The 71263-nt window shown below is 45.4% G+C and overlaps 3 protein-coding genes across 3 annotated transcripts in view; all 3 read left to right on the top strand.

Moving 5' to 3' along the window:
• Positions 1-11715, top strand: part of LOC142924959 (dual specificity tyrosine-phosphorylation-regulated kinase 2-like) — a 13512-nt gene extending 1797 nt beyond the window's left edge. Inside the window, exons 3-13 of the mRNA XM_076067753.1 lie at positions 155-303; positions 1077-1213; positions 3008-3148; positions 5006-5141; positions 5572-5653; positions 6981-7147; positions 7719-7779; positions 7895-8012; positions 8294-8524; positions 9249-9478; positions 10495-11715. Coding sequence (XP_075923868.1) covers positions 155-303; positions 1077-1213; positions 3008-3148; positions 5006-5141; positions 5572-5653; positions 6981-7147; positions 7719-7779; positions 7895-8012; positions 8294-8524; positions 9249-9435 — 1409 coding nt within the window. The 3' untranslated portion in view covers positions 9436-9478; positions 10495-11715. The remainder of the gene's footprint in view (positions 1-154; positions 304-1076; positions 1214-3007; positions 3149-5005; positions 5142-5571; positions 5654-6980; positions 7148-7718; positions 7780-7894; positions 8013-8293; positions 8525-9248; positions 9479-10494) is intronic.
• A 13201-nt stretch (positions 11716-24916) lies between these two features.
• On the top strand, positions 24917-45192 carry LOC116943073 (kinesin-like protein KIF2A). The gene is made up of 13 exons (XM_076071731.1): positions 24917-25249; positions 25612-25666; positions 26655-26817; positions 27856-28010; positions 28866-28957; positions 30155-30297; positions 31499-31703; positions 33810-33920; positions 34965-35032; positions 38962-39130; positions 40296-40388; positions 41124-41259; positions 42650-45192. The coding sequence occupies exons 1-13, from the start codon at positions 25049-25051 to the stop codon at positions 42727-42729; spliced, it is 1671 nt and encodes a 556-aa protein (XP_075927846.1). The 5' UTR covers positions 24917-25048; the 3' UTR covers positions 42730-45192.
• Positions 45193-51416: 6224 nt separating this feature from the next.
• LOC142925528 (dual specificity tyrosine-phosphorylation-regulated kinase 2-like) lies at positions 51417-67174 on the top strand. Its single transcript, XM_076068396.1, has 12 exons — positions 51417-51878; positions 52150-52298; positions 53347-53483; positions 54601-54741; positions 56058-56193; positions 61264-61345; positions 62302-62468; positions 63055-63115; positions 63233-63350; positions 63632-63862; positions 64586-64815; positions 65835-67174. Exons 1-11 carry the CDS (start codon positions 51860-51862, stop codon positions 64770-64772), a joined length of 1428 nt encoding a protein of 475 aa, XP_075924511.1. The 5' UTR covers positions 51417-51859; the 3' UTR covers positions 64773-64815; positions 65835-67174.
• Positions 67175-71263: the final 4089 nt, after the last annotated feature.

The raw sequence follows: 71263 nt of genomic DNA, 5'->3' as shown, positions 1-71263 counted from the left end.
ACAGCCAACTAGTAAGGGTTGTCACGTAAACCAAACATGCCAAAAAAAGTCACTAGTACAGCACACCGTTGTGTTGTAATTGTGTTTGTTACACACGTGTATGTTCATCAATGACTATGTATGTGTCTGTCTTTGGGCATGTGTGCGCGTGTAGAAATCTTGGACAAATTCCAACACAGGATGACAGCACAGGAATGTCAAGAAATCATGAAATTCAATGAAGTTTTCTATTTCAAGATTCGATCGGAACATAATGGCACTCGCAATGATGGCTACGATGACGTGAACGACCACTACATTCCGGTAAGACCAGGGGCAGCCCGTCCATATAGGCGACTAGGCGGTCACCTCGGGTGCCAAGTTAAGTGGGGTGCCAGATTCGAGGAAAAAAAATACAATAAAAATATACAAATTAGATCACGAAGATGTCATTATTTCAATTCCCGTGCATGTAGAGGGACTATTAATTATAATTCCTTTCTCAACATTTATAATCGTTCCTCTGTTTAAAAAAACACGCTTAAAAACACATGAAGTGGGAAAATATGGGCAACATTTTTCCCCAGTTTACGTAAACCTCAGCCTACATCTGCCCTTGGGGGTCGGGGGTTGCCAATTGCATTGGTTCGCCTAGGGCACCAGATGCTGGCAGCTCATCCTTGGACCGTCCCTGGGTAAGACTTTTCAATTTGGGCAACGTTTATTCCAGCTAATCATGCATCCCACTACAGACCCCAAAATGAATTGTTAATCTAGATTATTTAAAAAGGGTATAGCTCCAGTGGCTTCCTAATATTGGAAGGAAGACCGTTACACACGGCCGCAGATGCGCATCTGAGGATACCATTTCACAAATACAGATGAAGGGCATTCTATAAGACATGCTTTGCATCGAATGATTTCGTGGTTTTTGGCAATGACAGAGAAAGCTTAGACATTTTCAGGAGTGCGGGAATGTCAAGAGCGGTGAGCAATAAATGAGCACTTGAATGAGCCGTGTGTTTCGACTGAGTAATGATTGAGCACTGAGAGAGGGCCCTGGTTGAGTGCTCAACACTTCTGTAATCTTGTTCCAGATAACGGATGAACACGTGGTGTACCGCTTCCAAGTACTGAATGTAGTTGGTACGGGGTCCTTTGGGCAGGTGCTCCGATGCCTGGACCACAAGACGAAAAGAGAGGTGGCCATCAAGGTGCTAGAGCTCACGTCTAGGTAAGTTTGAACAAAGACATGAACCACATCTTGAAATCTGGTTTTGTAACTTGTAATAAGTTGTGCTAATTTACATATTGCAGAGGAAGTCTAAATAGTGATACAATTTAAAGTTGATTTTCTTTAACCTCGTGAGAACTCAAGAGACCAGAACGAGTCTCATTTGTAAGAGTAACCTGGAGCATTCGTCTGCCAGTAGGGGACAATGATTGGTATGTTGCACAATACAAATTGAGGAATTTGTCGAGTAAGTTTCGATATTGGCAAAAATTGTACCCAGATGCAAGCACACAGTGGCATACTCTTGCAAATGACATCAGGTGATCTTTAGCATCCATCGAAGCAGACAGCATGCATTATTATGGTTATACACCCGCAGTATTAATCATTAATGTCATCAAACACCGTCAAAATAATGTTTTATTTTTGATCAAGTGGCAGTCTGTAATGTTTATGGTTCCTGCCATGTGAATGTCGAAATGACACCACTGCCCAACAACGGGGATGAGTGCTGCCCTTTTGCTCATTCTAATCTTGCATATGGTAACATGTTCAGGCGCTAAATACCAATGCCAAGGTCTGCTAGCCACGAGGGGGCTTCAGGAGAGATTTTAAATTTAGCAATTCCGCATTAAAGGAGCACGGACCATAGTGGTTTACAATATCGTCCACAGTTTGGGTTGGTGCAGTAGAACACTTTGTACCTTACTCGCCGAACATAGCTGAAAACCAAGGTGATTCCAATCCAGTGGTGAAAATGTTTTTCCTCACTGAGATGCGATGCAGCAACTTCTTCGAGTAACAACCATCGACAATATAATAAATGTTTTTACCCTTTCTGGCAATAAAACAGGCGTTAAGATGTTTGATTTAAAGCTTTCGTAACTGCAAGGATTCATATTCTTGGTTCTTTCATTAAAGTCACGTAGAAGGGAAACAATAAAATAATAAAAATATAAAACAATAAAATTCTCATGACGTTTCGACTGCAACACAAGCAATCATCATCCGGTGTGAAAACCACAGCAAGAACATTTGATGATTGCTTGTGTTGCAGTCGAAACGTCGTAAGAATTTTATTGTTTTTATTTTTTTTATTATTTATTGTTTTCCTTCTACGTGACTTTACCGAAAGAACCAAGAATATGTGTTAAGATGTTCAAACCTCAAACAGAATGCTTTTGCAAGGAATCAAGTCTGCATTAACCACACGTATTTGTGGTGAATATGCAAAAAACAAACATCCTCTGATAATATATGGCATTGTCTTTGAAACTGATTGAGCCACACCAGAGACAGCTTTTCTTTAGAGCCTAGTCTCAAACAGTGTTAGACCAGAGAATGCCACAAGGCGAACAGCACAAAGACAATGCCACTATCAGGGTATTTATAGCTCGGGGTGAGCAGCTACAATATGGGACCTTTATTGCCAGTATTAAAATAGAAGAATAGGTTTTACCCCTTGCAAAAGGATTCTGTTTGGTGTTTTAAGCCCTTAACACCTGTTTTTTTCTTTGCCAGAAAGGGTAAAAAAACCTATTCTTATCTTTTGATACTGGCAAGAAAGGTCCCATATTGTAACCAACGACAACTTCCAAACCAATTGGTCCAGCCTCCCCAGTTGGCCGCTGATCACGTCGACCGGGCAGGGACGATGTTGACGTTGACCGGGATTGAGCGCTCACAGCCATGATTCTGGAGCTCTGTTGACCGCGCCATTCCACGTGTGGCAATGCCTACAAATGTGCAAGACCTAAGAGTGGGGTGAGACTTATCGATGCATTCCTTCCACAGCGAGACCATTGAGGAATGTGAAATGGAGGTGCAGATCTTAAACGCCTTGCAGTCCGAAGATGAGGAAAATAACTACATCATTCGATTGTTCGAATTCCTTATGTTCAGAAACCATCCCGCAATCGTCATGGAGCTAGTCGCGTGAGTAAAAAAAAGAAAAATCACACCCTGTGCGCCACCATCGTGTTTATCCACGCAAGTTTTTTGTTTTGTTACACGCGGAGGTTTAACATTTGATGAATTTCAGATATTTTTTTTGTTTAACCGGGAGAGAACTCAAGTGACCAGGATGAGTCTCATTTGCAAAAGTGACCTGGGGCATTCGTCTGCCAGAAGGGGCGGGGGTGACTAATTCCTATGTTGTACAACGGCAATTAAGGACTTAATGGGTTGTCTAAATAGCTTAATGCCTGTTTCAATGCCAAAAGGGTGAAAGCTATTCTTATATTGGCAATTAAGTAATTTTGCAGGTATTTTTTTATTTAACATCTGCTGTGAGACAAACAGTGTGTGAGTGTTAGTACAGCTGCATTAATCGGGGCGGCTGCTAGATTCGAACCATGAACCTCGACGAAAGGTGGGGAATCATGCTGCCATTAGGCCATGTCACCACCCATCAGACTGTACCAGCCGTTTCCATTTCAAGGCTTTATTGGTACTTGGTAAAATATAAAAGGGACACGGGTGGCTCCTTAACGTGGCACGTGACGATGCTCTCCCACACCTTACTGAATACAACGAGCTGAGTGGCACCACCGTTTAACATCGTACAGCACATTAAAACATAGCGCTTGCAAAATTAATCACATAAACAGGAAACAATGGCTCTCGTTATCTGTAAACGACATTGCTAGATAACGCAATGTCCTGTCTCATCCATTATCTTCATAATGAAACCAGATGCAACAGCAAATTCTCATAACGAGCCCTATGAGCCAGGTAGGGTGGTGCCCGCCTGTAATCCAGCACTTTTGAGGCGAGGGTTTGGTGGGTCACACACATTTTGATAAACTTCCTACCGTGGACGTCGAGGTGCCCATACCCTGGCTTGTCAGGAGAGGGCATTCCAGCAGAAAATGTAGACTCTACCTGTTCCACCTGAACGGTGATCGAGTGTTGTCCCCTTGTGTGGGTTTTTGTCTGGGTGCTTTGGTTTGCTCCCACATGTAAACATGATTCTAGTGTGCTTCTACTAGTATTGTTACTCCTGCTATTATGGATTGACCTTCATGCAGCTAGCGAGGGATGCTAGGTTTAGTAATAATATGTTATGTATGTCGCTATTGTTAACTTTCAATCACATTTCTTACTATCACCGTTACATTGTTTTTATATCATTATTTTATTAATTTCTAGAAGGGTTTAGTTTAGCCCGATTTTTTTATATAGTATAGAGTTAGACTAAACATTTTAATCTAAATTGTATTATGATTGTTATTGTGATCAAACATCAAAATGGGATTCTTTTTTTTGTACGCAGCATAAACTAATGGTGCTTTTTCTCGAAGATTTCATTGTTTTTGTATGGGATGTTTAAATTTGCGTACAGTACAATTTTAAATGTATCTTGTTATTTTATTGTTTGTTGCGGTTGCCACCCGAATCAAGAGCCGAATGGCTTCACAGGGTTATTCCCAATAAAATGAAACTGAAACTCAATTCATTTTCCGTTAGTACCTTGACATAGAGAGAACCGCAGAACTTGGGGCTTTCTGTTGGCGTCTGCTCATCGCTTGGTTGACCACCTGCTTGTCTGTGGTTCATCGTTCCTCTGCATACTATAAGTTGATGTATTATTGTTATTATTATTACTTCTCGAAGACAATGAGCAGGTCATGTTTCATCTTCATTACCCTGGGAAAATGTATAATGTGTTTTTTACATGATGAAAAGCCTAATCTATTGTAAATCATGATTCCTCCAGTTCATGAAGCGACCCTAAGCATTGACCAAGATAGTCGAAGGTGGACTAACCATTGACGACATCTTGTCTTGCAGCATCGACCTCTTTGATCAATTCCATGCCAACTCCACGATCTTTGACCCGTCAACAATCAGGCTCTATACAAGATCCATGTTGAGGGCCCTTGCAAAACTTAAGAAGGAGGCCATCATTTATGGCGACCTGAAGATGGTAAGTAAATACAATAGCATACTGCTGTCATTCATGGATCTGTGTTGCCTTGAGGCAACTGTGGCAAAAAAAGTGAGACCTCTCTCGTAACTCAAAAAAATGAACACCAAACACCGAATGTTATTGTTTCCATAAATGTATAAAAAAGTAATCGACACTTGTTTCAATCCAGGACATTGTCTATTCTCTTCTTGCTCGAGAGTACACTCTGCAGTTTACTTGAAAAGATTCTCATTTACATTCGTCACAATGACAACAGCTACAGTTGGCCCAAAGTTAGACACATTTCTTACACGAGTAAAGGTGAGAACCACCTTTTTCACTGATATGTAAAATGCAGTCTTAACTGGATGTCTAAACGGGTAGGAGCTGCATGCCATGAACACTTTTGAACGTTAACCACTATTGCCCTTTGTTATTGTTTTCCTAGGAAAACATCATGGTCAAGGACCACGCAACCGGCAACATCAGGATCATTGATTTCGGCCTGAGCGTCATGATGACGAAGCCAAGTGAGTAGTTTTACTTGTGTTTTCGTGTGAGGGTGTGTGTGTCTGTGCGTCTTTGTGAATCTTTGTGAATATGCTGTGGTGTTAATGACGACACGAAGGCAGAGCGTTGTCGGGGCTGACGCCAAACGGTTCATTAAGGGCTTTCGCCTAGCTTTCGGTCAAGGGCAAACACAAGTCACTAGATAAGCTAAATCTCCCCAGGGGAAAAGGGTACTGGGAATCCCTACGCCTCCCAGGCTAACGGGCTCTTCCCACAGCACTGACCGACGGTTCATCCAACTCGGCCAGCCGGGTAAAGTAGCCCCCCCTAGCCTGGTGCTATTTCTCCCCTACCCTGGGTCCCAACTTCCCTACCGCTCACGATCCCGGCTCCCGGCGAAGACCCCGTCCACGTCACCGGTCTCCCCTCAAATACCCTGAGGGGACATGACATCGCTCCTCCCGAGGCGAGTGGGACATCCCGTCACCACTCTACTCCTCAACAAATATACGAGTGGGGAGCGCAAGTGCAGCGGTTAGCGCGGTGCGCTACGCACCCGGCCGCCCCGAGTTCGATGCCCGCTCATGGCCGATACAAGTGACGATTATCTGAACCGGTCCTGGGTCTCCCCTAGGTCGACTCAGCCCCAAATGAGCACCTAGTGCGGTGTGGTGTAAACATCACAAGGGAGATAAAAGCAGCCGGGTGTGGTGCTGGCCACCCACCCCCTCGTGCGCCACGTGCCGGCCTTCATAGGTGCTCGCTAACAGCACTTGCTCCAACAGTCTGTTAGGGCTATACGGGGGATCTTTGTCTTATATGTGTGTTAGCACAGCAGGGGGCATAGTTGGTGCATCTGCCACTCATTTCGGTCCCGTGACCTGTCGGTGAACCTTCGACACTTCACGTGGCCTCAAAGTGCACATGGCCTGGCACAGGCGCCGTGGTGACGTCACCGCCACTTAGTGGCCAACGGCGACTGTTATTCTAATGTGTGTGCGTGTGGCAACGTGGCATGGTGAGCAGTACTGCAGTGCACTGCAATCTCAGTGACTCAGTTTAATCCTCCGCCACAGAGGCCTTAATAGGTCATGTAAGCCTTAATAGGTGCTTGCAAACAACTTTTACCCAAAATTCAAACCATCTCTTGGAGTGCCACTCACGCTTTTCCAGTTTTGAGCCAATTGTAGAAAGATGCACATTCAATTGCTGTATAAAATGACAACGTTTAACATCCTACAACTTGTTTTTTTTTAATCCGTGTGCACTAAAAAAAAAATATCTAAGAAAATAACGAGCATGGCCTTCTCGCTCAATCAGTGCTATTCCTCTGTGTGTGGTGTGCAGTTTTCGGATATTTCGGAACGTTGGAGTACATGGCTCCAGAGATATTGCTGGGCCTCCAACTCACCTGCGCAGTGGACATGTGGTCCCTGGGCTGCGTAATTGCTGAGCTAGCTTCAGGGCAGTCACTCTTCATGGCCACAGGACGTCAGATTGCCCAAATGATCACGGTACCTGAAATATGCCAAAATATAATCTCGTTATTTATGAATTTGAAGCCTATGGCTTAGTTTTAGCTGAGCCGGCTCACAATGCTAACGCCGAGTGATGGTCCATTAGTCGCTAACAACCATATAGGAGACTGCCGTGGATTGCAATCTGTGGAGCAATTATACTTTTGGCCTCATTCCATGGGAACAAATGTTGCTCTGCTGCCAGTATGTACATAGAGAATAGACATATCTTTAATGTGACCAGACACTAGTTGGACACGTATGATGTGATTTGGCCTTGTTGATAATCATCACTCAGAGCGACAGACTATTACCCTTTCCATTCTTTCGGTTAATTGTTCATCGCGAAGGTTCCTGAAGTCACTTTAAAGGGCAATATTTGTTAATTAAGTACCCAATAAAAAATGTAATCTATTTGGCAGTGGTGTAAAAGCATGTGCAGTCCTTGTGAATAAACGTTTCCGTTTTAGTGACATTTACATTTGAGGAAGTCTACTGTATGTATGTTTACAATACACACAGTCCAATGACCTAACCCATGTATATTAATTTCACTTGACCTGTGCAGATTCTTGGTCTCCCACCAAGGTCCATGATTGATGCTGCGACCGACATAGACATTTACACCGGTGAGTGGAGGGGAGGTTGCTACTTCTGTTGTCACAATTATCCAGGCAAGCATTGCCGTAATGTACTTTGTTCGTAATCCTCGGAAACCCGTTTCACTCATTTTCTCTCCAACAGACACGACAGGGTGCCACAGGGTGAACGGCAGGAAAGTCGTTCCAAGCACCACCTCTCTTAAGGAAAAGCTTCGGACTACGAACAGAGAGTTAATCGATTTTGTTCAAGGATGCCTTGAGTAAGATATACCTGTACTGTTTACATATGATCTTAATTCATCATTATTTTCGTGTTCACCATCAGCACTCTCGTAGAAAGAGTGCACACTACTAGGAGTGGTGTTTTACTGACAGGGAGTGGCTTTCTGTCATAACAGGGCAATATTTCATGCCTTGTGCCTTCTTGTATTCGTTTGCATAATGAAGGTAAATAATTGCATGTGCCACACCTCCACCCCATTATTAGAAGAAATTTAGACAGTAAATGAACCCTGACGATTCACCGTTCATATCTTGGCAGGTGGGATCCCGCTCGCCGGCTCACGCCTGAGGAAGCTTTGAACCACAGGTGGCTTCAGGACGACACCAAGGACGAAAGCCATGCTAGTCACAATGAACCGGATGCTGTGGACGCATCAATTAAAATGGACGAGATCGTGGAGGTGGATCGTGTGAGCCAATGCGAGCAGAGATGGACGAATGATTCTGGGTCAGGTCTCGAGGAAGATTTTGTGTCAGCCAAGAGCCAATCGTGAGTCTCCACGTGCACGTTGCATCTTGAAGAATATTTGTGTTGGTTAGGTTCTTATGAAGTGACTTTGATGTTTCTCCCTGCTAAATACTTTCTCTCTGCATGCAGCTCTCTTTGAGACGTTGCTCTTTCTCCTCTGCAGTCTGGAACTGTCCTTCCCCAGCCATCTTCATTGTCGACTTCATGCTCTTGTTCAACTCTAGGCTCCAGATATTCCTCTTCTCCTCTGCCTATAACTCTAGAAAAGAATCAGAATATTTATTTATACTGGAGGAATTTGATGAGCTATGAAGCTCTTTTTCACGGATGTCCAGTTTGATGTCCAGCAGTACTGGACATCATTCTAACATTGGTTTTCATTTATAGATTGGCCCCTGCCATGGGAATGTGGAATTCCCACCACTCTGCTTGCTCGTTTGAGTGTTAAAATGCTTTGGCTTTTCTTATCTTCAGAAGGGTTTGGAGTAGTGATAGGTGTAGGGGCAGTGATCTACTTGACATCTGTAAAAAAAAGAGCTTTGTAGGTCATAATATTCCTACAGTCTAAATAAATATTCTGATTATGAACATATTCTGATAGGGGTAGACCTGGTTGTGGCTGGGGGGCAGGGCCAGGGAGTAGCAGTAGGATAGATAATGGAATTGTATTGCAGTAGGAAAGTTTCAGCACAAATAAAGAAAGGCAGACAGAGGCATAACAGTGGCCCATGCAACTCTCTTTCAGCTCGAACGCCAGTTTCTACACTGCCCTGGAATACCAACGCAGCCATCAAGCGACCAGTGAAGCTGTCGCCAACACCGGAGCGAAGGCATCGAGGGGGCCTGGGCGGAGATTTGCCCGTGTGCGGCAGCGACTCTGGACATTTCTTAGATTTGTCCGGAAGCATTGCTGCTGCAATGCGGAAGAATAAAGGCCCCATCGTTGGCGCACCCCACCACTCCAGTACAGTGGAGGTAAGGGTTTGGTGGGTCGCTCCCTTTCTGTGGGCACCCGTATCCTGGCTTGCCAGGAGAAGGCAGCACAACAAAAATGTGGACTCCACCTGTTCCGTCTGGATGGGATTGAGTGGTTGTCGCCTCGCATGCGTGGGGTTTTTTTTCCGGATCCACAGTTTCCTCCGACATTTAAAGCCACTCATTATTTGGCCGATAACACCTTGACGTATAGAGGACCTCAGAGCTTGGACAATTGTGGTTCTGTGGTTTCTCGCGTTGTGAGAGTGAGCGAGCACTGTGCACGTTAAAAGGTAAAAAAGTATTATATATCAGCTTTCACGACCAATCTTAGATTCATTATTCGTTACTTTGGGTCAGATCGTCGAGGTATCTGACAATTTTCAGCTTTTCCCTCTACTGACAGCCAATCAAACGATGTTGTCACGTGGGCAAAAATTCCAATTTATTTGGATTTCAGGAAACCGGAATGTTGAAAAGCAAGCATTAAATAATGTTATGTAAGAGATTACATTCAAAAATAAGTGTTAACAATAACTCAGCTCTTATTTTGAGATCTTTAACAGAAGCTCAGCTCTCGCGTAATGCATGCAAATCTTTCAGCTAAAGTACAATCAACAAGATAAATGTTCAATTTCAGAAAAGACCAAAGATCTGTATTGGAAAAGAAAAGGATTATTTTGTCTAAGAGTTCTGTTTGGGTGTAAGCTATTTATTTCATAATAATCAGAATCCTTCATTAACATAGCTTAAAAATACATGATCATCCCGAGGAAATGTATGTGAACATTACGTCACCGCAAAATATCTTTCCCACCAATTTTACATGGAGAAGATAAATCCAAATTTGTATTGCACTGCATCCAGCTGGCTGCTTCTCTCGTTGGTGTTCCACTCCCTTGTCACACGATGTCATGCAGCATCTTGAGACACGACTGGAGACCTGCTGCTGTGTGTCTTGAGTGCTCTGTCCCTTGATGACCCCAATGCTTCCCCTGGGTTTGTGCCCGGAACAGGTGACGTCACCGGGGGATGTCGACACCTGGAATGGAAGAGGCAGAGACCCCAGACCCCAAGACATCCTGCAACCCCCCACCACCCCACCTGCACACACCTCACACACACACCCCACACACCCACACACACCCCATCCACAACACACACCTCACACAGACATACCCCACACACACACACCCCACACACACAACCCACCCACCCACACACCCCATCCACCCACCACCCACTCACAACACACACCACACACACACACACACACCGCACCCACCCACACACACCCCATCCATCCACCCACCACCCACAACACACACCACACACACCTCACACAGACATACCCCACACACACACACACACACACCCCACCCACCGCCCACCCACAACACACACCACACACACACCTCACACAGACATACCCCACCCACCCACACACACCCCATTCACCCACACACACACCACCCACACACACCACCCACCTACACACATCACGCATCCACCAGCCATGCACACGCCACCCACCCAGACACACGCCACCCGCCCACACAAACCACCCCATCTACACACCACCCACCCACCCACCACCCACCCACAACACACACCACACACACACCTCACACATACACCCCACGAATACACACACCCCACCCACACACCACCCACCTACACACATCATGCACCCCACCACCCATGGACACGCCACCTACCCAGACACACGCCACTCACCCAGACACACGCCACCCACCCACACAAACCACACCATCCACACACCACCCACCCACTACCCACCCACAACACACACCACACACACATACACCCCACGCATAAACACCCCCAACGCATGCACACACCCCATCCACACAACGCACCCACCCACCACCCACCCACAACACACACCACACACACCTCACACACATACACACACCCAACGCATGAACACACCCCACCCACACACCACCCACCTACACACATCACGCACCCACCACCTATGCACACACACACCACCCAACCATCACCCACCAATAACACACCACACACACAAACACCCCCCCCCCCTCCTTTCTCTTGACTCACTGTTAATGAAATAGCTAAGGATGTTTTTAACTCGTATATAATAATAACTGTAAATATATATTAGTTTAGTTTTACCGTGTATTGAATTTAGAGGAAGGCCGTCTCACCGTGAAAGTATTAATGCAGAAGATTTAAATGTGCAATACGTTTTACTTTCATGCAAGTTTGTTTTTAACTCGTATATAATAATAACTGTAAATATATATTAGTTTAGTTTAATCGTGTATTGAATTTAGAGGAAGGCCGTCTCACCGTGAAAGTATTAACGCAGAAGATTTAAATGTGCAATACGTTTTACTTTCATGCAAGTTTGTTTTTAACTCGTATATAATAATAACTGTAAATATATATTAGTTTAGTTTAATCGTGTATTGAATTTAGAGGAAGGCCGTCTCACCGTGAAAGTATTAATGCAGACGATTTAAATGTGCAATACGTTTTACTTTCATGCAAGTTTGTTTTTAACTCGTATATATTAATAACTGTAAATATATATTAGTTTAGTTTAATCGTGTATTGAATTTAGAGGAAGGCCGTCTCACCGTGAAAGTATTAATGCAGAAGATTTAAATGTGCAATACGTTTTACTTTCATGCAAGTTTGTTTTTTAACTCGTATATAATAATAACTGTAAATATATATTAGTTTAGTTTAATCGTGTATTGAATTTAGAGGAAGGCCGTCTCACCGTGAAAGTATTAATGCAGACGATTTAAATGTGCAATACGTTTTACTTTCATGCAAGTTTGCAAACAAGCCTCGTGTTCAGTATTTTGTAAATACAAATTTTTCATTTGTAGCAATGTTTCTTGGCATTTATGGTTTTGTTGGAACGTTTATTAATATTGTTTTACTTGCTTGCACGACACACACATACATCGCGCGCATACACACGCTATTCACACACCGTGCACACCCCACGCACACACACAAACCATGCTTGCACCCCACGCACACATGCACCCCACACATATACACACACCACACACACCCCCCACACACACCACGCACACACACACCCCATGCCTACACCACACACACCCCACGCACACATACACCCCACACATACACACACCATGCTCACACACCATGCTCACACCCCACACACACACCCCATGCACAAACTACACACACACCCCACGCACACATACACCCCACACACACTCCACACACACACCATGCACACACCACACACACACACCACGCACACATATACCCCACACACACACCATATGCACACACCACACATACAGCCCACACATACACACACCATGCACACACACCATGCATTCACCCCATGCACGCACCCCGACTAGCGCTTAGGTCAACTAGAACACACAAAACGAACCTCTCCACCTGGGTTTTCATCCCGGCAAACCGAGCGAGTGACCTGGCCATGGGTTTCCCATGTGAGAGAGAATTGGCAAAGTTCGGTGTGAGATGTTGACTCCCGGACCCTGTGGTAAAACATGGGTGAGTTTGACGCAAGACCACCTCCGGGAGAATCCGCGTAGAATATGATGGTGCACCCAGATACACGAGCACTCAAGGGGGGTAAGTTGGAAAGGGCAGGGAGTGTTGGAATGCAATAATACTGTTTTCCTGAGACAGATAGTGCGAGTGGAAGAATGGCGAGTGTGGCCTGGGTGCATCATCAACACATCGTGCATCTAAAATTATCCCCGATTATGACAATAAAAACAGCTGTAAGTATACAGTGAGGGAAACAAGTATTTGATCCCCTGCTGATTTTGTACATTTGCCCACTAACGAAGAAATGATCAGTCTATAATTTTAATGGTAGGTTTGTTTAAACAGTGAGAGACTGAAAAAAATCCAGAAAAACGCATGTCAAAAATGTTATAAATTGATTTTCATTTTAATGAGGGAAATAATTATTTGACTCGGCTGCAAAACATGACTTAGTACTTGGTGGCAAAACCCTTGTTGGCAATCACAGAGATCAGACGTTTCTTGTAGTTGGCCACCAGGTTTGCACACATCTCAGGAGGGCTTTTGTCCCACTCCTCTTTGCAGGTCTTCTCCAAATCATTAAGGTTTCGAGGCTGGCGTTTGGCAACTCGAACCTTCAGCTCCCTCCACAGATTTTCTATGGGAATAAGGTCTGGGGACTGGCTAGGCCACTCCACGACCTTAATGTGCTTCTTCTTGAGCCACTCCTTTGTTGCCTTGGCCGTGTGTTTTGGGTCACTGTCATGCTGGAATAGCCATCCACGACCCATTTTCAATGCCCTGGCTGAGGGAAGGAGGTTCTCACCCAAGAGTTGATGGTACATGGCCCCGTCCATCGTCCCTTTGATGCGATGAAGTTGTCCTGTCCCCTTAGCAGAAAAACATCCCCAAAGCATGTTTCCACCTCCATGTTTGACGGTGGGGATGGTGTTCTTGGGGTCATAGGCAGCATTCCTCCTCCTCCAAACACGGCGAGTTGAGTTGATGCCAAAGAGCTCCATTTTGGTCTCATCTGACCACAACACTTTCACCCAGGTCTCCTCCAAATCATTCAGATGTTCATTGGCAAACTTCAGACGGGCATGTATATGTGGTTTCTTGAGCAGGGGGACCTTGCAGGCGCTGCAGGATTTCAGTCCTTCACGGCGTAGTGTGTTACCAATTGTTTTATTGGTGACTATGGTCCCAGCTGCCTTGAGATCATTGACAAGATCCTCCCGTGTAGTTCTGGGCTGATTCCTCACCGTTCTCATGATCATTGCAACTCCACGAGGTAAGACCTTGCATGGAGCCCCAGGCCGTGGAAGATTGACAGTTCTTTTGTGTTTCTTCCATTTGCGAATAAACGCACCAACTGTTACCTTATTCTCACGACGTTTCGACCATAACACAAACGGTCGTCATCAGGTGTGTCGGTTTGCATACATTTATTGATTTGTAAAGGTTTATTTATTTATAAAAACCGTCAGCGCCACGTGCAGCGATTTGGTAGTTTATTTAGAAGGACGAGTCCATCTATGTTCTGAAAAGAGGAGGGGGAAGACGAAAAATTAAAGTATGCTGTCTGAAAGCCACTGTAAGCGCGAACAATCAATTAAGACCTGAATGGTTTATCAAATCTTTCCAATGATTGCTAAGCCAGAATCCATCTTCTCGGTTGAAATTGTCTCTGTGTTTGTATATGTGGATAGCCTCATGAACGAATCTCTCATGGTAGCCAGATGGCTTACAAAGAACCTTTGTCCGGGAAAAGTCAATGTCATGTGAGCCTACTGAATTATAACAATGATCTGCCACGGCCGAGGTGTTGGTCCTACCGTGTTTAAGGTCTGCTTTGTGTTCACGAATGCGGTCCGAGACATGGCGTTTGGTTTCTCCAATGTAACTACTACCACAGAGGCAACTTAGTTTGTAGACACCAGGGTACTGTGTGTCCGGAATCACATCTTTTACAGACGGAACCAGATAACGGATTTTATGTAATGTGTTGAAACGGACCTGGATCTTGTGTTTATTCAAGATTTTGGAGATCTTTTTTTGTGATCCCCGCAATGTAGGGTAAAGTGATGGTTTTGAAAGGCTCCTCAAGAGGGTCCTTCTTCATGGTTTGAGTGATAGCTTTGCGGATTGTATAGTCAGAGTAACCATTAGCCTTAAGAGCTTGGTGTACGTGCTTGAGTTCACTGCCTATGTGTTCCAGGTCGGATATGCATTGGGCTCTATGATGCAGAGTCTTGATGAGATAATTCTTCTGTGATGGATGGTGGTGGGAATCCGGTTTCAGATAAGCATCCGTATGGGTAGCTTTTCTGTAGACAGAGTGGCTCATTGAACCATCAGGTCTCTTTTTAATTATAACATCCAAAAAAGGTAGCTTGCCATCTTTTTCGACTTCCATGGTAAATCTGATCGCTGGGTGTATGGAATTGATGTGGTCGAAGAATTGGTCTAGAGCAGGCCGGCCATGTGGCCAGATGACAAAAGTGTCATCCACGTACCTCTTCCATAAGGTTGGGCGCAGAGTGGCAGTCTGGATGGCGTCAGTCTCAAATTTCTCCATGAAAATGTTAGCTATAACCGGAGATAGGGGGGAGCCCATTGGGGTGCCCTCAGTTTGTTTGTAGAAAGTTCTATTCCAAGTGAAGTATGTATTGGTTAAACAGTGTCTCACCAGGGTGGGTACCTCAGTGTTTAGTCCTTGATGAACCAAGTCTTCAATGATTGCGATGGTGTCAGGTACAGGAACCTTGGTGAATAAGGAAACTACATCAAAACTGACAAGCAGGTCGTCTGGGGACAGGGAAATACCCTTGATTGTCGATACCAGGTGAGTAGAATTTTGTTTTATATATATTTTATTATTTTATTGTTTCCCTTCAACGTGACTTTACCGAAAGAGCTAAGAATATGAATTACTGCAGTCACGAAAGCTTTAAATAAAAATTAGTTGTTACCTTCTCACCAAGCTGCTTGGCAATGGTCTTGTAGCCCATTCCAGCCGTGTATAGGTCTACAATCTTATCCCTGACATCCTTGGAGAGCTCTTTGGTCTTGGCCATGGTGGAGAGTTTGGAATTTGATTGATTGCTTCTGTGGACAGGTGTCTTTTATACAGGTAACAAGCTGAGATTAGGAGCACTCCTTTTAAGAGAAATCTTTCTGATTGAGAGGCGGTCAAATTCTTATTTCCCTCATTAAAATGCAAATCAAATAATAACATTTTTGACATGCGTTTTTCTGGATTTTTTTTGTTATTCTGTCTCTCACTGTTCAAATAAACCTACCATTAAAATTATTGACTGATCATTTCTTTGTCAGTGGGCAAACGTACAAAATCAGTAGGGGATCAAATACTTTTTTCCCTCACTGTATCAAAGTGTGGCATTGGCATTGTGTGCATGTTGAGTAGCGTGGAGAGGGTAGGCTCGAGAATAAGCGCGGCAGGCAGAGGCCATGCGCAAGATTAATTTCCCTGGCATTCAAGTGTCCAGCACGGCCAGTGGGAAAAACTCTTCAACCTCGCTCCCGCTGATCCCCATCACGGATCGCGTGGCAAACAGAGGTAGAGGGGAGTCGGGGAGCACGTGTATGTGGCCTTACAGCAAGTCGTGTGGTGGACCGTAACGGGTGGAGGCCGTTCTCCAATTCGCCTTTAACGCAGCGAATACGTTCATCATCTGCACATGCTCAGAGTTCATCACTCCATCTTCTCGGCGGACAATATCTCAGCCGCATTCCATTCAGTAGATAAAACTCATTTGTGCTCCTTAAAGTGATTAGCCAGATTTTAATTATCTGATGGACACTTACAAGTATCCGTCCTGAAATAGTTGTCATATCAGCACCTGTCAAATCAGCAGCACACTCTGAACGTGACCTTCTCTGGCAACACTGTGAAACAACAACCCCACTCCAACCTACCTCGGTGTGAAACTGGTAGCTGCCAAGACCAAAACAAGGGTCAACCTGGTCCGCAAACTGGCTAGCACAAGCTGGGGAGCATCAGCACCCAGTGCTATGGACAGCAATGATGGCACTTGCGTACTTTGTAGCCGAGTACCGTGAACCAGTATGGACCAGAAGTAGTTGTTGGATACATGAGCCTTGTCCAAAATTTCTATTAACAATAATATCTGCCGATATATTTATTTTTAATAATAAAGAAAAAATAATGAATAAAAACACACAAACCCAAAAACACGCAATCACAGATGGAAATCGTAAAAATGCCATAAATGTATAGAATAAGAAACCCCAAGAGAGGGCAGAGAGGTTATCTGCGAAATCTCCAGACTGCCACGGAAGGACGGTGAAAAAGGGGTATCTGTTTTCTCTCACTCAAGGGTTGGAGAGAGAGAGACCCCGGCCGTCTTTGTCTCTCCCCGCAGCACGGGAAAATAATTTAGGAGCCATCTGGATTCGCTGGGTGAAGGGATACCTTGTGAGGAGGGTCCGGTGATCGATGTATAACGCAGGATGGCTTGTTGACGGACACACACGGACACAACAACAACCGCCATTCGCCACTAAGTGGCGGTGACGTCACCACGACGCTTGTGCCAGGCTATGTGCACCCTGAGGCCACGTGAAGTGTCGAACGCCCGCTGGCAGGAGGTCACGGGGCAGACCCAGGTGCCACGGGTCGACTGACTGAGATGACTGGCTGATGCACCACCACACGGACACACACACACACGAACACACACACGAACGCACACACACACAAGCCACGCCCCCCCTCCACTGCGAAGAGCCGAGGTTCTTTTTGAATATAACGGCCCACCATCATCTCGACAAACCAGTCCAGCCCGTTCCAGTTAAGTTCGACACACCGAGTTCAACAGCCGGGAGCGGCAGAAGAGATGGCGAGAGCGAGAGGCTGGCTCTGAAGGGCCCCTCGATCAACCGAGCATGGCGAGACTCACAGAATTAGCGAGGTGCCACCGAGTGTGAGTTCAGAGCTGAGGGACGAAGTATCGCTCAAAACGTATTCCTACATCAAGTGCCAGCCATCCAGCAGCGGAAAAAGCTTGGCCAGCCGCCAACAAACAAAGAGTCAACGAGTCAGCGCCGCCAAGCAAGAGCGTGCAGCAGTCATCCAGCAGTGAAGAAGCCGGCTGTCAGCGAATCAGCGCTGAGAGCGCTCGGGGCGTCTCAACAGAGAGAGAGCGTGCGACTTGGCTCATCCAGCAGCGGAAAGAGCCTGAGCAGCCGTCCGCGAGCAAGAGTGTGTCAGCGCCAGCGAGCGCCCCGTGGGTTCGACCCACACTCGCACCCACCAGCTGAGCGCGATCGCGCATCTTCAAGGAGAGGGAGCTGCCCGCAGCAGTGACAGAAGCCACGGCCGCTGCGGGCCAGCGCTGAGAGCGTTCGAGCAGCACCAGGACGAACGCAGCGTGCCGGCGATGCTTCGCACCCCGAGCGAGAATTCAACTCAGCCATCGGTCGTGTGCCCCTCCCCCACCTTCACAAACCCGCTTTCGCTGACGTCGCCCGATCACACGAGAATGTACCAAAGAGACAATCCACCTCAGCCGTAGCACATCAAGACTAATGATAAAGTACATTGAAATATCAAATGATAATGAAGAGCATGGCTAACCCATTGAATTACGTGGATACGGTCACTTAGAAGTATTTCAGTCGGTCGTCTTTAATTGCATCATCTTGTTATGGATCTAGGAATGAACGCCGTACTGTGTGCAAATTTCAGTATAATCATTCATAATAGAGAGTTAAGGTTTTGCTTAGATTAGCATTTGCATATTTTTATTATTACGTCTCTCTCTCTCAACAACCGAGGTCGCGTTACGCGGTGATCAACCATATGGCCGAGGCCAAAGTGAAACAACGCAATCGTGATGGTTACCGTGTTAATGCTGTGTTGAAATTCCGAGATTGAGAGTTCTCATATTATCCAAAAATTAAAGTTTAGCTAGAAAGTAAAATTGATTAAAGCAGAAGGGTTGTGTGTGATTCTTTCCGTGATTCTGCATAACTGAATTCTGCGATTGAGATCTGAACCTGGTGACCTAAGCACACTAATACATTCAGTACATGTTAAAGTGAGACTAATCGTACTATACAGATCGATAATACGAAGTTAAACAACGAAGCCGAGTTGACTCTGGTATGATCACGGCACCTGCATAACTCCAGGCAGACTGATTTTAACTCAGTGTTGTCATAGCTCATAGCACTTACTCATGTGGTACCACATTGGATAACGATGAACGCAAATTACATATGCATGAATCTGTCTTCAAAGCCAAACCCAGCATGCTTTAGTAATGACCGAGATAACAGACCGCTTACCTGACACAAGTGTACGGTCTGACAATCAGCACGTAAGCCAATGCCTCCCATTGGTGCAGAGGCCTCCACTGTGATTGGTCGGGAGGCAAGATTGAAAGGTTTTGGAGGAACTATTTGAAAGGTAAAAAGGCGGGAAAAGCAAGGGGTGGACTGGAGGACAGTGGAAAACCGTTGGTGGGGTCAGGATTGGCCGAAGGGAGTGGGGGCGAAAGAAGCTTTCAGAGAGGGGGCTTGGGAGGTATAAAAGAAGACAAGCACAGGGATTGGGGAGATTCGAGAGATGAAGATCAAGGGTCAAGAACCAGTCCTGGGCATCGTTAGTGCCGTGTCTGAATAAAGGCTTTTAAAAGTCACGTGTCGGCGTCACAACACATTTAAATTTCATCACAATTTTTGCACATGGCCTTGGTGATGAATGCTAGTGATGCAGAGGATGATTTAGATGCTGCGTTTGACATTTTCCGAGTTGATAAAAAAAGTATTAAAAAATTTAACTTTTTCACCAACAGTGAATTCAGCATGAACTACATTGGCCTTTAAAAGTCAAACACATTTATGCACGAACTTAAACAGCATTTGACAGCGCCAGTCGAACACATCTGAGCTGCACCAGCGCACGGCCCTCGGTATGTGTGTGTGTGTGTGGATCCCACTGGATATTTGCAGAGCTGAGCCAAAAGCAACTCTGGCCTCACAAGACAACTGAATATGTCTTGGGGCCAAGCAGGTCCATGAGTGGGGTAAAAAAAAATTAAACCGGTGCCTACTGAGCCACGGACAGACTTATTTGGCACGGCTCAGTTGTATGGTGTAAAAGGGGTATAAGAAAGTTGCAAGTTTAATTATTGGTTGGAGATCAACCTGGCCCACCATTATCCCTCGGTGATAAATCGATCGAGTACCACCTTGTGGGTCAACGAGCTCCATGGAAAGAAAGCCCCCCCCCGCCTCCCCCATCATAGAGATTTGGAATTTCCACCAATTAGTGCTACCTCATATTTGTCTGAGAAGGGAGACAATATGGGCTTTGTTGACTATGCCAGTGCAAGTTTCCATGCGCTCATATGAGGCTCCGAAAACCTCGGTGAGGCGGTGTAAGTGTGACTCGGGCACGTGTTGCCACTGGCGATGGATGGCTGTTGAGTCACAAAAGCCATCAATCTTGAGGCTATATCCGCGAGTAATAAGAACAAATAGTAATTTACAATCCTTTATCCATCCACTGCTGGATGGAAGGCCTCCCAAGCGCGCTGACTGTGGGGGATCGCTTGACCATCTTTCACCAGGCTAGTCAGTGCCGGGCTGAAGTGGTTGGAACCCAGGATCGGCACAAATACAAATTTGCAAGCGATATTAGCTGTGGCCAGAAAATAGAAACTCAGGTTTTGCCAGGTTCTCAGCACAGTTTCACTATCCACGGTGCTCTCGCTACACCAGGATGGTTTGTACTAGATGAGAATTCCACAAGCATTGACAACACATTTGTACAGCCACCCTTGCTTCAGCTGCTGCCTCCGATGCGGACAATTTCGTAGCAGTGTGTCTGCTACTAACAATTCGGCTTCCCATTTATCTGTGCATTTACCTTAAACCTCGACTTCGCTACATAACCTTACTCAAAACTCTTTATCTGGTTATTTAAACCCAGTACCAAGAACTGTGCCAAAAACTTTGAACCTTAAACACGCACCCATATCCTCTGAAACAAGTTACCTGATTAGCTCACCTTAATAAGCATGGTTTTGAAATCTGCTATTTGTCTTGTGGCATTGTCTCGAATCTTACGAGTTGCATTTTTATCTGGTCTCATAACATGACTGCTGCTTGTGATGATCTTTCTGACTATAACCAGAAGAAAAGAGCATATTGAAATAGCACACATCTTTCACAAGTGAGACTTGGGAGACACCAAGTTTCCAAAGTCTCACTCACTCACTCACATGCTATAAGGACTGCCCGCAAAAAAATACATCATAGAATGACTTCTGACAACTGTTTCAGCGACTGTATTTTATCCATATACTAGGCGGTGCACTTTCCCATTCGTCCCGATAAAGATAAATGTTCAGCCAAATACAGGTAGTCCTCTACTTACGATGGAGATGCGTTACGACGACCCCAACGTAAGTAAAAAAATATCGTAAGCCGAAGATGGCCTAGCCTACCCAGGAGTCTTAAAGAATGGTGATAATTTAGCAAAACAGAGCAATTTACAGTACCGTACTGTATCAACTATATACTGTATGTCTTTATTAATTACAATACTGTGTTTCACAGCAAAATGTAAAGTAAAAAAACAAGGTACAGTACACGCGCTAACACCGAGACAACTCCGTCGACCAGAGTGTTGAGAGTTGAGGCATCACCACACAAGGCGGGAGATGCGAACATCCCGGCAGCGTCCCAACGCACAGTATCGTACCTCGTATGCTGCTGCGTTTGCCTGCCGCGCGAAATTTAAAATATTTTACAATTTTGTCGTATCGCTATCGCCATCGTAAACATCGAAATATCGTAAGTCGGACCATCGTAACTCGGGGACTTATCTGTAAAGTGAAAGCCAACTTCAACGTGGTGGGGTTTTGTGCAGTCATTTGTGACCAGGCCAAGACCGTCGTCAAGTCACTCCACTTGAGAACAGAAACTGAAAGCTGGATTTGAACCGAGGTTTTCAGCGGCGCCAGAGAAGTGCTCTGGCCCCTGATCCACTCCGGCCACATTTTCTTTCGCACTCCCTCGTTTTTAACAGTGGCCGCACACGTCGCAGCAGAAGGGCTTCTCGCCCGAGTGCATCTGCAGGTGGCGCCGCAGGCCAAACGCCTGCGCGAACGCCTGACCGCACACCTTGCAGCGGTGCGGGTTGTCGGCGGAGGCTGCATTCGCCAGCGAGCACTTGCGCTCGTACGACTCGGCATCTCCACCGGAGGGCTTCTGCCCCGTCGCTTTGCCGAGACCCTCCTGCCGATGGTTTGCCTGCGCGGGAATGAGCGTCGCCCCCTCGGCGGCTGGGCTGCAGCCTTCACGAGGGCGGTGGCGGCGATTTCTTCTTCTGCTTCGGTCATTTCGCCTTTCTCCGACTCTGACGAAGCGTACTGGCCAGCGCCTACCTCGTACGCATTGGGCAGCGAGGTCACGCCTTCAATGATGATATCTGGATGGCTCTCCGGCAGACGTTTACCTGCAGCAGAAGATGCGCCAGTCGCATTGCTCTCACGCGTTTAAACTGAATAAAGTAGAAATTAAAGTTAGTGTCGACCGGGCAAATTACTCGGTTGAAAGACACGTAACGTGGCCGGGCGATAGGGTATCCATGCAAAGCGTTAAAACGGCATATTACAGAAATGGTGTTCGCGTTCGTCACAATGGTATTTTTAAAAATCTCACGGAACTAGAAATTATTCAAATTTGAGCGAAGAACCAAATTTGACGACGGGTTTTTTTGCATGCATTCATTTGGTGCCACCAGCATTTGTTTTAAACATCCACCGTTTCGACTCACACTTACCAAAGCGTTTCTTGGTAGTGTACTCCACGGAGCCTTGCTCCGTCAATTGAGGAACCAGTATGGAATTCGAGAAATAAGCGTCGTCATCTGGAAGTGGGGGAAAACAAGCGGCCAAGTGTTCAAAACGAAACTGCTGTCAGGCAAAGTTACTGCTGCACCTGCCACTTTTGCGCGAGTGACCCTGTGAACGGTAGTGCGGTGGTTCTTGCACTGCGGCATACTGAACCCGCGACATGACTTGGATTCCCGGTCACGGCAACCATCAGCGGCAAGTGATATCTAAATGGTTCCTTTACCAACCGACGGTGACCAAGCACGGGTGTGCGTGCGGTGGTAGGGCTGCATTACAATCACATTAACGCAACAAAATATTATTTTCCGCAATATAACACTACGAATAAACGGGATATTTTAAACAACACATAAGCAGTTTAACACGTGGGCTTTCGCGACCAATGTTATCCATAACGGAAGTTTTTGGGTTAGATCGTGTAAATATAAATGTGTCGTTAAAGCTCTCTACCACCAGACACAGCTAATTAGTAAGGTTTGTTCCGTAAACAAAACCTGCCAATTCGTTACTAGTTCAGCACACCGGTGCGTTGAAGGGTAAAACCCACAACGTTTACAATTCGAGTACAGTTTTGTTTGTGACAAACATTATTAATTGGCCGTGTGGTGGTGGGTTTAACGACGCATTTTGATTTACACGATGTAGCTCAAAATAACCTCTATTATGGATAGCATATAAACAGTAACATCAAGTAACAGTAAAAGAGTTTACATAGCTTGCAATTAATGTGGTGATATTGTATACACAATGGTGTTCAAGCCGTACCTTCATAGGACTCAATTTTAACATGATCCGCTGCTACGTTGCCATAGGAGTCATCCATGACTGGAGTGGACCGCTCGTCTGGCTTATCTGCACATATGTAAAGCCAGTGCATCAACACGCATTTAAGCCACTGACAACATACAAGCCATCAATACAGAGGATGTACCGGGTCATCGAATTTTGAGGCCCTCCACTAATTTCTAATGAACAGGTGAATCCTCGAGAGAACGGAGAGATTCACTTGCAGGGAGTGTGGACCCCGAGTCATCAAAATTACAAAAGCGAATAACAAATAATCACGTGCAACTACGAAGTGAAGAGAAATCAGAGGAAACAAGCAATAGCGTGGTTAATTCTAGATTTGAAGTTTTCGTGACTGCACGGATCCATATTCTTTGGTTCTTTCGGTAAACTCACGTAGGTAAAAACTTAATAAAATTACCTACGTGACTTTACCGACAGAACCAAAGAGCAAGCAATAGCGTCGCAGATGGAATAAGAAAAAGAACGCACGGACATGAATCAATATTAAACTCGATTAAATTCCTTTAACAAAGGTTAGCTTCTGACAAATGACATTTAAAACCGTTCACAGCAAAGTGTAATGATGTAAACATTGACATGGAATTAGGGTAATTATTTCACTCGAATGTAAACTGACGTCATATGCAACTGCAAGCGAAGATATTGTACAGAATCGGCCGTTCTGCATCAAATTGTAAAATAGATGGAAGAGTGACCAAATACATTATTAAAGGGCTGTACATGTACATTGTAATGTTGTACACAGGTCGATCACTGTATTGATACACCTGTGATGTTTCAATAACAAGTCTTCTCGAAAGGGTGATTGAATATTGCGAAACCGATGGCTTGCATACATGACAAAGGAGAATGTCAAAGGGATTTATAAAGTGCATTGAGTGTGGCGAGAGCCACAAAAAAGCTTTGAAATAAAACGTTCTTTTCACCGTCATTTCTCCGTATTATTTTAGTGGGGTGCACATATGAACCTCATGGTGGGTACCCCGGGGTCCCGAATAAACGGAAGTGAAAATCGCAATGAACTAATTTACTTTTGGCGACTCCGTCCCACCGCGCACATAAAACGCCGCGACCCACCTGGCACGGATCGTTCTGTTGCCGTGTCGTCCAAGCGCAGCGAGGACGAATGCGCAGAAGGAACAAAACTTTGAAACTTTGATAAGGGCATCGTGCAGAGCTCATCGAGAGGAATAGATTGCCGAATCGGTCGCCTTCAGACATTAAATGACGTCGCAATGCAGTTCATGCGAGAGCCGGGGGCTTATGGGACCCCGGGGTCCTGCCATCAGGTTCATATGTCAATGGATCAATGGAGGTTGTGGAACGAACACTAATAATAGCCACTTGCAAACCTGTGCCACGTGCTCATGTTGCATGTGCATGTGATGTCCTGCATGTGCCGTGTTCATTTAAAACACAGACAGCTAATGGTCCTCACTGGGTGTTCCTGAAGATGATCCAGGAATACCGTGCCAACCTCGACTACCGTCCGCTCTCCATCTTTGACCAGGTTCTTGAAGGCCCCCCCTCCCCATGCCTTGTTAACTATCTCGCCTAGTATGCAGGAGGTCGGTGGGTTCAGTCCCAACCCCTGGTGCCTGTATATTTGGCGTTTCCATGTTCTCTCCGTGGTCACACGAAATTTTTTTTCCCGGGTGCTCCGGTTTTTCTCTCCATTTCTAAACGTGCGTTTAGAGTATTATTTTGGCTGCTACACATTTCCACGTGATAAGCCGCTTCGTTCAGCTATCACTTGTGGCCAAGTCGCTTCTGGAAAGAGCTACATAGCTCAGTGGGCCTTACCTGGTACGATACAAGTTCCGTTCTTTCAGTACTCTGACTTTATACCGTGCGAACCTTGGCTCTATTCAGGTGGAGGAGCGAAAGATCTGCGTCTGCGTCAGAAAGCGCCCACTCAACAAAAAAGGTACTCGTGGGTGGGAGGTGGGGCGTGAGTGGGAGGGGGGGTGTGAGGGTGGGAGGGGGGGAGGCTACGTAGTCAGTTTTGCAGTGTAACGGGAATTAAATTTTGATTTAAAGCTTTCGTGACTGCAAGGATTCATCTTCTTTGGTTCTTTCGGTAAAGTCACGTAGAATGAGAATAAAATAATAAATTGATAAAATAAAATAACACAATAACATTCTCAATGTATTATTTTATTCTCATTCTACGTGACTTTACCGAAAGAACCAAAGAAGATAACGGGGATTACACAAGTAGTTCAGCGATTGGTCCTGTAGACAAACCTCAGCTGTCTGCACTCACGACTGATGATGCCCGTGTGTTATCGCAGGAATAATTGTATGCATGTTGAACTTCTTTTGCACCATTAGTAGCCAATCGTGCCATCAGAGGTGTGGGGAAAGGACAACGATTTAAACAAAGCAGTGCTAAAGAAACGAGTTTGCAATCTAGTTGAATGTTTATTGTGTAGCATTTCAAGACTCATTTGCAGTCACATACCGAACAATACGTAGTACCCACCCCCCCGCTACTCCCCCCCACGCTACCCCCCCACCCCCGCTAAGACCGCATGCAAGAGCTGTTGACAAATATTTCTATAATCGGTTTTACGATGATGATGGCTGAAATTTAATGCCTAGGCATTTTGCGACCAATATTATGGTTCATAATTTTGTATCGGTCCGGTCATCTTAAGTACATGTGTGTCGTACACCCTCCACCACCCAACACACCCAATTTATAAAAGTTGTAACGTGAGCAAACGTGTGCCAGTCTCTTACTGCTTCAGTATATCCGGTGTGCTGTCGAGCAATTCACAACAATCTTAACGGTTCGTTAAATTCTGTGAATTGCTTACGACACCCATTTTTACCTGCGCGATGTGACCCGAAAATTAATTGCGAAATCGGACGACGATCCCGTTGGTGGTGTCTGCGCACGCGTGACCCAGAGCTGGCGCAGAAGGAGATTGATGTGGTGACGGTGCCCAGCCGCGATGTGCTCATGGTCCACGAGCCCAAACACAAGGTTGACCTCACCAAGTACCTGGAGAACCAGACGTTCCGCTTCGACTACGCCTTCGACGAGTCGACCTCCAACGAAATCGTCTACAAGTGAGACGGCGCGGCTGGGTCGCTGCCACCGCCGCTGCCCACCCACTGCCACTCCCCCCCCCATACCCACCACCCCATTGAGCCATTGCCACGCATGAACACTCTTCCTTCAATCAGCAGTGCATTATACAGCGCCTAGGTCAGGGGTCGGCAACCAAAGTAACAAGAGGAGCCGTTTTTGTCAAATTCGGTAGAGAAAAAAAAATGTCAAGGGCCGCAATGCGCGTGAATAGGAGACTGCGGTCCCCAAGAAATAACGTCACGAAGCAGTCCTTAAAGAGCCGCATACGACTCCGGAGCCGCGGGTTGCCGACCCCATGGCCTTGGTCCTTGCTGTGACGTTGAACTTCTTTCGCGTCGTACGTAGCCAACCTTGCTAATCAGAGACATCGAACCCCACCCACCACCCCCCCCCCACCGGGCTTAAACCCTGGAGCTCAGGGCTACCAGCTTTACTTCTATAATAGGGGCCGTGTGCCCTTTAAAACACTTTAGATAAATAGGGTTGTTAAAACAGCTGGTCTGATTTGACACTGTAAATGGCTGTTGAAATTAGATGTGGCAAGTGCACTGCATCAAGTGAGGGTGGGTGATGAATCTTTGTGTCCTTGCAATTGCTCACGTGCATGTGTCACGTGTGTCTGTGTGCCTGTGCGTGTGGTTACTTGCTGCCACCATGCCCCACCCGGGTGTGTGTGTGTGTGTTAGGTGCTCGCTAACCACTTGCCGCAACAAGTCGTTTGTGTTTGGGGAACAGTAGTGTTACAAACCCGGCGACCCGAGTTTGATTCCTACTCGTGGCCAACACCAGTGACATATCTGAATCCGTCCTGGGCCTCCCCTATGTTGACTTGGCCTCAAATGAGTACCTGGTGCGATGTGTATGCAGTACCACTGGGGAGTCGAAGGCGGCCGAGCGTGGTGCTGGCTACCTTACACCCCTTTGCATGTGCCGGGTCAGCTTTTATAGGCGCTCGCGAACAGCACTTGCCCCAACAGTCTGTTCAGGCTACACGGGGGATCTGTTTCTTTGTTTAGATTCACCGCCTACCCATTGGTGCAGTCAATCTTCAACAAGGGCATGGCCACGTGCTTCGCTTATGGACAGACGGGAAGCGGCAAAACCCACGTGAGTTCTAGGCCACCGCGCGGTCGCCCTTCGTCATTGGCGGTGGAGCAGTTTTTGCGACGGGGTCGCGGCCCGTTAACCTCTGGGGAACGGGAGTGCGCACTATTAAAACCGAAGATTCTCAACTCCACGAGAGGCTATCGTTTCGCGGTCTGCGTCTTAACAACCTCCTAAGGCCCCCCGCATGTGATTGTTATTTAATTATATTATTTGTAGCCCCCTCACCCCCCACGCTGTCCGCGTGCCCATCATTGGGGGGTGGGGCGGGGGGGGTGTTGGGGGGTGCGCAATTGTCTTTATCATTTTGAAGCTCTCTTCTGGCATAGTCAACATTAGTACTGGAGGAGGTGGCCGAGTGGTTTGATGGCAATGTCCACTTCATATCACCGAGCCAGCACCCCTGGGATCTTGAGCTGGTGTTGGGTGTCTCATGGAACTTATGCTCTAGTTAGAAAGCTGAGCAAGCGACTCTGAAATCTTCAAATAAAATGCTGGCGATAGTGACAATTATCAAAAGAGGCTGACGAGGGCCTCCTCGCGAGATGCCAGCCGCGAGCATTATCCTTCTTCCCCGCTGATAAGTGCGTGTTGTTGAAAGTGGGTTGCATAGACGTTAGAGCATAGAAATACAGTACAACACTTGGTTTGCTTGACTGCCGTCTGCTGCACAGCATTTAGCCCCCATAGCCGTATAATAACCCATGTGTGCATGGTGGTCACCCAAGTAAAGTAAGAGCGCTTGGGCAGGACGATGTACGTCTAGGAGGGATGATTACCGATGGTCAAGAATAGTTAAAACTTTAAATTAAATCATTCAATATTTTGATACTGGCATAATGGTCCCATAGAAATAATGATGATAGGTGGAATTTATAATTTTTCTTTGACTTTCCCACCCTCCCTCCCCCATCCTGCCTAGCACGGGATGTGTTTGACCTGCAGGGAGACAAGCACTACAGACATCTGAATCTGCACGTGTACGCCACCTTCTTTGAGATCTACAGCGGGAAGGTGAGGACGTGCGCATGTAATGAGTGTGAGCGTGTGAATGAATGGAATGCCCGTGGGAATGCAGCATGTGTGCAGATGTGCGTGTGAATGGAATGCGATGTAATTTTTATAGTCTTTTCTCAACCTCTGAATGAAGGGCCCCTCCCCATGTCACGTCCGTCATGGGTAACTTCAGCATGCTGGTCAGTGCGGGTTGTTGGTGAATGGGCTTCCCAGGACCGGTTCGGACATCAACTCGCCACTGATGTCAGCCATGGCTGGGAATGGGAATTCAGGTCGCCAGGTTCAAAGCGCGGTGCGCAAACTGCCGGTTGTATGAAATAAATGTGAACCAGGTACAGCCCATGGGCCCCCTGGGTTCCTTACCCGAATGCTATTTGGGGTGTGTGGGGAGCAGTGGTGTCGCGGTTAGCGTGCCGCGCTACGAACCCGGCAACTCGAGTTCGATCCCCGTCCACGGCCATCGCCAGTGACGATTATCCGAACCCGTCCTGGGTCCTCCCATAGGTCGACAGCCTCAAAGTGGAATACCTGGTGTGGCGTGTAAAATTTGCCGCCGAGGAGACACAGATGGTTGAGCATGATTGAGCATGTTAAACTTTTATGAGACCTCCTTTGCCAGTAACAAGATATAGTAATAGGTTTTACCCTTTTAAAGGTGTCAGTTTTTGTGCCAGTTAAAAGGGTAAAACCTATTGCTGTATGTTAAACTTCTTTCGCACCATATGTGGCCAACCGTGCTAATCGGCGGTGCGGGGGAAGGACGACAAATTAAACGCAAAAAGCAGTTCCAAAGAAATTCGTTTTCAATCCAGGTTTAAAAATGTCTTCATAATACCCAAAGGAAGAGCACTGAAGATGGCCGCAGGAGCGCTTCTGAAAGCGCACGATGTGGTGACCACCTTTGTTCGGTGGCCAAGCCAAAAGCCGCTGCTGTGAGGATGACCGGTGTTCGCGCGATGATAGTTTATGTTTCTTGACGAGAATCGGCAAGGTATTGTGGTTCATTGGTGGCAGGCACTTTGTGTGTACTGAGTGCGACCTTATTATAATGCATTATAATGTCATAACCAACCACCACCTCGTGTACCGTGCCGGCAAAGGTAGGGTGCTCGCTTATAACAGCACTTGCCCCAAAAGTCTGTTAAGGCCATGAGGTGGGTGGGGGTTTTTGTCTCCGTGTGACTGGAATTGCAGGTGTTCGATTTGCTGAATAAGCGGGCGCCCCTGCGAATACTGGAAGATAGCAAGCAGCAGGTGCAGGTGTTGGGGCTCATCGAGTGCCCCGTCTCCTCCAGCGAAGAGGTGCTCGCCCTCATTGAGACTGGGAGCAAGTGCAGGTCAGCATGCACGCACATGTATAAAACAAATAATTCGGTGATAATAATACTTTCATTTAATTAATTAGTATCCAATTATGAGACCTCCTTTGCCAGTAACAAGATATAGGAATAGGTTTTTACCCTTCTAGCTGGCACGAAAACTGACACCTTAATACAAGGGATCATGTTTGCAATAACCACACCACAAGCAGTCAAAAATGCAAACAAAAAGAAACAACTCTGATGATATGCACTGTCCTTGAATTTGATTGGTCCACACCCAAGACGGCTTTTCTTAGAGCCTAGTCCCTTGTATAAAGGTGTCAGTTTTTGTGCCAGCTAAAAGGGTAAAACCTATTACTATATCTTGTTACTGGCAAAGGAGGTCTCATAATGTAAAGGCTTACCCCGAGCTCTCAATACTCTGATAGTGCGCTGTTTTTGAGTTGCACGCCTTATGGTGTCATCTGGTCCAACACCAGTGGAGACTAGGTTCTAAGAAAATCCGTCTCGGGTGTGGACCAATCAAATTCAAGGACAGTGCCAATATCATTATCAGAGTTGTTTCTTTTTGTTTGCATTTTTGACTGCTTGTGTTGTGGTTATTGCAAACATGATCCCCTTGTATAAAGGTGTCAGTTTTTGTGCCAGCTAGAAGGGTAAACACCTATTACTGGTATCCAATTGTTTTAATATTTGTTTTGTATTGTGAAAAGTGATATAGGTATGCATTTTTAGGTTCGGAGTAGAGTTGGAATGACTCCGAAAGAAAAACATTCTGATTTACAACGTTTTGTTTTACGCCGTGTTTTTTGGATGGAACACATCGCTTTCGTGAATCGAGGAATGCCTGCACGTCCGTATATATATACGCGTGTACACAACTTAAGCCTATCCCGTTCCGCACGCGTACATCATCAGTTTTTCTTCTGATTGAGTTCTGGTGACGTACGTGTACATGATGAAAACTAAAATAAAATAACTTGATCGTTACCGAGGCTGCCACAAGGCCCATGCGGGAGGGCGTGTGGCACAGTTTGGCACCAGAATATCGTAGAGTGCGGCGATCGTGTCGCTACGTTTCTCTCCGGCGAGTACGAGCCGCTTGTGCGTTTCGAGGTTCGGCACTTGCAGGCGTTTTGGAACGGGAAAGGCTTTCCTTGGCGCACAGACCTCTAGGTTTGCTAACGCGGGCGGAACCCGTGTGACGCGCGCACAGGACGTCGGGCCAGACATCGGCGAATGCGACGTCGTCGCGCTCGCACGCCATCTTCCAGCTGATACTGAGGCGCGGCGAGCTCCTGCACGGCAAGTTCTCGCTCGTGGATCTCGCCGGCAGCGAGCGCGGCGCCGACACGGGCAATTCCGACCTGCAAATGTGCCGCGAGGGCGCCGAGATCAACAAGAGCCTGCTGGCGCTGAAGGTTTGTTATTGGATTGTTTTTTTGCCCAGCAAACCCTCGCCGAGTCTCGTGACTTGCTTTCAGGACGGTACTGCCAAGTCTTTTTTTGCAGTCCCCCCCCCCCCATACTGATGATTGTTATTACCTGCGGCTCTGGAGTGGCATGCGGTTCTTTAAGGACTGCTTCGTGATATTGTTTATTCAGCAGTGTCTTGTATTCACATGCAATACAAGCTCTTGAAATATTTAGTTTTTTTTTGTTGTACGAATTCGAAAAACAATGGCGCGTGTTATTTTAGTTGCCGGTCCCCGGTATAATCCCAGTTGAGTTATTTGAGGGTACGTTTGCAAATTTGGCAAACGTGGACCGTGACGCCGGCACACAATGGGCCTGCTCGTGCACACGACGTCGCCGGATCTTTAACGTCCGCTGCGAAGCCGACCGTGTATTTTTAGGGTTGATACACCTGCGGTATGCAGCAAGGGCGGCCGCTAGATTCGAACTGTCAACAGCTGCAGCAAACGCCATACCGCTTGGCCATCTCTCCACCAGGGCGGTGCAGAGACCTGGGGACCAAATGCAGAGCCATCCCTTAGGGATACGGCTAATCGGGACGACCGTCCCGTGCCCAGCGTTTTGGGGGTGGGGGGCCACGCACTTCGACATCACGGTGTCAGATGTAATAATTTAGTTTGAAGGCCTCGGGCGGCCCCACGCGGTGTGATATTTACCCTGGGGCCCCGCACCCCACTATGGACGGGCCCTCCCCAAACGTAACTACAACTGCAGCAGCGCCGTTGGCTCCAGTTCAATTTTCGCTCTAATATCACACTCTGTCTAAGGCTTAATCACCCAGAATGCACTTGATATCAGATGTTGGACGCCAATCGGGTTTGAGCCTGGACAATGCTGGGAGGGGTGACCAAAATGTATAAAATATGTGTCCTTGGGCTTTTGAGAGACCACGCCATGGGTATCGGGGGGACATAGCAGCAAAGTCCATTGTTGCGCTGTACCTCCGAGGCTCTCGCATCTATGCTCCGCACATTCACCTACCTTAATTCGCCAGCGTGGTGCAGTATGGTCAAATTGTGGTATTGTCGTAAGGAAGCCCTACATTGTGCAGGGCTGCTAACTGCATCTAAAAATCTCCATGGAAATAAATGGGGATCCTGTAAATGATTTCTAGGCTATCCGACCGGTTGATTGACAGGTACATTATTACCTCTTTATTGCTTTAAATCCATGTTTCATTTCAACGTAAGTTATCTCCTATCGTATAAACGGGACACTACCCTGCACAGATTGTCAAGGGGGTCCTTGCCCATGGCTGTTAACCCTGTTACTGCATGACTTTGTTTAAAGGGGGAGTGGAGGGGCGGGAATACACAATGTAAGAGGGGTGCGACACGGATAATGTTAAACATACTTTTTGACAAACAGTAAACGCTAAACAGAATGAGTAATTATACGATCTGCTCAAGCTCCTCAAACTTGCTATGCATGTGAACAAAGACTGTAATGCCCATTGCTTTATTGTACCAAAATATTGAGAATTGTGGGGGGCTCAGAATGCCCCCCTGTCTGACACTACGGGTTTGTTGGCTGTGCCTCGTTTCCATGAGGACGCGCACGTGTCTGCGTGGGGGTGCTAAACGGGTATGGCACGGGCTCGACAAGAGATGGAATGATGTGGAATGAGAGTGTGGAGCTGAGTGGACTTGCCAATGATTGGTAGCAGCGGTGTCAAGATTGGCTTCTGTGGAAGAGGCTCGTGAAGGACACTACTGGGCAGTTGGGGGCAGACGCGCTCCAGCAACAACGGAAGGCAGAGGAGCGACGCTCACAACAATGAGCATGGCGCCGGACGGGTAAAATGCAGCAAGTTGGCACAGTCGGAGGCACAGGTGGTGCATCGGCCATCTCAGTTGGTCAAACCATGGCACCTTGGTTTGTCCCGTGACCTCCTGCCAGCAGGCGTTCGACACTCCACGTGACCCTAAAAGTGCGCACAGCCTGGCACAAGTGCCGTGGTGACGTCGCTGCCACCTGGTGGCGTATGGCGGCGGCGGTTGTTGTACATGCGTGTTCTGCGTGCGTTCACGTGTCGACGTGCGCTTGTGTAGGAGTGCATCCGAGCGCTGGGCCAGAACAAGGCATACACGCCATTCCGCGGCAGCAAACTCACCCAGGTGCTGAGGGACTCGTTCATCGGGGAGAACTCCCGCACCTGCATGGTACGTGTGTGTGCGCGTGCATGTGCATTAGCGTTTGTGGGGAGCGGTAGTGCAATAGTTGGCGCGCTACGTAACTAACCCAGCGACCCGAGTACGATTCCTGCTCACGGCCAACACCATCGTTGACGATTATCTAAACTGGTCCTGGGCCTCTGCCCTAGGTTGACTCGGGGCCCCGCGGTGGCGAGATGTTATCTCTCTCGCCTGGTATGCAGGAGGTCGTGAGTTTGATCCCGACCCTGACGCCTGTGTATTTAGAGTTTGCACGTCTCTCCCTGTGGTTGCGTGGAATTTTCTTTGGGTTGTCAAGTTTTTCCGTCCACGTTTAGAAATGCGTGTTTAGAGTATTTGGCTGCTATAAGGTTCCACATGATGAGCCATTTCGTTGAGTTTGTGGGCAGGTTGCTTCTGTAAAACAGCTACAATAAAACCTTGGATTGCGAGCATAATTCGTTCCGGAAACGCGTTTGTAATCCAAAGCACTCGTATATCAGTTGTGATCACGTGACGCTCGGCAGTACAAAGCGTATACGTGCTACTCGTATTGCAAGACCTTCGCTCGTTTATCAAATTAATATTTATTTAAAAAATTTGCTCGTCTTGCAAAACACTCGCAGACAAAGTTACTCGCAATCCAAGGTTTTACTGTATATAGCTCAGACGGGCTTACCTGGTAAATAAATAATAAAGCATTAGTAAATGAGTACCTGCTGTAGGGGCAAGTGCTGTTAGCGAGCACCTATGAAGGCCGGCACGGCACACGAGGGAAAGGGGTTGCCAGCACCGCTCCTGGCTGCCTTTGTCTCCCTAGTGGCAATGTTTCCGCACTGCTCCAGGTACGAATTTGAGGCTGAGTCGACCTAGGGAGGCCCAGAACCAGTTTAGATTATTGTCACTGGTGTTGGCCGTGAGCGAGAATGGAACTCGAGTGGCTGGGTTCACAGCGCAGCGTAGCGCTAACCGGGACACCACTACCGCTTTGTGCACATAGAATACACACTCGCTGCCCGCTTCTCTCGCTGTGCTCGCGTGTGGATGCTGCAGATCGCCATGATTTCTCCTGCGATGAGCTCCTGTGACCACACGAACAACACGCTGCGATACGCAGACAGGTGAGGCAAATCACCGGGGGAAGGGGTGTGTGAATTGTAGTGCCGAATGTGGGGTACGCAGGGGCAAGTATTGTTTGTGACCACCTATTGAAGGCTGTCACCGGCACATGAAGGGGGTGGGGTGGCCAGCACCACACCTAGCCGCCTTTCTGTCCTGAGTGGCAACGTTTACACGCCGCACCGGGTACTCATTTTAAGCACGAGTCGACCGAGGGGGAGGCCCATAATTGGTTAAAATATTGGCCACCATTATTGGTCGTGAGAGGGAATCGAACTCGGGTCGCCGAGTTTGTAGCACTGCACTGCCACTCCTCCCATAAGGTTACGTAGACAAAGACAAAGATCCCCCATATAGCCCTGTCAGACGGTAGGGACAGGTGCTGTTAGCAAGCACCTATGAAAATTGGCATGGCACATGAGGGGGCAGGGTGGCCAGCACTGTACCCGGCTGCATTTGTCTCCCTCGTGGCGATATCTCCGCATTGCACCAGGTACTCATTTGCGGCTGAGTCGACCTAGGGGAAGACCAGGACCGCTTGAGATCATCGTCACCGGTTTTGTTGGCCGTGAGCGGGAATCCAACTCGGGTCTCCAAGTTCGTAGCGCAGTGCGCTAAACACCACACTACCTCTTGCCATAAGGTTATGCACATACACACAAGCACGTGTGTACATACGTAGTGAGTCCAACTGAGTCGCAGACGTTGTCTTGGGAGCAACACGTTTATTAACTATTTGCACAACATGCTCCAGGGCTATTAACACAACATACTCCAGGGCTATTGACACAACATACCCACGGGTGGTTACCACCCAACTAACCACGTTACGGCGGAACTAGACACGGTTCCACTATCCCGGTCCGGACCACAAGCTGGGTCCCGGACCGTGTGGCTATAGGCTAGAACAGGGGTGTCTAAACTACGGCCCGTGGGCCAACTGCGGCCCGCCATCCATTTTTAATTGGCCCATATCAAAGTCTAAAAATATAATGGACTATGGCCCACTGTATTGAACTTTTTCGTTTAAAACCTAGGTGGCGCTATTGTCTTGAACAAGGCAGCGTCTCCACAAAGCAAGCAATCGAAGAAAAAATTTGCTCAGGGTCACCAGAAATGCCGGAACCGAAGAGACGCAAGATTGCAGGCGAGTGCAGAAAATTTCAGACTCAGTGGAAAAATGAATATTTTTTCATAGAAACCAAGGGGAAGTGTGTTTGTTTGATTTGTAGTGAGAGTCTTGCCGTGATAAAAGAGTACAATGTACGACGGCATTATGAAACTAAACATCAGACCTTCACGTCCTACACTGGCACCGAGCAGAAGAAGGTAAAGCAAATGGCAACTAGCCTGCTAATGCAGCAGCAGGTTTTTTTTCGTGCTAACAAAGCTCAAGAAAATGCAACAATAGCCAGTTATGAAGTAGCTCAACTCATTGCCCTACACGGGAAACCTTTCTCAGACGGTGACTTCATCAAACAGTGCCTCACTAAAGTCATGGGAATTTTGTGCCTGGAGAAAATGCAGGATTTCAACGTTGTTAGTATTTCCAGAAATACGGTTGTGCGGCAAATTGAAGACTTGTCGGCTAACTTAAAACTACAAGTGTCAGATAAAGCTTGTGCTTTCGATTTTTACTCGATTGAATGTGATGAGAGCACAGATGCCATGGACACTGCACAGCTGTTCATTTTTTTGCGGGGAGTTGATAATTTTTGCATTACGGAGGAACTGCTCGATCTTTGGAGTCTAAAGGGGACAACAACTGGGAAGGACATGTTTGAAGCTGTGTCAGATGCAATTGACCAGGCTGGAGTTAAATGGGACAAGTTGTGTGGAATTACAACGGATGGGGCTCCAGCAATGACAGGCGAGCGCAAAGGAATGGCCTCTATGGTGAGTGCCAAGGTGCGGGAGAGCGGAGGTGAGGCTGTCAAAATGCACTGTATCATCCACCAAGAAGCCCTCTGTGCCAAGATAATCCAGCTTGGCGATGTGATGAACACAGTTGTGAAAACTGTCAACATAATTCGGGCACGAGGGCTTTACCACAGATAATTTCAAGCGTTCCTCTCTGATGTCGACGCTGAATACGGGGACCTACTCTATCATTCTGAAGTGCGCTGGCTCAGTCGCGGCTCCGTGCTGCAGCGGTTTTATTCCCTGAGATCAAATATCGACAAGTTTTTGAAAGAAAAGGGCAGACCTCTCCATGAGATCAGTGACCCTTTATGGTTGGCAGACCTGGCTTTTTTAGTTGATCTCACTGATCATCTCAACACCCTGAACAAGAGACTACAAGGCAAAGAGCAGCTGGTACCACAGCTGTATGCGCACATGAAAGCATTCCATGCGATGCTCCGTCTCTTCGAGTCACAACTGCGCAACTTCAATGTAGCGCACTTCCCCACGCTGACCAAAATCAAATGCACATTTCCAAATGCCAAGCTCTCTGCAACAATGGGAGAATATGTGTCTGTGATCACATCTCTCATGACAGAATTAAGTCAGCACTTCCAAGATATTTCTGTCATTGAGAAGGAAATCACACTGTATGCGGCTCCGTTTTCAATGGATGCAAAAGAAGTGGAGGAGAGTCTGCAATTAGAACTGATCGAAATTCAGTGTGATGATTCTCTGAAGAATCAGCATTAGCTTCTCTCCCTACCTGACTTCTACCGGAGCTTGGAAAAGGCCAAGTTTCCTCTGATGAGACGCCACGCAAAACGAATAATGAGTCTGTTCGGCTCAACATACATCTGTCAGCGGACATTCTCTCTGTTAACGCTGAACAAAAGCAGACTGAGAACCAGAACGACCGACAGCGATCTCCGTGACGTCCTTCGGATCTCAACTACCAAACTTACTCCTGACCTGCCAGCTATCCTTCAGACCAAAGCGCAGCATCACTGCTCCCACTGAGCGCAACATTCTTCCCATTACAGGTAAGTAAAAAATTTAACACGCAGTTTTAATTTGTTAATAAGCCCAATTACTTAATAAATTCAGTCAATTAAAGTTGATGACAATTTTTTAGCAAACATTAGTTGATGTGTTAACAAGCCCAATAATTTATTTGTGTAATAAGCTTGAAATATCCACATCCCCTATTTCTCTTCTTGTCTCTCCCTTCATACAGGACAATGAAGGCGGATCAGCACCCTAAGAACCAATCTGAGGCTGTCACTGAGAGAATGACCTGCCAACTTTATTGTAAAAAATTTAATGATGGAGGCTTTTTTTCTTTAAACATGTTCAATTATCAAATGTAATTTACCTGCATTTGATTGATTTTGCCAATATTAGTGCATGAGAAGTGAGGCAGTATACCTCACGTCTAGTGAGTGGCCCAGTCCTTCGTATATTTTTCTGTATGTGGCCCTTGGGAAAAAAAGTTTGGACACCCCTGGGCTAGAAGCTTGACGTGGATCTCCTGCCTCTCCAACAGTAAGAACCCCGAGCCCCTCACGGGGGGGGGGGGGCCTTATATCGGGCCGGGCTGGGGCTGGCTCCGCCTCTTGCCCCGCCCACCTTCTCGATCTCTCTCGCCCTTGCCCTCCTCCAGTATCATCCTGTCACATGTCCCCAGGTCAGCCAGAATATCATGCCCCCAACGTAACCCTAGCTGGCTGACTCTCTCGCTCTCTCAAAGGGAGCCCGCACCGCACGCTGTGCGTGGTGCCACCGCGCTTAACCAGCGCTCACCCAAGCCCGCACTAGGGCTGGTACTACACCCCGTGTCTGGGGTGCACACACAACAGTATACATCCCGCCGTGGTCTCGCAAGCCTGGCACCAAACAGTGACCTTCCCAGTCACTACACATACACACACCACACAAATCCTAGGGGTGGAATGAGTCATCAGTATTGGGAGGGCTGCGGTGTCAAGGCGGTCTGCCCTTTGTTCTCGTCTGTGATGTCCGCATGTAGGGTCAAGGAGCTGGGGGTGGAGCAGGGTGGGGAGGAGCGACAATCGGCACCGCTCGCGCCCACCACCGCCGTGGTAAAGCCTGAACCGGAGGACGACGTCAATATGGACGAGGCGGGGGAAAAGGAGGCCGCTCAGCCGCGTCATCGCCGGCTGCCCTCTCTCATCCTGGCGAGTGACATTGAGACGGAAATCAATCCGGTGGTTTATTTGAGCATCCCCCGGGCATAGGATGGCATGTGACAGTCGCGAAACATTGACGAATAAACATTAACATTGACAATCGCTCGCTGACGATTAGAAAATAACATTGACACTCATTTGCAAATACGCATTAATAGTTCTTCATTCAGGAAGAGACAAAAACATTGACATTCCCCTCTGTATTATTCAGCAATTGAACGAAAAAACTAAAACAAACGAAACCAAACAACTAACCAGCCACCTATCAATGAAACTACTACACAATTGAACATCTAAGCAACGGCACCTAACGAGGCATTTAAACATTGTGCATGTTTTGTAAATAGTCATCGGCAGAAAATAATAAAAGTAAGTCCATGAGCCTGAATGCGAGCAGGGAGCTGACAGCATGGGTGGCCGGGGGCAAAGGGAGTCCCAGAATATGGGGGGCAACAGAGGAGAGTGAGCGACCTCCCCCTGAGCGAACAGTTGACTGGGAGCTTCGGGCGAATGCCAAGGCTACTGGGAACAGAAAGTGTGTGGAGGTGAAGTAGCGCGAGACGAGAGGTAGGAGAGGTAGCAGAGTGTACGGAGGGGAGTGGAGCGAGGGGAGAGGTAGGAAAGTGTAAGGAGGGGAGAAGAGCGAGGGGAGAGGTAGCAGAGTGTACGGAGGGGAGTAGAGCAGGGAGAGAGGGAGGAGAGTGTTCGGAGGGGAGTAGAGCGGGGAGAGAGGTAGCAGAGTGTACGGAGGGGAGAAGAGCGAGGGGAGAGGTAGCAGAGTGTACGGAGGGGAGAAGAGCGAGGGGAGAGGTAGCAGAGTGTGTGGAGTGAGAAGTAGAGCGAGGGGAGAGAGGTAGCAGAGTGCGTGGAGTGGGAAGTAGAGCGAGGGGAGAGAGGTAGCAGAGTGCGTGGAGTGGGAAGTAGTGATGCGAGAGAGATACTTCCGTTCTCCCAAACATGCACGCTCCCCGACCTTCACGGTGCGGGGGAAGGTCTTCATCCAGCAGTGGATTGACAAAAGGGGCTGCCACACGAGCAATGTACAATCATTCTGTTTGCCATCAATTGTCCCCAGTCCTTATAACCCGATGGGCTTATTTACCAGCGTGTGTTGTTCCCCCTTGTGCTGCGTTGGCCATGCGTGCATGCGCAGGAGGAGGAGATGCCACTGTGGCAGCCCTCCGAAGAGTCTCTTCTCCAGCCGCTCAAGAATAAGATCATTGAGCAGCACCAGGTGGACTTGCAGGTGCGATGGCCTGCTTCAGCGGCCGGCTTGCACTCTCCCGTTGCCGTGACGGACGCGGGGGGTCCACGTCTTGCGTGCTTTTGACGCACTCGTGTCGTCCGATAAACGATTTAGCAGCACCTCAATGGGGGCTCCACCAATAGTTTAGTTTTTTGTATAAAGCATTTCTGACCCTACGTTATCTATTATTTGTTACGCTTGTTTTTCCAAAGTAGGCCTTATGTCTACGCACACACGCACGAAATCGAGAACTGTGGAGGCGAGGTAGACCACACAGATGTTTCAAAACTCCCTTCCTGTTGTCCGTCGAGTTGCTATATAACCTGGCTGGCCAGCACAAGATGGTACATAAAGTGTGGACTAATCTCTCATCCGTTCCATCTGCATGGGATAGTATTGCCTCCCCCCTCGCCCGTGCAGGTCTTCACCTGGCACTCGGGTTTTCCTCTCGCTCGTATCAACACCGATTGACTGGAAACGTTTTAAAACATACATACCTGAGTGTTGTTAATCTAGATTGAAATCTCATTTCTTTAGAACTGCTTTTTGTGGTTTGCTGTACCTTCCCCCACACCTCCGATTAGCCACAGTTGGCTACGTACGTTGCGAAAGAAGTTCCACATACCCGCATACGTTGCCTGATCGTTGCGGCGTAGCGAGATGCAGCTTGCCCGAATGATGCGCCCTGAAAACCTCAACGCGCCTTACTGACGTTGCCGTTGCCGCGTGCGACAGAGGTTCTTGCTGCAGCTGTCGCTGGAGAACCAGCTCCATGACCTTTGGAGCCAGGGGGAGTGCAGCACATTAGACTTTGCGGAGCAGGTCATCGGCATCATCGATGACCGCTCTGCAAGAGATGCCGCTTTACGGGGTACGTGCGTGCCACGGTGGTTTTTCTGTTGGTTGATTGTGCCTCTTTTGGCTTACGCGAATGTTGGACAATTACATACGTACGTGTGTTGAATTTCTTTCGCACCGTGCTTGGCCAACCGTGCTAACCGGAGGTGCGGAGAAATTATGATACGATTTAACTTTTCAAACGTGTGATGCATAGTTTCGTGGTAACAATGTGTTGCGCAAATATAAAATCGGTACAAATCAACGAGCATATGGCAACACGGTACTGTCAACAGTTGACATTTAGAGAAAATGTTTTTACGGCCGAACATATAAAAAAATACTTATTTTTAAACTCTTAAACTTTTCATTTTACCATATAAGGCCCCACTGAGCTACGTAGCTCCTTTTCAGAAGCGACCTGGCCACATTTGATAGCTCAACGAAGTGGCTTATTGTGTGGAAATGCATTGCAGCCAAATACTCTAAATGTGGACAGGAAAACTTGACAACGTGGAGAAAAATCCACACAACCACAGGGAGAGACGTGCAAACTCCAAATATACAACAGGCATCCGGGTCGGGATTGAACCCACGACCTCCTGTATACCAGGCAGGGTAGTTAACATCTCGCTGCCGTGGCATATAAATTGCATGTAGTGTTCTTATTACTAAATAAACAATTTGTGGGTTCAGGACTCTATGCAAGGCACAGTTCCAAGCGCAGTCTAGCATCTGTCACAACAACGCACTGTGAAATAGCATCCATCGCACGTTTCAAACACAGTCTAGCATCTATGACATGGTCATGAAATGTATCAGGCCATTACGCACAGCGTTGCGCTCTGAATTAAATGCAGAACGCTGTCAACCATTGCCAGTGAGACTTAACACCGAATTTTAAAGCAAGGTAGATTTAATACCATTTTTTAAATTGACCATTTATTGTAACAGTAAACTTTTGCAGTGAGGTTCGTATGTTGAAATGTTCCAGTAAATAACAATCTAGAGTGCTCCTCCCCTTACTTGCGGGAACTATTCCCAAAGGTGGAATCGTGCTGTGTGTTTAAACCCTTGAGTTGGGACCGCAACAATCCTGCTTCCATAGTGCTGGCTTGCAGGCTGGCATCGGTGTAAGAATTTGCAAAGCCTTGCCAGTAATAAAAAAAGCTATTTGCGTATTGCTGGGCCTGAAGCGTAGGATGCGAAGTCTGCCGTACGTACGCATGTGTGTATGTTGAACTTCTTTCGCACCGTACGTAGCCAGCCATGCTTACCGGAGGTGTGGGGAGAAGGCCAACAAACTAAACACCAAAAGCAGCTCTAAAGAAATTGGTTTTCAATATAGATTTAAAATACGATTGACTGTATGTTGGTACGTTTATTGCTACGTGTACCCATTACCGTTCCTGTGCGTTTCGCAGAGATGCTTCAAGAGCTCGTTGAGATGGAGAACACACACACCATGCATTCACCCCATGCACGCACCCCGACTAGCGCTTAGGTCAACTAGAACACACAAACCGAACCTCTCCACCTGGGTTTTCATCCCGGCAACGTAGCGAGTGACCTGGCTATGGGTTTCCCATGTGAGAGAGAATTGGCAAAGATCGGTGTGAGATGTTGACTCCCGGACCCTGTGGTAAAACATGGGTGAGTTTGACGCGAGACCACCTCCAGGAGAATCCGGGTAGAATATGATGGTGCACCCAGATACACGAGCACTCAAGGGGGGTAAGTTGGAAAGGGCAGGGAGTGTTGGAATGCAATAATACTGTTTTCCTGAGACAGATAGTGCGAGAATGACGAGTGTGGCCTTGGGTGCATCATCAACACATCGCGCATCTAAAATTATCCCTGATTATGACAATAAAAACAGCTGTAAGTTGAGATGGAGAACACCAACGCAAAGGTGATGAACGGGCAGGCAACCCGGGGCTGTGCGAGGGGACAGCCCCATCCAGCCCTTACCCCCCCCAACTCCCTCCGCACTAAATCCTGAGCGCTGCACTGCCGCACCGGCGTCATCCATGATTTCACCACGCGACGACCAACACCATCCACTCCTTCACCACCACCACCACCGAAACCTAGTTGGTCATTGACACGCTTCGCACCCCACAAAAAGGGTTTCCACCTTAAATTTTGATTTAAAGCTTTCGTGACTGCAGTGATTCATATTCTTGGTTCTTTCGGTAAAGTCACGTTGAAGGGAAACAATAAAATAATTAAATATATAAAACAATACAATTCTCGCGAGTCATCATCAGGTGTGAAAAACAACGGCAAGAACATTTGAAAGAAGTGGCGGTTTGTATTTATTTATTTTTAAACGTTAGCACCACGGATAGCGATTTGACAGTTTGTTTAGATGGACGAGTCCATCTATGTTCGGAAAAGAGGAGGGGGGAGACAAAAAATTTAAATAGATTAAATCACGACGTTTCGGGCGCAACGCAAGCGGTCCGTCATCGTGTTGGGACAACCACAGCAAGAAACAAATTGCTGAAGCGGAACTCTCTGCAACTCCGATTCGCCCACTTCAGCAGTTTGTTTCTTCCTGTTGGTTGTCCCACCTGATGACGGACCGCTTGTGCTGCGCCCTAAACGTCGTGATTTAATCTATTTTATTTTCAACCCACGTGACTTTACCCAAAGAACCAAGCCCGCTGACCTGAACAGTTTATGTGATGTTTCCTTAACCCTGCCCGTGCTTTCTGGGAGAAAAACTAAATTTTTCTCGAGACAAACGCTTTTGGGAAAGTGTGAGAGAGTCCACGTATGTGCACGGTTTTTCGTCCTTGTTTTTGCAGCATTTAATAATTTCATTTCTTCTCTCGTCAATTTTTGTTCTAAGTTTAAGAATAGTTTCTCTATGTAACCTGTCTTTTCCATTTAGGATGTGTGAATGTGAGGAATTCTGACTTCTGCATTCAAAGATTTTCATTACTTTGGCACCATTATTTCTCCCGAAATGGTATTTTTTACATGCCTTAAATGTTGATTTTGTAGCTGAATTTCTGAATCACGGGTTGCATTAATTATGTGGTGCAAGGAGACTCAGATTATTCATTTACAACTTGCACATTGTTATATCTGAAGGGAAAACAGGGACGGCATTTTTATTTCAATTAAAAAATATATATACTTACATTTTCTGCATCTTAATTTCTATCTTTTATGTTTACTATTGCATTGGCAGTGATGTGCAAATAACAAAAGCTCAACACGAATCGTCATTAACACTGCCCTATAAAAAATGTCTGTTTTGGGCAATGTCCATCCCATCTTTATCTCGGCGATGTAAAAGGGCCATTCCTCCCAAAAGTGTCAACCATGATGATCACAGCATCGTTCTCATCTTAAGCTGATTTTGGATTCAACGTTTCTCACTTCCATCGATCAACTTCCAGGTTCTGCCGAGCTGGTTTCCAAATTCTCGACCAGTGAATTCGCCAAGTTGTTTTAAACCAAAGGAACACATTTCAGCATCATTCTGCATTTACCAGCATAAAAAAAATCACGTATATATGTAAAAGCATCATCTTGTTATTTATGCCGAAGGTGTTCAAAACCACCCCTAATTGGGTCTGCGAGAAAACCTGACGTTGTTTCCTGGGAAATGCAACTTCTGCATTTCCCCCCATAGGCTCAGGCACGTGACACTACACAGTCCGTTGGGAATCCCAGCGGTGGTAAGCATTGTACATAGTTTGTGATCGTTGTCCGTTTGTGTGTTGTCAGCATGCCCCCCCCCCCTCCTAACAGTGGTCTCATGTCACTAGCATCTAATCTTCTGCTGCTGCAACAGCAAAACTGTACATGTTTTTAAAAAAATATTGTTCAATAGGACTGACTTTTGTCATCTGTGGCAGCAGTATGTATTTTTTTTGGTATGAAGTACATTTGATGAATGAATGTTTTTTTCGAATAATAATTTTGAGCTAAGTAAATGCACTGCAAAGTTGTCATAAGTAACCAGAACTTTTCTTGGTGGGTTACAGGCAGTGGCACACAATGGAGACCCATATTTTTGTTTAACAGGCGTGAATTAATCGCACTGGTTGTGCTGAACATTCATAATTTGCAGGTTCCCTAATGCGCATCCTCTGTTGAGGTTTCACTTTCCAAACCGTTCAAGGATTTGCAAAACGGCTCTATTCGGCTGGTGGTCCCAATGGTGGGATGTGCTTAGAAAATTCTATGGACACCTCTGTTACAATGGACAGAATTAATTACTGTTTTTTTTCTGCTAGAATTAGTTGGTACAACGATTTACCCGTGGTGCTTCCACCCGCACCCATGCTCGTTTGCCCTTTCCCCCCACCCCTCGCCGAATTAAACGTTCTCTTGTTGTCTTCTTTCATAGAAGCTAACTTTCAGTTACCAACCAGTGGTGTTTTTCCTTCCTTGGACTAACTAATGCTGACCCTTCATGAACCCCTCTTTCTTTCACATCAGGGCCAATAAAATGTTTGTCTGGTGTGTCATGGAGCTCGGTTTTAAGGCCTTTTTAAAATATAAAATGAAGAATATTTTAACATGGAAACAATGGAGTTATGTTTTGATTTAAAGCTTTCGTGACTGCAGGGATTCATATTCTTGGTTCTTTCGGTAAAGTCACGTAGAAGGGAAACAATAAAATAATAAAAATATAAAACAATAAAATTCTCACGACGTTTCGACTGCAACACAAGCAATCATCATCAGGTGTGAAAACCACAACAAGAAATTTTGAAAAAAAGTGGCGGTTTTTTAACGTTAGCACCACGGAGAGCGAGTTGACAGTTTATTCTGATGGATGAGTCCATCTATGTTCGGAAACTAGGAGGGGGGAGACGAAAATAATGGATGCGGTCTGAAAGCCAGCGTAAGCGTGATCAATCAATTAAGTCCCAAAATGGTTTATCAAATCCTTCCAATGATTGCTAAGCCAGAATCCATCTTCTCGGTTGAAATTGTCTGTGTTTGTATATGTGGATAGCCTCATGAACGAATCTCTCATGGTAGCCAGATGGCTTGCAAAGAACCTCTGTCTAGGAGAAGTCAATGTCATGTGAACCTACTGAATTATAAGTAATCTGCCACGGCCGAGGTGTTGGTCCTACCGTGTTTCAGGTCTGCTTTGTGTTCACGAATGCGGTCCGAGACATGCCGTTTGGTTTCTCCAATGTACTACCACAGAGGCAACTTAGTTTGTAGACGCCAGGGTACTGTATGTCCGGAATCACATCTTTTACAGACGCAACCAGATCACGGATTTTATGTAATGTGTTGAATCGGACCTGGATCTTGTGTTTATTCAAGATTTTGGAGAACTTTTTTGTGATCCCTACAATGTAGGGTAACGTGATGGTTTTGAAAGGCTCCTCAAGAGGGTCCTTCTTCATGTTTGGAGTGATAGCTTTGCGGATTGTGTCATCGGAATAACCATTAGCCTTAAGAGCTTGGTGTACGTGCTTGAGTTCATTATTTTATTGTTTCCCTTCTACGCGACTTTACCGAAAGAACCAAGAAAAATGGAGTTATGATTATATATGCTGTTACCCAAAAATGATCCACAGCAATGCATGAGTTTGTGTATCGCTTTGATTTTGTGCATTAAACGGGGTCCCATTTTTATTTGGAAAGCTCTTAGCTAATAACATCCGGTAATTCAGCAGCATTTGTTTAAACCAGCCTAACTGCTGATGAGACCCACAATATTTAAACTGGTCCAGTTTGCTTGCTTTAACAAATGCTTGATAATATTTTTCTGGATAACTAATAGGCTGATCGACTGAAACACGTTTTACTTGTGAACACAATTGAGTTAATCCTGCTTTATCCACAATGCTCCATGGAAATGCATAATGAGTTTATAGAAAATACTATTAAAACTTCCACCTTTACCTGTGTCCAATGGTCATACTTGTTGCTCATCTATAATATGCGTTAAACGTGTTGGCTCATCGGTGGCCAAACTGATTTGCGAGCCCTGTGCAGCTCGATAGAGGCTCTGTCCAATGTTTTACTTTTCAACACGATGCACCTTTTATTTGAAGCGGGGAAAACAACATCTGAAGCAAGTGGAAGCGACCTGAAGGTCTGGCCACACACGTTGCAGCTATACGGCTTCTCGTCCGTGTGCTTGCGCAGGTGTGTGTGTGTCTTGAGGTCACACGGCTGCAAGAGCCCGCGACCAAACAGCTGGCAACGCTGAAGGCCGTATTTGGAAGTGCCTGACTTAAGACTGGAAACGGGAAGACTTATTCACAATTTGGGCAAATCGCCTGATAAAGCCGGTTGTAATCGCCATTGAAACATCGTACTAAAGTTGTAAATGTCCGTTTACTCTTCGACATCGGTGTGCTGAAGTAAAATTCATTGGTACGTTTTGTGTATGTAACGTCTTAATTGGCTGTGGTGGTGCTGGTGGGTTAACAGCACTGATTTTTGCGTGATCTAACCCAAAAAAACTTTTGAGAATAATATTGATCGCGAAAACCTACGTATTAAACAGATTATATAGGGGTTTTTTTAATCGGTCAATGTTGGTATCAGGTTGTGGCCAGAATGAATGAGTAAGTGTAATGCTACAGCCCTTTGTAAATTTTACATGTGGAGCTGTTTCCTGCCGGTGTACAACCGAAAATAATTCGGGTCGTCTTGGAGAATATAAAATATCAAAATAAATAAGCACACCATATACTTTCGTGACTGCAGTAATTCCTGCAGTCACGAAAGCTTCGAATCAAGTCTGAACCACCTCTACGGGGAGGTATGAGGTCTGTGTCTTTGTGTTGTCTCTGCTTGTGTCTGCCTTTCTGTTTTGGCTTGGATTTGTGTCTCTGTGCTGTCTCTGCCTGTGTGTGGGCCTTGGTGTTTCCGAGTGTGTGCTGCCGCGTCCCCTTTGCTCCATGCATACCTCTTGCTAATTTGTCCCATTGTCTCTCAGCCTTACCTTCTCTGCCTATTTAAGGCGACTTCACTCTGTGCTTGTCTCTGTGCTGGTTCGCTCTACTTGGATGTCTATGTGTGTGTGTGTGCAGTCTGTATTTTAAATTTCATACTTAACTTGCAATTTAGCAATCTTTGAAATAGCGTAATCAACCAGACTATGCGTCAATTGTTTTGACCGACCGTCTGTGTTGCTTTATATGGTTTCCAAATTTTGCTAAACCCTGTTTGTTTTGGTGTGCTTCTCTCTCTGTGTCCCCTGTTGTATCTGTGTTAGTTCCCCCCTACTTGGGTGTCTGTATATACATCTGGGGTAATGTTTCCCCTCTCTCGTAAATTTAGCTCTTCTGTATCTGATGATGGCTGCTTATGTTGCAACCGAAACGTCGTACGCTATTATGTTATTTTATTATTTCTTATTTATAGGTGACTTTACCAAAGAAAAAAAACAAAGAGTAACACCATATACCCCCATTCGCATTTCCGTCTCCGTATCATATATTTTAAAAAAACATTTCTTACACATCATCTTCACGGCCTTAAATCGGTAAAGTGCATCATTTCAGCAGCATTGTTATAGCCCGCCAGTGCAGCACAGCAACAACAACTGTTGAACTGAACTTCCATGCTTCTCCGCCTTCACCCACCCACCCACATCGACGAGCGTGGCGATGATGCGTGGCCCAAGATACACCCGCAATCTGCGGCTGCGTGGCGAACCCCCTCATCCAGCAGTGGAATAACAAGACGGCACGCGATTTTTGACCCCCACCCCCATAGTCACACGGCGTCACAAAAAGTCAGACCCCCCCTCTCTCAAATATGACGTCACAAAGCTCTGCCCCCCCCCCCCAAAAATAAATAAAACATGCTTCAAATCGCTTTAAACTATTGTCATTGTAGTGCGTATTTAATGTGGCGCTGCACTCTGATGTTGTAGGAGAAAACATTTATTAAAAAGTCTATTTAATAAAGTAGAACGTGTTGTCTATATTTATTTGAAGTTGCGCATTTTGACGTGACGTCACATTTCTCTTGGTTCTTTCGGTAAAGTCACCACGTAGAAGGGAAACAATAAAATAGTAAAAATATAAAACAATAAAATTCTCACGACGTTTCGACTGCAACACAAGCAGCAATCATCATCAGGTGTGAAACCACAACAAGAAAATTTGAAAAAAGTGGCGGTTATTAAAATTGTATTGTGGTTATCACATCTGATGATTGCTTGTGTTGCAGTCGAAACGCCGTGAGAATTTAATTGTTTTATATTTTTATTATTTTATTGTTTCCCTTCAACGTGACTTTACCGAAAGAACCAATAATATGAATCCCTGCAGTCACGAAAGCTTTAAATAAAAATTTAAGAGGCGTTACAACTTTGTGGGCATCGCTCACGGGCGTCACGCGATGCCAAACATCCATTGGGTACGGGGGGGGGGCAAAGTGGGGTGAAGTTAATGAAATAACTATTCCTGCTCTTTATACTACTGTACTGTAATGAGAACTACATCGTGGCTGATGGTAACAGCTGTACTATACTGTACTGCAGCTCGAATCGGCACCTCCGATTAGCACAGCTGTCTACGTGCGGTGCGAAAGAAGTCCAACATACTGTACACAACACGTGTTGTGTAATACACGTGTTGTGTAATACACAACACGTGTATTACACACGTGGTAATACACAACACGTGTATTACACAACACGCGACCCCCCACGAACGCCCACGTGACACTCCGCGCACCGGATGCCGTGACGTCGCTACTGACGTCACTATCCGGATGCGATTAACATAGCGCTAAACTTCGAGGCGGCACGCGGCACGAGCTACGGCTCTTGCCACGAGGACTCTGTTTTGAATGTTCAATAGTGCGAGTACGAGTTTGCCGACGAGAGATTTATCCACGGTAAGTGATGGTAATGGTGTTGAGGACGGTACATTGATCTTTGTCGTGTTGATTGCAGTTGGTTGCTGGTGGCAGTGGGGAGAGCTGCTCTTTGCTCGTGTTGAGTGTTGCAAGTGATAGTTACGTGAAGATTGTAATTGTAGTGATAGGGGTGATGGTTTAGTTGCTTTCTGGTGGTGATTGTGGTGATGTCAGAGACAATTTCCGTGGTGGTGCTAGTGATGCTAATGGCGATTGTGATTTAGGTAGATGTTGTTGGTGATGGTTGCGAAAGGGCTCAATAAGCTATTAAGCTTCAGGCAATGGGTAGTGATTTCCAGGTGGTGTAAATTCCACATTCCTATGGCGAGGCCCATATTTAAATATACGGACAACTAATTGATTAACACAAAGTGGCACTTAATTTTTTCACGAACTCTTCAAGGATGAAAGGTTCTCAATCTTTAAACGGGGATTTGAACTCCCTATTGAAGACAGTTCTGGGAGAGTGCCACACCTGCTGGAGAGATCTCCCTTGCTGCTCTAAGCTTGGTCGAATGAAGGGTGCTAAAGGAGGTTATTTAGGTTTTAATGCTATCTTTGTGCTGTGTTCCAGAACGATCTTTTGGACATGGATCAACTCGATGTTCAGTCTGCAATTGTGCAGCAGGTCAGTAACTACTCTTGACAGCAAACTCTTATAAGCAGACTGCACAATACAGAGACAAGCTCATTTCTTTTTTTATCGTAGAGTATTCGTGGACTACGTGTTTCACTGCCATTCTAAAATAGAACGATTACCATTGACCAATGAGCTCAACACACAGTGCAGGCTTTCAGGTCACTTCACCACCAAATGGGTTTATTACTAGTTCAACTGACAGCAAAGAATCAAAGTTCCCCCCCCACCCCACATCGTGTAAGCTCTATAGACTCTAGGGTAAGTGCTGTTAGTAAACGCCTATTATAACTAGTACCACAACGGGCCGCTTTGACCTAACGGTACTGACACGCTTACACACGGCAAACTCACGACACAGTCAAGGCAATTTCTTGTCAGCTCAGTTCGCAGTAAGGGACTCTAGTACTCGTGAACCAACCAGGAGACACACGAGCGTATTACACAGCACACGTATTGGCAGGTGCTCTACTTGGACTTCATGAATGCGGTCAGGTTCGTGACCTGTAACCAGTTTCATAAAATACCTTCAACAACTGACCCTTTTGCCATATTTGTGTAAATTAGAAATCAATGGATAATGCAGTTGAAGATGTTTAATGGAATTGGGCACAAACCTGGGAATATGGGCACCGTTTAATATTCCCAAAGTGTCAGATTATTTGACATCATCGAGGTGCAATATACTATTATTCGTGAATCTCTATGTCTTGGATGCTGCTTGGTGTAGTGGTTTCCACACCAGAGGTCGCTGCTTTAATCTCCAAGCATGGCAGTTCAATGGGGCAAGTTTCTTAAATACCACCCAACAGTATACAGTAAATGGGTTCACCGCAGCTCGTCGATCATGCATAGTGAGGTAAAGCGTTGACCTTTTCCAATATATGAGGCCATCACGGCGGTGCAGGCTAAAAAATACTCTCTAGGGTAATCCTCTGAGAGCTTTGTGCGATTTAGGCCCTTCCACAAGCACTCTCTCAGTGGGTGTTTGTGTGTGTACCACTGTGTCTGTATACATGTCTATGTCTGTGTGCTTGCCCGCATGTTCACGCGTGCCTCTCTGTGCGCATCTCTGTGACAAAAACAGGCAACTCCATCGGATGAAGTCGTCTTCCCAGTGGCAGGCATGAGCTGCACACCACAAGGTTTTTACTCCACTTAATTCAGCATCATTCACCACATGAATTACTGCCACACTCCTCTATAACAAACACACATCATATCTATCTAGAAGACTGATCCATAAATGGCTTTACAAATCCGTTAAGAGCACACATACAAGAGGCCCAAATCGAGTCTCTTTGTTAAGTGTAACATGATGTGCTTCATTCATTTGTGATCGTAATTACGTTTGTTGCACACGTGTATATGTGCATGAATGACCATGTGTGTCTTTGGGCATGTGTGCGTGTGCAGAAGTCTTGGACAAATTCAAAGACAGAATGACAGAGCAGGAACGTCAAGAAATATTGTGTTTCAATGAAGTTTTTTATTTCAAGATTCGTTCGGAACGAAATGGCCCTTCCAATGATGGCTACGATGACATCGACGGCCACTACATTCCGGTAAGACTCTCCAATATGGGCCATGTTCATTGCAACTAAATCATGCATTCCACTATAAACCACAACATCCCTTACACGCACGTGTATACCTAATAAGTTGCTAATGATTTTCTGTGTGAAGAACACTGAAACGTTAAGCTACTCAACGTCCTAGTTTTGGACATTTTCAGAAAGGCTCTCCTGGTGCCACAAAGCAACTACAAAAAAAATGTGGATTTATCTCGATTAAAATCTTCTGGCCTAATGCTCAACCATTGATACGATCAAAAGGTGGGGCTACCTGAGTAGTGGGTGGGGTTGGCATAGCCTAGAATGGGCCTATGAGTATAGTATGCAGGGCATACAGAGTGAAGCCACTCACTGTGTGGGTGGAATGTGGGAATTGAATGAACATGGCTATGTAAAAGTGACACCTGTGATCTTGAGTTTTAAATCTAGATTTAACAGTGCATCGCTCCAGTGGCTGCCTAATATCGGAAGGAAGAGCATTCCAGACGGCCGCAGAAGTGCACTCAAAGCGTGCGATGTGGTGACTATCTTTGTCATCATAAATACAGTTAAAGGACATTCTATAACCCACACTTTTCATAGAATGATTTAGTGGTTTCCAGTGTGAGGCAAAGATGTATTTGGCAGAGACATCAGGGAAAGCTCAGACATGTTCATGAGTTTCGATTTAAAGCTTTCGTGACTGCAAGGATTCATCTTCTTTGGTTCTTTCGGTAAAGTCAAGTAGAATGAGAATAAAGTAATAAAATAATAAAATAACACGATAAAATTCTCACGACGTTTCGGCCACAACACAAGTGGCCTTCTTCAGGTGAAAGGAACAAACCTGTCGGGACGACAGAGCTTCAATGAACGTTGTTAAGATTCGTAGCGTCTTTTAAGCTGGTTTAGAGAAGTGAGGTGTCAAGGTGCTTCACTTCTCTAAACCAGTGACTAAGAAATGAGAACTTGAATGAGCCGTGTATTTAGACTGAGTAATGTTTGAGCACTTAGAGACGGCCCTGGTTGAGTACTGAACACTTGTGTAATCTTGTTCTAGATCACGGGTGAACACCTGGTGTACCGCTTCCAAGTACTGAATGTACTTGGGAAGGGGTCCTTTGGTCAGGTGCTCCGATGCCTGGACCACAAGACGAAAAGAGAAGTGGCCATCAAGCTGCTAGAGCACACTTCTAGGTAAGTTTGAACAAAGACATGAACCACATTAAAAATATATATCTGAATTTGTGAAGAGAGCCATAACTTTTAAAAAATCAATTTAAAAGTGTATTTTGTTTAACCTCGTGAGATCTGAAGAGACCAGGATAAGTCTCATTTGCAAGAGTGACCTGGAGCATTAGTCTGCCAGTAGGGGGACAATGATTGCACAATACAAATTGAGGAATTTGTGGTGTAGGTTTCCATATTGGCAAACATTGTACCCAGTTCCAAGCACATAGTGGCATACTCTTGCAAATTACGTCAGGTGATCTTTAGCATCCATCGAAGCAGACAGCATGCATTATTATGGTTATACACCCGCAGTATTAATCAGGGCGGCTGCTTGATTCGAACCTTGAACCTCTGCAACGAGTGGCGAACGTGCGACTGCCAGGTCATGTATCCATCTCCATCAGAAGCTGTTTCTGTATGAGTTTATAATTTCATAAATGTCTTCAAACACCATCAAAATGATGTTTGATTTGTCATGAAGAGGCAATATGTATTTTTTAAGGTTACTGCCACGTGAACGTGGAGTTCACACCACTGACCAACAACGGGGATGAGTGCTGCCCTTTTGCCCATTATATTATATTCTTCTATATTGCAACATGTTCAGGCACTAAATACCAATGCCAAGGAGGTCTGCTAGCCACGAGGGGTCTTCAGGAGAGATTTTTTTTCAACTTTTGCAATTGCGCATTAAAGGAGCACAGACCACAGTGCTTCACAACATCGTCCACAGTTTCGGTTGGAGGAGCAGGACACTTTATACCTTACTCGCTTAACATAGCTCAAAAACCACAGTGATCACAATCCAGTGGTGGAACATTTTCACCGCACTGAGATGGGATGTGGTAACCTCTTTCGGGTAACGACCATCGACAACTTCCCAACCGATTGGTGCAGCCTCCCCAGTTGGCCGCTGATCACGTCGACCGGGCAGGGACGACGTTGACGTTGACCGGGATGAAGCGCTCACAGCCATGACTCTGGAGCTCTGTTGACCGCGCCATCCCATGTGCGTGATAATGCATAAAAATATGCAAGGCTTAAGAGTGGGGTGAGACTCACCGATGCATTCCCTCCACAGAAACGACCTTCAGAAATGCAGAAGGGAGGCGCATATCATGAAAGCGTTGCAGTCCAAGGACAATGAAAATAACTACATTATTAGATTTATCGGGCATCTTATGTTCAGAAAGCATCCCGGCTTCGTTATGGAGCTCATGACGTAAGTAAAAAAATCACATCTGTGCGCCAACATCGTGTTTATCTCAAGCATTTTTTTAAAACGTGCAGGTAACATTTGATGAAATTCAGATTTAAAAAAATGTTGTTTGACCAGGTGAGAACTCAAGAGACCAGGATGAGTCTCATTTGCAACAGTGACCTGGGGCATTAGATTGCCAGTAGGGGGGCGATGATTCCTAAGTTGTACAACGGCAATAAATTAATTTTTCGGGTAATTTTCGAATTTTTAACATCGGCTGTGAGACAGACGCGGTGTGTGGTATTATTACAGCTGCATTAATCAGGGAGGCTGCTGGATTCGAACCATGAACCTCGACGAAAGGCGGGGATCATGCTGCCATTAGGCCATGTCACCACCCATCGGCTTGTACCAGCCCTTTCATGTTAAGGCTTTATTGGTAGTTTTTAAAATATGAAAGGGACACGGGTGTCTCCTTAACGTGGCACGTAACTGTTTATGATGCAACGATGCTCTCCCACCTTACTTAATACATATGAGCTGAGTGGTTACCACCATTTTACATTGTACAGCACATTAAAACATAGCACTTCATAATAATTACAAATACAGTAAACAATGTTTCTCGTTATCTGTAAATAACATTGTTAACTACCGCAACGTCCTGTCTCATCCATTACCTTTATCATGAAACCAGATGCAACAGCAAATTATCATAACGAGCCCTATGAGCCAGGCGATTTTGGTGCCCGCCTGTAATCCAGCACTGCTGAGGCGAGGGTTTGGTGGGTCACACATTTTGCGAAACTCCCTACCGTGGGCGTCGAGGTGCCCATACCCTGGCTTGTCGGTAGAGAGCAGTACAACAAAAGTGTAGACTACCTGTTACATCTGTACGGGATACAGTATTGCCCCCTCGCAAGTGTGGGTTTTTGTCTGGGTGCTCCGCTTTCTTCCAACATGTAAACGCTCATTTTTTTTTTTTAGAAAATACCTTTATATGTACAAGACCGCAGAGCTTAGGCATCTTTTGGCGCCTGCTCATGACTTTGGTTGACTTGCTGTTTGTGGTTCCTCGTACGTCTGAGTAATGTTCTCTTTATATTGCAGTGAAGTGATTACTGTGCATGTTATAAGTTGATGTTATTATATTTCTCAAACCCAATATGCAGGTCATGTTTCATCATCATTCACCTGGGAGAAATTTGAATTTGGTTTTACATGATAAAACTCCTAATCTATTGTAAAGCATGATTCCTCCAGTTCATGAAGCGATCCTAAGCATTGACCAAGATAGTCGAAGGTGGACTAACCATTGACGATATCTTGTCTTGCAGCATCGACCTCTTTGATCAATTCCATGGCAACTCCACGATCTTTGCACCGTCAACAATCAGGCTCTATGCAAGATCCATGTTGAGGGCCCTTGCAAAACTTAAGAAGGAGGCCATCATTTATGGCGACCTGAAGATGGTAAGTAAATACAATAGCATACTGCCGTCATTCATGGATATGTTTTGCCTTGAGGCAACTGTGGCAAAATCAGACCTATACTCTTTGGTTCTATTCGGTAAAGTCACGTGACTTTACCGAATAGAACCAAAGAGTATGGATCCTTGCAGTCACGAAAGCTTCAAATCTAAAATAAGACCTCTCTCGTAACTCAAAAAATTGAAAACCAAACACCCTGCACCTCATACCGAATTGCACAACAATAATGCTATTGTTTCGATAAATGTATAAAAAGTAATCGACACTTGTTTCAATCCAGGACATCGTCTAATCTCTTCTTGCTCTAGAGTACACTCTGCAGTTTATTTGAAGAGATTCTAATTTACATTGGCCACAATCACAACACTCAAAAGCGATAATTACAATTGGCAATGTTAGACAAGTTTCTGACACGAGGAAAAGGAGAGAAGCACCTGTAACTTATCCTAACGAGGGGGACAGGTCGGCTAAATAGACAGTGATTCAAGTGGTACAGTTTGTAGAACACGAGCAGATAATCCACGCTGTGTTCCGTCCTCCTGAGAAGTGAGCGACTCCACGTCACAAGACCACAGCTCAATCTCTCAGCATGGAGTCTTCCCAAATCTCAATTATGGTAGCAGCCACTTATCATGTCGAATAACATTTAACATTATATTCTTTAACATTTAACAAGAAGCATCTGCCCCAAAACATCTTTAATATTTAAAAAGAAGCATCTGCCCCAAAACATCTTTAATGCCTCCTAAACTTCCCACAGTCCCTGATAACACTGCATAAACGAAACAATGTGTACTTATATATCGATTTAAAGCTTTCGTGACTGCAATGATTCATCTTCTTTGATTCTTTCGGTAAAGTCACGTAGAATGAGAATAAAATAATAAATTGATAAAATAAAATAACACAATAATATTCTCACGACGTTTCGGCCACAACACAAGCGGCCTTCATCAGGTGAAGGGAGCGAGACTGTCTGGTAGGACAGCGCTGGAGTGAGAGAGCCACGTTCAGATCACGGCTTTTAAGCTGTGTGAGAGGAACAAAGAGCCTTGACGAAGGAATTAGCATAAAATTTAGCATTGAAAAGGCTGAATGATTAGCTTGTGACTGGTCACAGAAATAGCTATGTTAAAAGTTAAAGCCTACACATCCGCAGAGGCACCCATTGTTAAAAGGAATTAGCATAGAATTTAGCATTGAAATAGCTAAATTAAGGCATTCGCTTGTAACTGCTACAGAAATAGTTACGTTGAAGTCAGAGCATACACATTCACCGAGGCACTTAGTACAAATCAAAACAGGAGAATTTAGCATTGAAATAACTAGGCAAATTTAGCATTGAAATAACTGGGTGATTTGCTAGTGACTGGTCACAGAAATGACTACAAATCTGAGCTATTCACAGTACTATATAGTGAACCAATAAAAACTAAAATATAAATTACCTTCATGTTATCAATAAACTCTATATTCTCCAATCAGCTAAGCTACCAACCATAAGTCGTTATATATCACAATGCTATATGGCGAAAAAATGGGTGGATTCTTACCCTCAAATTTCCGTACCACGGATAGCTACGGGCCCCGTTCAGACGGACGAGTTCGTCCATGGTCGGAACAGAGGAGGGGGAGAGAGACAGCTGCGAAGCCCTAGTATACTCCATGTTGTAAACCATACCATTAACCGTGGTGTGAGAGGTATTAAGAGGCAATGCTGGCGAAAGAGCTGCGGTCTGAAGGTCATCGTAAAATTACAATTAATTAAGAACAGAAATGATTTAACACATCTTTCCAGTGGTTACTGAGCCTGAATCCATCTTCTCGGTTGAAATTGTCTCTGTGCTTGTATATGTGAATGGCCTCATGAACGAATCTCTCATGGTAGCCAGTTGGTTTGCAAAGAACCTCCGTCTTGGAGAAGTCAATGTCATGTGAGCCCACTGAATTGTAACAGTGATCTGCCACGGCAGAGGAGTTCGTCTTAACTCCTCTGCCGTGGCAGATCACTGTTAACTCCTCTGCCGTGGCAGATCACTGTTACAATTCAGTGGGTTCACATGACATTGACTTCTCCAAGACGGAGGTTCTTTGCAAACCAACTGGCTACCATGAGAGATTCGTTCATGAGGCCATTCACATATACAAGCACAGAGACAATTTCAACCGAGAAGATGGATTCAGGCTCAGTAACCACTGGAAAGATGTGTTAAATCATTTCTGTTCTTAATTAATTGTAATTTTACGATGACCTTCAGACCGCAGCTCTTTCGCCAGCATTGCCTCTTAATACCTCTCACACCACGGTTAATGGTATGGTTTACAACATGGAGTATACTAGGGCTTCGCAGCTGTCTCTCTCCCCCTCCTCTGTTCCGACCATGGACGAACTCGTCCGTCTGAACGGGGCCCGTAGCTATCCGTGGTACGGAAATTTGAGGGTAAGAATCCACCCATTTTTTCGCCATATAGCATTGTGATATATAACGACTTATGGTTGGTAGCTTAGCTGATTGGAGAATATAGAGTTTATTGATAACATGAAGGTAATTTATATTTTAGTTTTTATTGGTTCACTATATAGTACTGTGAATAGCTCAGATTTGTAGTCATTTCTGTGACCAGTCACTAGCAAATCACCCAGTTATTTCAATGCTAAATTTGCCTAGTTATTTCAATGCTAAATTCTCCTGTTTTGATTTGTACTAAGTGCCTCGGTGAATGTGTATGCTCTGACTTCAACGTAACTATTTCTGTAGCAGTTACAAGCGAATGCCTTAATTTAGCTATTTCAATGCTAAATTCTATGCTAATTCCTTTTAACAATGGGTGCCTCTGCGGATGTGTAGGCTTTAACTTTTAACATAGCTATTTCTGTGACCAGTCACAAGCTAATCATTCAGCCTTTTCAATGCTAAATTTTATGCTAATTCCTTCGTCAAGGCTCTTTGTTCCTCTCACACAGCTTAAAAGCCGTGATCTGAACGTGGCTCTCTCACTCCAGCGCTGTCCTACCAGACAGTCTCGCTCCCTTCACCTGATGAAGGCCGCTTGTGTTGTGGCCGAAACGTCGTGAGAATATTATTGTGTTATTTTATTTTATCAATTTATTATTTTATTCTCATTCTACGTGACTTTACCGAAAGAACCAAAGAAGGTGTACTTATATAGTTATTAATAATAAATACATATTTAATATGGAATTATATTGACATGCAAATTAGGCAAATCAAATTTTACTGACAATAAATATATAAAAACAACTATTAATCAGGAATATAACCTCTGCAGTAACGCCGATTCTGTTTACCAAATTAAGTCAATATTAAATGGCTGCTACAACGTGGCCATTTTGTGCATTCGCAATGAACCGCACAATGTAACACAATAACACCAATTCTAGATTTGAAGCTTTCGTGACTGCAAGGATCCATACTCTTTGGTTCTATTCGGTAAAGTCACGTAAAAGTATAAAACAACAAAAAATAATAAAAAAATAAAAAATTAACGACGTTTCGGCCACAACACAAGTGGCCTTCATCAGGTGAAGGGACTAACGTTGTCCTCGACACAGTCTGGTCCCTTCACCTGATGAAGGCCACTTGTGTTGTGGCCGAAACGTCGTGATTTTTTTATTTTTTGTTGTTTTATACTTTTACGTGACTTTACCGAATAGAACCAACGAGTACAATAACACCAAAATGTGATCAACTTTCACAAAAAAGCTACTTCTATTTTCATCACCAAAATGCTCTAATCATCTTTCAACTCCGTTATACCTTCTTTGGTTCTTTCGGTAAAGTCACGTAGAATGAGAATAAAATAATAAATTGATAAAATAAAATAACACAATAAAATTCTCACGACGTTTCGGCCACAACACAAGTGACCTTCATCAGGTGAAGGGATGAGACTGTCTGGAGGACAGCGCTGGAGCGAACACAGCCAAGCTCAGACCGCGACCTTAAAGCTGTGTGAGAAGAAACAGAGCGCCTTGACAAAGGAATTAGCATAGAATTTAGCATTGCAATAGCTGAGTGATTAGCTTGTGACTGGTCACAGAAATGGCTATGTTAAAGTCAAAGCCTACACATCCACAGAGGTACCTAGTACAAATGAAACAGGAGAATTTAGCATTGAAATAACTGAGGGATTAGCTTGTGACTGGTCATAGAAGGCGCTCTGTTTCTTCTCACACAGCTTAAAGGTCGCGGTCTGAGCTTGGCTGTGTTCGCTCCAGCGCTGTCCTCCAGACAGTCTCGTCCCTTCACCTGATGAAGGCCGCTTGTGTTGTGGCCGAAACGTCGTGAGAATTTTATTGTGTTATTTTATTTTATCAATTTATTATTTTATTCTCATTCTACGTGACTTTACCGAAAGAACCAAAGAAGATGAATCCTTGCAGTCACGAAAACTTTAAATCCGTTATATCTATTGATTCGAGTTGAATTGATCAAAATAAACAAGTTAATAAAATGACTAACCACGAGGCCGTCGCCATCTTATTATTATTAGATTTCCCGCGCAAAAACTGAAAATTAACAAAAACAACTGGAAAAAATAATTGAACATCTTCACACCTGCAATAGTGACGAGGCACACCCTCCACCTCACAACACCGCTGCTAAATATCTCTGTTAATAGGGATTGAGCACCAGTGTTATTAATTTTCTAGACCCAAGTATTTTAAATATAGAAATCAACTTTGATATCATAATCTTAATTGTGAATATCTTCATTACCACCAATAAATCAAACGTCAATTAACATTACCGAGTTCCTGTCATTCGATTAACAGTAAAGTAATATGATTGTAACAGTTACATATTATTGGAGCTAATGTACACTCTACAGTGCACGTGGGGCTCGGGGTCTTATCCCTAGTCATCATTGCCTTCTCATATAATGACGAAAATGTACCCGTCTCTCCGTAGCAATTAGCAGAGTGCACAATTATACGTGTTGATTAATCAGAGGTGAGTTCACGCCGGCCATCCATGCCATGAGCACTTTTGAACATTAACCACTTTTATCCCCTGTTATTTTTCCTAGGAAAACACCATGGTCAAAGACCACGCAACCGGCAACATCAGGATCATTGATTTTGGCGCGAGCATCAAAATGACGAAACCAAGTGAGTAGTTTTGCTTGTGTTTTTTCGTGTGAGGGTGTGTGTGTCTGTGCGTCTTTGTGAATCTTTGTGAATATACGAGTGGGGAGCGCTAGTGCAGCAGTTAGCGCGGTGCAGCGGTTAGCGCTACGCTGCGCTACGCACCCGGCCGCCCCGAGTTCGATTCCCGCTCACGGCCGACACCAGTGACGATTATCTGAACCGGTCCTGGGACTCCCCGAGGTCGACTCAGCCCCAAATGAGCGCCTCGTGCGGTGTGTAAACATCGCCACTAGGGAGACAAAAGCAGCCGGGCGTGCTGCTGGCCCCCCACCACCTCGTGTGCCGTGCCGGCCTTCATAGGTGCTCGCTAACAGCACTTGCCCCAACAGTCTGTTAAGGCTATACGGGGGATCTTTGTCTTATATGTGTGTTGACACAGAGGGGGCATAGTTGGTGCATATGCCAGTCATCTCAGTTCGACAACCCATGGCACCTAGATATCTTTCGTGATATGTCAGTGAGACTTTGACATTTCACGTGGCCTCAAAGTGCACCTGGCCTGGCACAGGTCCCGTGGTGACGTCACTGCTACCTAGTGGCGAATGGCGCCTGTTATTCTTATGTGTGTGCGTTTGGAAACGTGGCATGGTGAGCAGCTTTACAATGCACTACATTCTCAGTGACTCAGTTATTATTCTCAGCCATAGAGACCCTATCAGGTCATACAGGCATTAATAGGTGTTTGCAAACAACGTTTTTACCAATGTCAAAACGTCTCTTGGAGTGCCGCTCACACTTTTCCAGTTCTGAGCCAGTTTTAGAAAGATCCACATTCATCTGCTGGATAGAATGACCAATTTTACCATCCTACAAAATGTAAATGTTTTAATCTGTGTGCACTCAAAAATCTAAGTGGACAAATAACGTGCATGACCTTCTCGCTCAATCGGTGCTGTCCATGTGTGTGTGGTGCGCAGTTTTCGGATCTTTCGGAACGTGGAAATACATGGCTCCAGAGATGTTCCTGGGCCTCCAACTCACCTGCGCAGTGGACATGTGGTCCCTGGGCTGCGTAATTGCTGAGCTCTCTTCTGGCTACCCTCTCTTACGGACCACTGGAGATTATCTTGCCCAAATGATCACGGTACCTGAAATATGCTAAAATATAATCTCATTATTTATGAATTTGAATTGCAACCAACAGCAGAGCCCATGGCTTAGATTTAGCTGAGCCGGCTCACAATGCTAATGCCGAGTGATGGTCCATTAGTCGCTAACAACCATAGAGGAGACTGCCGTGGATTGCAATCTGTGGAGCAATTATACTTTTGGCCTCATTCCATGGGAACAAATGTTGCTCTGCTGCCAGTATGTACATAGAGAATAGTCATATCTTTAATGTGATCAGACAATAGTTGGGCACGTATGATGTGATTTGGCCTTGTTGATAATCATCACTCAGAGCGACAGACTATTACCCTTTCCATTCTTCGGGTTCATTGTTCATCCCTGAGGTTCATGAAGTAACTTTAATGGGCAATATTTGTTCATTAAGTACCCAATAATTAAAATATATGGTAATGTTGTAAAAGCATGTGCAGTCCTTGTGAATAAACGTTTCAGTTTTAGAGACATTTACATTTGAGGAAGTCTACTGTATGTATGTTTACGATACACACAGTCCAATGACCTAACCCATGTATATTAATTTCACTGTGACCTGTGCACAGATTTTTGGTCTCCCACCAAGGTCCATGATTGATGCTGCGACCGAAATGTACATTGACACCGGTAAGTGGAGGGGAGGTTGCTACTTCTGTTGTCACAATTATCCAGGCAAGCATTGCCGTAATGTACTTTGTTCGTAATCCTCGGAAACCCGTTTCACTCATTTTCTCTCCAACACAGACAAGACAGGGTGCCACAGGGTGAACGGCAGGAAGGTCGTTCCAAGCACCACCTCTCTTAAGGAAAAGCTTCGGACTACGAACAGAGAGTTAATCGATTTTGTTCAAGGATGCCTTGAGTAAGATATACCTGTACTGTCTACATATGATCTTAATTCATCATTATTTTCGTGTTCACCATCAGCACTCTCGTAAACAGAGTGCACATTACTAGGAGTGATGTTTTACTGACAGGGAGTGGCTTTGTGTCATAACAGGGCAATATTTCATGCCTTGTGCCTTCTTGTATTCGTTTGCATAATGAAGGTAAATAATTGCATGTGCCACACCTCCACCCCATTATTAGAAGAAATGTAGACGGTAAGTGGACCCTGACGATTCACCGTTCATATCTTGGCAGGTGGGATCCCGCTCGCCGGCTCACGCCTGAGGAAGCTTTGAACCACAGGTGGCTTCAGGACGACACCAAGGACAAAAGCCATGCTAGTCACAATGAACCGGATGCTGTGGACGCATCGATTAAAATGGACGAGATCGTGGAAGTGGATCGTGTGAGCCAATGCGAGCAGAGCTGGACGAATGATTCTGGGTCAGATCTCGAGGAAGATTTTGTGTCAGCCAAGAGCCAATCGTGAGTCTCCACGTGCACGTTGCATCTTGAAGAATATTTGTGTTGGTTAGGTTCTTATGAAGTGACTTTGATGTTTCTCCCTGCTCAATGCTTTCTCTCTGCATGCAGCTCTCTTTGAGACGTTGCTCTTTCTCCTCTGCAGTCTGGAACTGTCCTTCCCCAGCCATCTTCATTGTCGACTTCATGCTCTTGTTCAACTCTAGGCTCCAGATCTTCCTCTTCTCCTCTGCCTATAACTCTAGAAAAGAATCAGAATATTTATTTATACTGGAGGAATTTGATGAGCTATGAAGCTCTTTTTCACGGATGTCCAGTATGATGTCCAGCAGTACTGGACATCATTCTAACATTGGTTTTCATTTATAGATTGGCCCCTGCCATGGGAATGTGGAATTCCCACCACTCTGCTTGCTCGTTTGAGTGTGAAAATGCTTTGGCTTTTCTTATCTTCAGAAGGGTTTGGGTAGTGATAGGTGTAGGGGCAGTGATCTACTTGACATCTGTAAAAAAAAGAGCTTTAAAGGTCATAATATTCCTACAGTCTAAATAAATATTCTGATTCTGAACATATTCTGATAGGGGTAGACCTGGTTGTGGCTGGGGGGCAGGGCCAGGGAGTAGCAGTAGGATAGATAATGGAATTGTATTGCAGTAGGAAAGTTTCAGCACAAATAAAGAAAGGCAGACAGAGGCATAACAGTGGCCCTTGCAACTCTCTTTCAGCTCGAACGCCAGTTTCTACACTGCCCTGGAATACCAACGCAGCCATCAAGCGATAAGTGAAGCTGTCGCCAACACCGGAGCGAAGGCATCGAGGGGGCCTGGGCGGAGATTTGCCCGTGTGCGGCAGCGACTCCGGACATTTCTTAGATTTGTCCGGAAGCATTGCTGCTGCAATGCGGAAGAATAAAGGCCCCATCGTTGGCGCACCCCACCACTCCAGTACAGTGGAGGTAAGGGTTTGGTGGGTCGCTCCCTTTCCGTGGGCACCCGTATCCTGGCTTGCCAGGAGAAGGCAGCACAACAAAAATGTGGACTCCACCTGTTCCGTCTGGATGGGATTGAGTGGTTTTCGCCTCGCATGCGTGGGGTTTTTTTTTTCCGGATCCCCAGTTTCCTTCGACATTTTAAAGCCACTCATTATTTGGCCGATAACACGTTGACGTATAGAGGACCTCAGAGCTTGGACAATTGTGGTTCTGTGGTTTCTCGCGTTGTAAGAGTGAGTGAGCACTGTGCACGTTAAAAGGTAAAAAAGTATTATATCTCGGCTTTCACGACCAATCTTAGATTCATTATTCGTTACTTTGGGTCAGATCGTCGAGGTATCTGACAATTTTCAGCTTTTCCCTCTACTGACAGCCAATCAAACGATGTTGTCACGTGGGCAAAAATTCCAATTTATTTGGATTTCAGGAAACCGGAATGTTGAAAAACAAGCATTAAATAATGTTACGTAAGAGATTACATTCAAAAATAAGTGTTAACAATAACTCAGCTCTTATTTTGAGATCTTTAACAGAAGCTCAGCTCTCGCATAATGCATGCAAATCTTTCAGCTAAAGTACAATCAACAAGATAAATGTTCAATTTAAGAAAAGACCAAAGATCTGTATTGGAAAAGAAAAGGATTATTTTGTCTAAGAGTTCTGTTTTGGTGTAAGCTATTTATTTCATAATAATCAGAATCTTTCATTAACATAGCTTAAAAATACATGATCATCCCGAGGAAATGTATGTGAACATTACGTCACCGCAAAATATCTTTCCCACCAATTTTACATGGAGAAGATAAATCCAAATTTGTATTGCACTGCATCCAGCTGGCTGCTTCTCTCGTTGGTGTTCCACTCCCTTGTCGCACGATGTCATGCAGCATCTTGAGACACGACTGGAGACCTGCTGCTGTGTGTCTTGAGTGCTCTGTCCCTTGATGACCCCAATGCTTCCCCTGGGTTTGTGCCCGGAACAGGTGACGTCACCGGGGGATGTCGACACCTGGAATGGAAGAGGCAGAGACCCCAGACCCCAAGACATCCTGCAACCCCCCACCACCCCACCTGCACACACCCCACACACACACCCCACCCACCCACACACCCCATCCACCCACACACACCTCACACAGACATACCCCACACACACACACCCCACCCACCACCCACCCACAACACACACCACACACACACCTCACACAGACATGCCCCACCCACCCACACACACCCCATTCACCCACACACACACCACCCACACCCACCACCCACCTACACACATCACGCACCCACCACCTATGCACACACACACCACCCAACCATCACCCACCAATAACACACCACACACACAAACACCCCCCCCCTCCTTTCTCTTGACTTACTGTTAATGAAATAGCTAAGGATGTTTTTAACTCGTATATAATAATAACTGTAAATATATATTAGTTTAGTTTTACCGTGTATTGAATTTAGAGGAAGGCCGTCTCACCGTGAAAGTATTAATGCAGAAGATTTAAATGTGCAATACGTTTTACTTTCATGCAAGTTTGTTTTTAACTCGTATATAATAATAACTGTAAATATATATTAGTTTAGTTTAATCGTGTATTGAATTTAGAGGAAGGCCGTCTCACCGTGAACGTGTTAATGCAGAAGATTTAAATGTGCAATACGTTTTACTTTCATGCAAGTTTGTATTTAACTCGTATATAATAATAACTGTAAATATATATTAGTTTAGTTTTACCGTGTATTGAATTTAGAGGAAGGCCGTCTCACCGTGAAAGTATTAATGCAGAAGATTTAAATGTGCAATACGTTTTGCTTTCATGCAAGTTTGTTTTTAACTCGTATATAATAACTGTAAATATATTAGTTTAGTTTAATCGTGTATTGAATTTAGAGGAAGGCCGTCTCACCGTGAACGTATTAATGCAGACGATTTAAATGTGCAATACGTTTTACTTTCATGCAAGTTTGTTTTTAACTCGTATATATTAATAACTGTAAATATATATTAGTTTAGTTTAATCGTGTATTGAATTTAGAGGAAGGCCGTCTCACCGTGAAAGTATTAATGCAGAAGATTTAAATGTGCAATACGTTTTACTTTCATGCAAGTTTGTTTTTAACTCGTATATAATAATAACTGTAAACATATATTAGTTTAGTTTAATCGTGTATTGAATTTAGAGGAAGGCCGTCTCACCGTGAAAGTATTAATGCAGACGATTTAAATGTGCAATACGTTTTACTTTCATGCAAGTTTGCAAACAAGCCTCGTGTTCAGTATTTTGTAAATACAAATTTTTCATTTGTAGCAATGTTTCTTGGCATTTATGGTTTTGTTGGAACGTTTATTAATATTGTTTTACTTGTTTGCACCACACACACACACACACCCCACGCATACACACACTATTCACACACCGTGCACACCCCACGCACACACACAAACCATGCTTGCACCCCACGCACACATGCACCCCACACATATACACACACCACACACACCCCCCACACACACACCCCATGCTCACACCCCACACACACACCCCATGCACAAACTACACACACACCCCACGCACACCTACACCCCACACACACACCATATGCACACACCACACATACAGCCCACACATACACACACACCATGCATTCACCCCATGCACGCACCCCGACTAGCGCTTAGGTCAACTAGAACACACAAACCGAACCTCTCCACCTGGGTTTTCATCCCGGCAAACCGAGCGAGTGACCTGGCCATGGGTTTCCCATGTGAGAGAGAATTGGCAAAGTTCGGTGTGAGATGGTGACTCCCGGACCCTGTGGTAAAACATGGGTGAGTTTGACGCGAGACCACCTCCGGGAGAATCCGGGTAGAATATGATGGTGCACCCAGATACACGAGCACTCAAGGGGGGTAAGTTGGAAAGGGCAGGGAGTGTTGGAATGCAATAATACTGTTTTCCTGAGACAGATAGTGCGAGTGGAAGAATGACGAGTGTGGCCTTGGGTGCATCATCAACACATCGCGCATCTAAAATTATCCCTGATTATGACAATAAAACAGCTGTAAGTTGAGATGGAGAACACCAACGCAAAGGTGATGAACGGGCAGGGAACCCGGGGCTGTGCGAGGGGACAGCCCCATCCAGCCCTTACCCCCCCCAACTCCCTCCGCACTAAATCCTGAGCGCTGCACTGCCGCACCGGCGTCATCCATGACTCCACCACGCGACGACCAACACCATCCACTCCTTCACCACCACCACCACCGAAGCTTAGTTGGTCACTGACACGCTTCGCACCCCACAAAAACGGTTTACACCTTAAATTTTGATTTAAAGCTTTCGTGACTGCAGTGATTCATATTCTTGGTTCTTTCGGTAAAGTCACGTTGAAGGGAAACAATAAAATAATAAAATATGTATAAAACAATAAAATTCTCACGACGTTTCGACTGCAACACAAGCAGTCATCATCAGGTGTGAAAAACAACGGCAAGAACATTTGAAAGAAGTGGCGGTTTGTATTTATTTATTTTTAAACGTTAGCACCACGGATAGCGATTTGACAGTTTGTTTAGATGGACGAGTCCATCTATGTTCGGAAAAGAGGAGGGGGAAGACGAAAAATTTACGTAGGCTGCGAGTGTGGAGTGTGTGTGTAAGTGGAGCGGTGGTGTAGCGGTGAGCGCGCTGCGCTATGAACTCGGCGTCCCGAGTTCGATTCCCACGTACGGCCAACACCAGTGACGATCATATCTGAACCGGGTCCTGGGCCTCCCCTAGGCCGGCTCGGCCTAGGGGAGGGCCGACCTTTATAGGTGCTAACAGCACTCGCCCCCAACAGTCTGTTAAGGCTACACAGGGGATCTTTGTTGTTCGAGGTAGTTGAATACATATTGTGCTTTCGATGGCTCGTTGTGCGAGTTGCCATTGTTGGTCATTGTAGCTTGTTTGATGTCACTCGCAATCGCACATGTTGCCATGTAGTAACTGTCCATAAATCGCTTGGTTATACAGATCGGGCCACCCTATATCTATAGTAAATTAATTTAATGTTTCGGTTTTGGGTCCCGGCACCGGATGGAATCCTCTGCACGTCCGATTAGCACGGTTGGCTCCGTATGATGCAAAAGAAGTTAAACGTACATACAATTGCGATGAATTTGAGAGTGTTGGTGACCAACCATGAAAACAAGGTTGAACATCGAGTACTAAAACACTGCTTTATGTACGTCCATGAAACCCTACGTGTTTATGTCCCCCCCTGCTCTTGTGTGCATATTATACTGTGTATATATTTATTAATTCTTGCATACTCTATTGCGTACATATACATTTGTTTTTGTATATTGATTTGCGTTTGTATAGGTATGTGTATGCATGTACTGTACACAGTAAAACCTTGGATTGCGAGCATAATTCGTTCCGGAAACGTGTTTTGTAATCCAAAGCACTCGTATATCAAAGCACTCGTACATCAGTTGTGATCACGTGACGCTCGGCAGTACAAAGCGTATACGTACTACTCGTATTGCAAGACCTCGCTCGTTTATCAAATTAATATTTATTTTAAAAATGTGCTCGTCTTGCAAAACACTCACAGACCAAGTTACTCGCAATCCAAGGTTTTACTGTATTTTTGTAATTACTCGCGTGACGTTTGCGCGCGTGCATTTATTGTGTACTACATTATATTTACTAATTTGTGCGTTGTATGTGTTTTGTGTGTGTGTCTTCAGCCCTGAGCTGTCCACTGCTGCAACGAAGGCCTTCCCAAGTTGCTGTAATCTTTCGGTAAAGTCACGTAGGTATAAAACGAATTAAATCACGACGTTTCGGGCGCAACGCAAGCGGTCCGTCATCGTGTTGGGACAACCACAGCAAGAAACAAATTGCTGAAGCGGAACTCTCTGCAACTCCGATTCGCCCACTTCAGCAGTTTGTTTCTTCCTGTTGGTTGTCCCACCTGATGACGGGCCGCTTGTGCTGCGCCCTAAACGTCGTGATTTAATCTATTTTATTTTCAACCCACGTGACTTTACCCAAAGAACCAAAGACTATGGATCCCCTGCAGTCACGAAAACTTCAAATCTAGATTGCTGTAATCTCTCCGGGTTCTGCAAATGCAGCGACCGATCGACTGAGCGCCTGCGAACGGGGCTGATTTCATCGCCCTGTCTCCGTTCCGTACAGACTCTCCCCGGTGCTTTCTCTGCCCTCACTGCCATCCTCTCATTATTCTTGCCTATGTATGCCCGAATATCGAGCAAAGTGTCTCCTCTCCAAGGGAAATTGCCTGGTCAAAAAGCCCGCTGACCTGAACAGTTTATGTGATGTTTCCTTAACCCTGCCCGTGCTTTCTGGGAGAAAAACTAAATTTTTCTCGAGACAAACGCTTTTGGGAAAGTGTGAGAGAGTCCACGTATGTGCACGGTTTTTCGTCCTTGTTTTTGCAGCATTTAATAATTTCATTTCTTCTCTCGTCAATTTTTGTTCTAAGTTTAAGAATAGTTTCTCTATGTAACCTGTCTTTTCCATTTAGGATGTGTGAATGTGAGGAATTCTGACTTCTGCATTCAAAGATTTTCATTACTTTGGCACCATTATTTCTCCCGAAATGGTATTTTTTACATGCCTTAAATGTTGATTTTGTAGCTGAATTTCTGAATCACGGGTTGCATTAATTATGTGGTGCAAGGAGACTCAGATTATTCATTTACAACTTGCACATTGTTATATCTGAAGGGAAAACAGGGACGGCATTTTTATTTCAATTAAAAAAATATACTTACATTTTCTGCATCTTAATTTCTATCTTTTATGTTTACTATTGCATTGGCAGTGATGTGCAAATAACAAAAGCTCAACACGAATCGTCATTAACACTGCCCTAAAAAAAATGTCTGTTTTGGGCAATGTCCATCCCATCTTTATCTCGGCGATGTAAAAGGGCCATTCCCCCCAAAAGTGTCAACCATGATGATCACAGCATCGTTCTCATCTTGAGCTGATTTTGGATTCAACGTTTCTCACTTCCATCGATCAATTTCCAGGTTCTGCCGAGCCGGTTTCCAAATTCTCGACCAGTGAATTCGCCAAGTTGTTTTAAACCAAAGGAACACATTTAAGCATCATTCTGCATTTACCAGCATAAAAAAAAATCACGTATATATGTAAAAGCATCATCTTGTTATTTATGCCGAAGGTGTTCAAACCCACCCCTAATTGGGTCTGCGAGAAAACCTGACGTTGTTTCCTGGGAAATGCAACTTCTGCATTTCCCCCCATAGGCTCAGGCCCGTGACACTACATAGTCCGTTGGGAATCCCAGCGGTGGTAAGCATTGTACATAGTTTGTGATCGTTGTCCGTTTGTGTGTTGTCAGCATGCCCCCCCCC

The sequence above is a fragment of the Petromyzon marinus genome, chromosome 1 (assembly GCF_048934315.1).
Source record: "Petromyzon marinus isolate PM22_M1 ecotype Great Lakes invasive population chromosome 1, UKy_Petmar_22M1.pri1.0, whole genome shotgun sequence".
NCBI classification, from domain to species: Eukaryota; Metazoa; Chordata; class Hyperoartia; order Petromyzontiformes; family Petromyzontidae; genus Petromyzon; species Petromyzon marinus.
This window is presented reverse-complemented; position numbering and strand designations above follow the sequence as displayed.

What these genes read in the sequence shown, in the direction of transcription:
- LOC142925528 (XM_076068396.1), top strand. An exon ending in CTGCTAGAGCACACTTCTAG is followed by an intron (nt 53,484 to 54,600) that starts GTAAGTTTGAAC and finishes TTCCCTCCACAG; the next exon opens with AAACGACCTTCAGAAATGCA. An exon ending in CATCAAAATGACGAAACCAA is followed by an intron (nt 61,346 to 62,301) that starts GTGAGTAGTTTT and finishes TGTGGTGCGCAG; the next exon opens with TTTTCGGATCTTTCGGAACG.
- LOC116943073 (XM_076071731.1), top strand. Translation starts at nt 25,049, where the DNA reads ATGGAGGTTGTGGAACGAACACTAATAATAGCCACTTGCAAACCTGTG. An exon ending in TTGAGATCTACAGCGGGAAG is followed by an intron (nt 28,958 to 30,154) that starts GTGAGGACGTGC and finishes CTGGAATTGCAG; the next exon opens with GTGTTCGATTTGCTGAATAA. An exon ending in AAGAGATGCCGCTTTACGGG is followed by an intron (nt 41,260 to 42,649) that starts GTACGTGCGTGC and finishes TGCGTTTCGCAG; the next exon opens with AGATGCTTCAAGAGCTCGTT.